Here is a 72,089-nt window from a genome sequence, read left to right on the forward strand (position 1 = left end):
TACACTGCATTTTAATTTTTCCCTTTTTAAATTTCTTGTTGTTTCATTACATATTTATTTTTTAAACAAAGAAAATAATTACCGTTATTTGTTTGAAAATAAATTTTGTATACACACATTCATACATACATTTGGGTATATAAACATATACATATAGATGCATTTAAAGTTAATGCAAGTTGAAATTTGTGTATAATGCATTTTATATAATAAAATTTCGTATACGTACGAATATTTTAGAAAAAGGACGAATTTGAAATTAATCTAAATTTATAGAAAAGCAAAAGCGGTTAAGAGGACAGCAGGTTTTTGTTGTTTTTCTAGTTTTTGTTTTTTTTTTGTTAAATTTTGGCATTAAATCATCAAAGGTTTTGCTTTAATTTTTTGACTAATCTCTAAATTAAATTAATTTAACCTAATTTATTTATTTTTTTTTTCATTTTTTGCCAATTTTTTCATTTTATAATATAAGAATGTACATCGAACTCTATAAATTAAATACGGTTGTTTAACTTTAAAATAATGTCATCAAAAATAATAAGAAAAACTAAAAAATATTTTGTATTAAGCTATAAATTTTATTTAATATAGACAGTGTTCGCACATAATTTTATTTGAAAATAAGGCGGGAAAATTTTCTAAAACAATTCAAATATGCAATAATAATATAGAAAGTCAATCTGACGATAGCAATTCAACATATTATCCTTTGAAAGGAAGTCTTTTGAAAATTTTATTTATACATTGTTAATTTTCAATGGAAAAAATTTTATTCTTTATCAATATATTTAAATTAATTCTCATTAGCATTTAAATCACATTAGATCAATTAATTACTTATCGTTTTTAACAGACATTATATAAATATTTTTACAAATGGAGTGAATTAATGAAAATAGTTTTAATAAAAAAAAATTATTTTTTATATGTAAAATATATGGGGAATTGATCGTATATTTAAATTAAGAAAATCTATAAAATGATTTTCGACTAATTACTGTGGATTTGAGGACTAGATGAATCGCAGCTTTAAGTATAATTGTATATGAAGTGCATATTATGTCTATATTTAAAAACCTTACTCGTTAATATCCTTTTTGAAAATTTTTATCTAGTTGCGTTATTTTAAATGAATTTAAATTGTCAATTGTAAATACGAACCTGAAATTAAAAAAAAAATAAAAAATTTATTAGTTTATTTATCGTAATTTTATATTATTTTTTGTATAGATAAAAAATATGTACATAATACGATTAAAAGTGTGTGTATGTAAAAAACTTAAATTGGTTTAAAAAATTGTCATCAAATTCTTAACATTTTCTGCTGTAGTTAAAGATTTAGGAGAAACATCCACCATAGTGATGACAAAATCTTGTAATGATAGAAGAAAATCAGATCAAGAGTAAAATTATATCTAAATCGTTAAGGAAGATGAACGGCAATATTTCAACTATATACCTAATTCTGACCCGATCCCATTGCTTAAAATGAAGAATGATAAGTAATGGCATCAAACTATGGTTGTGTCAGACATGTCAACTATGGTTGTTTCATTACTTTTCGTTCTTCTCTTTAGGCAATGTGATCGGGTAAAAATTATTTTTTGACAATATCAGAATTCGGAAACTGAACATTCGCTATATAGAGGCCAATTTTCATTTTTCACCATAGTTAATAAAATAATTTACAGAATTTCTAATGATTTAATACTTGAGTTGTGTTTTCTAACAGAATTAACTGACAAATTTTTAGGGTAAAATTGGATTGCATAAAGTGAGCCACCATTCTTAGTAGAGTTCAAGTTTATATTTTTGTATAGGTAGGCTAACTAATAGGTCAATAAATAGGTTCCTTAAAATTAGAAAGAAGTATTTAATATACATTTTCATAAATTTGTGCAATAGTTTCGTTAAATCAGAAAATATACTTTGGATCGATTTTTTGGTATACCAGATCAGATATTTTCATTCGTATGGCTTCAAATATATGCGTAATATCATAAATGATTTTCTGTATTGCCTTTTTTAAAGTGTTGAAACCTGTCTACCTTAGTTTATGCCCCTCTCTCTTGGAGGCAACTGGATTTATGGAAATGAAATGAATGCTTGTTTAAAAAATTTAGTAGTTGCAGCACAGCTTAGAATTAATATACTCGTATATTTTTAATATATACGTAAATTAAATTAAATGATTTTAAGCTAAAAAAAAATAAACTATTTCCTTTGAAATTAAGTTTGAATTGTAATTTAAGTTTGTCAAATATGACTAGGTTTAAATTCCAATCTTTAATTAATTACTATATTTAAATTAATTGCTGAAGCCATAACAATATTTGACTAGGGATATTTTCTCTTAAAAGAATAAAATGCTATTTATATTTCGGAATTTCCTAATTTTTTTTGTAATTTATTTAAAATCAGTAACAATCAATCCAAAATTAACAAGGTCTTATTGCATAATTCCTTCTTAATGGTATTCTTTGGAAATACGCCAATGAATGATAATAAAGAGTTGCATAACATTTCGGACAGATAAAAAACGTGAATCAATTTATTGTTATACTTATCGTCGTTCAGTTATTGAATAACATCTAGTTTTTTTGCATTGATTGAGTACTTTTCAGTTTATTTTTTAAAGTATATAAAACTTGTAAATAAAAAAATTGCATTTTACTTTTTTATTTTTAAAAATTGGGAAAAATAAGAAAATGTCGGAACACAAATTATCTATATGAGATTGTTTTTCTTCAGCATATTAAGGGATTAACATGGGAAATGCATTTTCATATCGAATTTTTATTCTAATATTTTATTTTTTGGTATTCCTTTTTTTTTGCTCGGCAATAGTGAAGTAAAAAGGGAACAAGAAAAAAAATTAAATAAAGAAAATACACAAAACATAATTTGATAAAATTTGAATTTCCCTCAATTTCCAAAAAAATTGATGGAAAAGAAACTTTTTACCTCAGGATTTTTCAATTTTTTTTTTTTTGTTCAAATAGATTTCAAAGTTTTCGTTCAAAAATTCAATTGCTGTAAAACGATAATAGATTTTGAAGTCTAAACAAGAAATTAGTAAGAAAAAAAAAATTCGATCTACTTGCCTATTTTGTTCTTTTTTCGGGGAACATGATTAGTTTTTTCCCTATTTTTTCTTTTTTTTATCTAATCTTGTATTACAAAACTTTTCCATTCAAATTTCTCATATAAAACATTTTTTAATAGTTTTACATAGTAAATTTGGTACAATTGTGTTGCCATACAACATTAAAAATTTTTTATGACTTTTTTTTTTTTTGTTAACAATCAAATAAAGTATGTATTAATATAGGCATTGTATAGAAACTTTACTTGCCCTAAAATTTAAGATATAGAAAAAATATAGGAACATACAAGTCAGAAAGTTTTTACAATTTTTTAATTGAACCATTGAATTTATTTCCTGTTAGTAATAATAAAACATAAAAAAGGTTAAAAAATAAGTATAAAATAGGAAAGGTTGACCCAGTCTATGCCAGTATATTATTTGCACGGGAATGGATGGTTAGTGGTGTCGTCTGTAGCAAATCTATTACTCTAATAATCAAAATCATTTCCATCATTATTTGGTTTTGAGTGAATATTTTAACACTGTAGCTGAAATCGTTACATGTTATCGATGTGGGTGGCGGTAATTGCTTTCGCAGATGAATAGCAGGATCGGGTGAACTACTTTTGCAATTCGTGATCGAAAATTAGAATAACTTATATCAATTCCTTTTTGATTTAATTAGTTGTCGCAGGAAAGAGCGGTGAGGTATAGTTTAAACACAGTTCGTTTCTGAGATTAATTAGTTGAATTTTTTTCTATTTTCTTACAATATTTTTGATACAAGTGAAGGGCTGTACAATTTTATTTTAAGAAAAACTTCCATAAAAATGTCAATTCGGTCGTTTGGTCGTAACAAAAAACGTTAAATGCCCATGTGAATAAAAAAAAAAAAACAATGAAAAAAATAAATTGTGTGTGAATGAAAATTAAGTTGTTTTGTCACAACATGCTTTTCGATTCTTATTTGCATTATTATTATTGATTAAACAGATCAATAACTTTAAAGAATATTCCAAAATACATTTTGCAAATTTTCCAAATAAATTGAACTGCTAACATCTTGTGAATAAAAGTTTTATTGAAATGATCTTAGCAGTTCCAACTGCTAATTTTAAGTGACTTTTTGAATTTTCACATTACCCTCAACCATTGTCCTTACAAATTATGTACGAATTCAATGTAAAACTCAAATATGAGAATTTCAAATTTTTTGTCATATTAAATTTTTTTGATTACTTAATAAGATTAGTTAATAGATTTACATTCAAAGATTTAATAAATTTACAATATTTGACAAAATTTTGTATAAATTGTTTACCAGTAAAATAAATAATGATTTGAAGCTCTCCCCCTTCCTTCCTAATTTTTTTAATATACATAATTAAATTACCGATATTTTGTGGTATGGACCCAATATTCCATTTAGTAATATTAAATAATATAGCAGGGAATATTTATGTAAAGAAAAAACCCTATCAATTTCAACTAAATAAAATTGTTAATTGCATTAAAATTGAATTTTATTTCTCATATACAATTACAAAAAATATGCTAGAAGCAACAAATTATACAAGTATAGATATTATTGCAAAAAAAAAAGAAGCAAATCAGGGTTTTCTACATATTTATATTTTAATCGTTTTCACTTGAAATGATTTTTTGCAATTAAATTAAAATATTTTTTAGATATTAATAAAATGGATTTAATTTTTTATTTTCTCTTATACATGCTTATTTTCCTATATAACATTTCAAAACAGAATTAAATTATCGAAGTTGAGTCTTAGTACGTTCACTTAAACTTATACAAAAAGAATATATTTCAAAAAAAAATAAAATATAATTTATGAGTCTCTTATACTGTTGATATATATATATGAGTATTATGAGCACATCATCTTATGTACATTTATTTTGAAAATAAGAATGAAGGGCGCCTTTGATGAAATTGAAGAATATTTAATTTGGTTAATGTAAATTAAATTGCGATTCCAGGATATTAAGAAAATATAATAAAATTTATTAAATAAATGGCAAGAATAGCTTAGGGTGCAAAAAAAATTTGTATAAATATAATTGTATATATATGTACTTGTAGTTGAAATACTGATATATATTTATATATAGGTACAGTAGAGAATAATTTGCAAAATTGAATTTTACCAATATTTTAAGGAAAGAGAGAGAAAAAAGCATTAAAATTAAAATATTTTTTTTTTTTGCGATTTTAAGATTTTCAAATATTTTAAGCTCATTACAGAATTCGGATTAAATATTTTAATCGTTTTATATATACACTTATATAACAAGTGATTCAATATTTATTTTCTTTAATTTTTCTTAAACAAAATAAATTTCATGGAAAATATTTTTTATCCTTCGGTTAGCTTTTCCTTTATATATAAAATTTAATTTCATTTGTTTTCCTTTTTTATTCATAATTCAATACCTTTGTATTTTAAATAAATTTCTTTTTTTTTCTCTCGATTTCAAATTATTTACATAAATTTTAAGTTCTCGGAAATTTTTGAGGAAACAATTTAATTATAAGCGGTTATATGCCCTACACTTATTGTATTTTTCCAAATCAACACCATTTTTAATTCTTTTTTTGAATATTTTAGTGATAAATATTAAAATATATGGAAAATTTTATTAATTTTCCGAAAAGGACGTAGAGAACTGGAAATGTATATATGGGAAAAATAAAACAGACTGATTGGATGAGTAAAATCTTGTACTAAAATTAACAATATAATAATCAAAGAAATGTTTACTTCTGTATGCAGAAGGATTTCTTTTGTGAAGATTTCCGAAATTTTCAGAACCTTATTAAGTAATCATTAGAAAAATTTTAGACTAGTATTGTCATTTTATTGTAATTCTCTAAGTTCATTAATAGTTAAGAAACATTAATAGTTAATGTACGGGCCTCGTAACCAAAATGTCAGTTCACCCCTTCCAAAATAATGAAAGTTATTGCAATAAATATTGCACTTTGCCCATTAAAAATCATATTTTCCTACAATTTTGTCATACTGAATCCAAGATTATTCAGAGATTCCAAGATTATTCATCATTAAAGCCTAAAATTACACTTTCAGTTTTTTTGTTGTAATTTTTAGGATATATATAGGTATGTACATGTTATCAAGTTAGTTTCGCTGTAAATAGGAAGAAAAAATTTTTGGAAAACACGTAATGCAAAAAATTGGAAAAAGTTTTTATTTCAATTTAGTTTTTGCTTTTAGTTTTCAATGTCGCTCCTGTTTTCCGGCGCTCATTGCAAGAATGCTGATGAATAGCAGATTCGACGTTGATTGTAGCATATAGCATAGGAATAGGAGTCAGGCATAAAAAATTTTATTTTAAAGCCTTTTTTTACATCAAATTTAAATCAATCAAAGATAAAACATGTAACTCTGTAAAACTTGACTAAAATTTACAATACTACTTAAGTATCTAAGTTTTTTTGTTCAGACTTTTAAATTTACATTAATTTTTATTCTGCTTTGAAGGAAACCTAAACCTGACATCAACTCAGAGTTTCAAGTTGGAAAATGAGTTTGCTTTTGAATGAAAACCCAAGTATATAAAATATTTTCAATTTCAAACTTTATGCAATAAAATGATGTGTACGCATTTAAATTTATGTCTCAAGTGTCTTCTTATCTACCTATACAACTTGATCTCTTAATAATGACTTAGAGAACCTCAATTATACATCATATACATATACATATATATGTACATACACATGTGTATAAGTAAAAGTACTTTTTTTTCAAATAACATTATACTTAAATATTGCAGAAACTTTTTATCTATGTTATTCTCGTACCAAGGAATATTAACCATTTATCAAATTACTAATGCTTTTGTTTTGGCGTATCTGCAATAAGCACCTTAACTCTTGTTTTTTCGATTTTTGTTGCTTTCATTGGCTTTCGAAAAGTTCATATCGACTTTTTTGTTTTCATATTTTTTTTCCTTCTTTTTTTTTTTTGTTTAGAGGACTAAGTAAAACTATTTATTTTAATAAAACTTGCTTTAAAAAAAAAATATTGAAAAATGAAAAAGTTAAAAAGAAAAGCGAAAAAAAAAATTGAAGTTGGAAAAGAATTTTTTGACATTTTCTTTCTCGGTATCGGAGAAATTTATGCATTTGTAGAAAAGTATGTACAATTTTGCAGAGGAAAAAATATATTTCTTATAATTTTTCGCTTTTTCAAGGACCGGTTTTGAATTTTAATGAGAAAAGCAAAAAAATGTGAAAAATAAAAGCAAAAAAAAAAAACTTCACCTTCCCCTTATATTTTTCTTTAAATTGCATAAATATAGGAGAATACAAGTATGAGATAACAAGAAAAAAAAGAGAAGGTAAACGAAAACTTTGTATTCCGAATTTGCATTAACAGAAGAAGAATAAAGTAAAGAAAAAAAAATTAGAAAAAAAAAGAAACCAAATAAAAAATATCAAAATAAAATGGAAAAGAAAAGCTAAAAATTTGAATTTGACATTGCAAGTTGCATGCGGTCTTGCATAACTAAATGAATGAATTTCGAAAAAAAATGTTGATGTATTTTTCTTTTACGTTTTACCGTTATCCTTGTTTTCATTTTATTTTTATTTTATTACTATTTTATTATTATTATTATTATTTTTCTGAGATTGGAAAAATTTTCTTGAATAATGGTTGTTTTTTACAGTTAATTCATATAATTTAATGTAACAATGGTTGTACTCATAATATAAGAATGTACTCACTTTAATAAATTTAAAAAAATATAACAAAATTTTTTTTTTCGTTTTTTTTTTAATATTTCATGTCATAAGCTGACAGGTGTTCTTTTTTCGCAATATATACATCGACATGTATATATTAATATATATACATATATATTAAATTGAATTCAGCGTATTCGAGAATATTTAAAATTTATTGTATAAATATTTTTTTTCAAACTTTTTTTTTTTAAATTTATGTTAATTTTAAAAGTTAAAGGATGCTATTGTGAACTGGAAAAGTTCAACAAAAAAAAAATCCTATAGGTAAGTATAAATTATAAGTTAGTTAAGAAAAAAAATTTAATTACTAAAGTATTTTTTTAATTAGTATATTTTTTAATAATATTGAAAAAGATTTATTTATTAAAAATGTAAGAGAGTATATTGAATTAATTAATTTTTTTTGTATATAAGTAAATACATTTCTCACACTCCCTGATAAATAAATTCTAATCTTATCATATTAGTACGCTATTCAGCAATAACAACTCTTAAGCTGAATTGTGTTTTAATGCATCAAAATGACGGTGCATTTTTAAATAGCTCAATACAATTGAAATAAACACGTCTTTAATAAAAAAAAAATAGGCCTGACATCAAGTAAATTTATTCAGCCAGTGAATTTTATTTCTGATTAAATTATATGAGAGGTTAAATAGTTTGCATTTAAGAATTTATGGTAATATCTTGTAGAATTCAGCTTAAGAACTGTAATTGCTGAATTGCTTAACATAAATGCAATATTTAATTTTTAGTTTTAAATATAATTCCTGACTTTAAAATCGCAATATTATGGTAATAATAGGCAACTAATGTTATCAGTTTTTGATTGTTGAATTGAGTACTAATATAATTTTGAATATCGCTATATTGGCTAAATTTTTGATTATATACTTATCGAATCAAATAAATTTTTTTGTTATTTATTATGAAGAGTTCAATATAAATTCAATATATAGATAAACAATGAAACCAGATGTCGATTAACTTTTTGAATAATTTTAAACATTTGTTCAAATAAATTTTTTATATTGACTTTTTCATTATATTTGAAATAAAACAATTTTATATAAAATCTTTTGATTCAAAGGAAGGTCACAGATGTTCCCAAGTAAAGTCAAATTAACAATGTTTTTTTGTTTTTTGTTTATTAGGACAATATTTTTGTTTTTCAATCTTAAACGTACCTAAGGTAAACATATACATTTACACAAATAAGTACAAAATATTTATTTATTTTTATGACAATTTTGGGAAATTATTTTAAAAACGCAAATTTTATTTTTATTTAGACAACCTACGTTGGTTAAAGCAGCAATTTAATGGTTGATTAAAAGCGTTGTCGACAAATGATAACTAGTTATCAAAAATAGTTCTGCTTTGTTAAACTTTCATTGCGCAATAATTTTTAATAATTGAAGATATGCAAAAAATTTAATATTATTCAAGATTTATTTAAAAAGTGGCAAAGAGTCACACTCCTTAATAGAATTCAGCAAACAATTAAAAAGCAAAAAACCTATACTATAGACACACGTTGCCTCGCTATTTCAAGCCTACTTGAAGTTTGTACAATTAAATTAATGCTATCTTAATTCCGCGTATGGCCAGAACTGCAGTGACCAGGCCTATGTAAGCAGCTGTAAATAAATACAAATAGAAGTTTAAAATAAATACATCTAACTGGCAAAATAGACCAAATGCAATAACACGAAACAATTCACATGTCGGATAATTTACGATAAGTTTAATTTTGGTTTTAGAATCAGTTAATCAGTTATATACGTATTAAATTTTATTTTATATACACACACATAGAGGACATTTTCCACTTAAATTTTAAAATAATTTAAGCCCTATTAAATTTTCGGTATTTTTATTTAAAATTGTCACTTAAAATACTTGAAAAAAAAATTGAATTAAATTTTTAAATTTTTTGTAAATTTCCACTCTCTTAACCTTAATATCATTATATAAAATAATATGAGAAAAAAATCGTATACATATTTTTTTTAGGGTGGGTCAATATTTACTTATTGGAATTAATACATTGTCATTGGAATTTTTTTCTGTTTTTTCCATTCAATTAAGTTTTTTTTATTTAGAAATGATTTCCTCTTTATATAAAAAAAATTTAAGGTCGTGACAGAGGTTCTAAAATGGTTAATATTATGGGATTATAGAAGGAAGTAGACTGTAAAAAAAAAATTACAATCACTGATAAGATATTTGGACTTTTTGTCGTATGTTTTCTTTTTGTAATGGAAAATTAACTTTATTTTTTGATAAATATCATGATATTTTCATTTCATTTTTTTTTCTTAGTTTAGCTTTAGAGCTCTCTCCTTACAATAATTTGTAAGTGGATTTTATATTTTGTGTTTGGAAATTGTGTACACATCTATATACAATCGAAGATATACAAGTATATTGTACCTAATTGTAAGAAAATTGAACACTTATTATGACAACATTATTTTACATTTAATATACATTTAAGTATATGTATATACATATTGTACATTTAGGGGTTCCATATATTTAAAATTCTATATATAAGATAAAACAAATTGAAACAAGTTTTGTATAAGTTAAATATTACAATGTAGTTTTATTTTACACTCTGCTCAAATAAGGATGCTCAAATGTGTACGATGATTATGTGTATGTAATATGTGATTCCTATTGAAAATATAATAGTAAAACATAAAATTGTCATTTAAAATTTTTTTTGAAAAATAAAAAAAAACATTCATTTTACTAAATGTCACTTGTATTACAAGAAAATTTCAAATGCCCGTATAATAATGAACGAGTGTAATAGTTATATTTTGCATATACTACTTTGTAGAAATAAAAATAGCTTTGAATTTAATACTAAAAAATAAGTAAAGTTAAAATTTACTTATTTTTTTACAAATTTTTGCATACCTGTACGATACCCTGAATATCCAAAGTACGTAGAGTTTTATTACAAATGAACACACACACATAAGCAGAAAACATTAGAGGGAATAAGAATTTAATATTAAGGTTTTCGCTATATGGTTTTGGCCCAGGGTAAACGAAAAATAACATTTTTACATTAAAATAAAGTAAAAAATAAAATAAAAAAAATTTTTTTTTAAATAGTTTCAACAAAGGTAAAATTGTGTTAAATTTAATGCCTCTAGAGGATCGTTAAAGATGTCAGAAATTCTCCCATTTTTTTTTTAAATTTCTGTTCCTTTTTTTTTGTTATTGTTCCCCATATTTTCTTCTAAATGGCATTTATTAAAAAGTAAAGTGTATTAAAAAAAACGAATGGGAAAGAATGCAAATGTAAAATAAAATTTATAACTATTTTTCCCAATTATATTTTCCATCCTATGTGGTTTTTTTGCGAAATCATACACACACATACATGTACATTATACATATATTATGTACCTACTCAGAATGAACTTTAATACACAGAGTTGTTTTGTTTTTTTAAATTCGATGGTTTTTCGCATCTTCCAAAACTATACGTTATCGTTTCCTTTTGCTAACAAATTTTTTTCGGTAAAATAACGGTACTACAAATCAAGAGTTTTTTCTTTAAGAGTTTACTACATATCAAATGCGAGCAAATTAATCCTTATAGAACTTAATAAATGACAGGACATAAGTATGTATACACATCACATATAGGTTATTGTGATGACTTTAGGAAATGTTGAAATAATGTCAAAATGGACATGCATATAGCGAGTAAAATAAAATGAAAATATTGCGGACAAAAAATTCATTCAAGAAAAATTAAATTCATTGTAAGTGAATTTTGCTTTTTTTTTGTTTTCTCGGTTTAAATTACAAGCTTTACAACAAAAATAATGAAATGTTTTTTCATGTCAGATCTATTTTAAAAACAAACCAATATTTCACTTGAAGATTTCAAATATAAAGACTAAAGAGATTCAAATTTGTGGCAATATTTTCTACATACATACATACATGAGACTATTTTAAAATTCAAATTATTTCTATTTTTTATTGAAATACATACTTAATATTGATAACTTAACAATTTTAAGGAAAAACAAGTGCAAATTAAAAATAAAAGTTGAATAATTTAAAATTATTTTTCATATGTGAGTGTAAATTTAAAAAGTAATTGAGCTACTAAAGTTATTGACTTCTACCGATTAATTTTAATTTTTTTTATTTTAATTTTAAATCAAATGAAAGTCTGTTCTATGTATGCCGAATAAATAAGACAAATTTTTAGACTTTCTTTTTTTTTAGATTTAATCCTGAAATCCAACAAAAATATTAAAGCAAAAAATTTTAAGTGATTCTGAATCTTTCAGAAATAGTTTTGAAATAACTTGTGCGAAAAAGGTGTTAAAGGATATGAAGAAAAATGATCGGACATAATGTTGTGACCAAATCATTGAAAAGATCTTTTAATGCCTTCTTTTAGTTTTCTTTATGGAAATTTTGGGAATTTGATGCTGTGATACCCTAGGACCGGAAAAAATCTTTTACAAGTAATTAAAAGATTAGGTTAAACCTCTCAAATATTTTTGTTTTTTAAAAAAAAGTCAACATGAGATGCCTTTAAAAATACCAACGGGTATTTGATTAGGAGATATACCAGTGGTCGTAATAAGATTTTATGTATCGTGCCAAAAAAGATTTGTTTTTTCAAACCAATATTTCGGCGTGCCGAATCTATTCCATAAAATCTTGGCACGCGTGCCACGTAATTCCGATCATTGAGATATACTAATGTTATACATTTGTACATATTCAATAGTCAGTGAAAAAATTCAATACGAATCATATTTTGCTCAGTTATCAATTGTACATGTAAATATTGCAGAAAATTTTAAAATATATTAATAATTCAACTGTTCCCGGCAAAATAGTCAATTTCTAATATTTTTGTAGGTTGCATTTTTAAAGCAAGTATTATTGCAATTCCCAAGATTTCTTATGATCCTGTAAAAATATTTTCAGAACCAAATGTTTTATAATATATAATTTCATATTAACACGAATTTATTATGGATAAAAGTATATTTTTTTAATATTATTAAAAATTTCAAAATATTTTTAATATTAATATTCTCTATAATATTAAAATTTATTTCTACATTAAATATTTTTTTAATACCATTAAAATTAAAACTGTAAATACATAATATGTAATCTATGTGTATAATATTATTTTCATCACATTTCAATTATAAGTGCATAACAATAATAATGTATAATAATTATGTCTCTGCTGCCAGCCTGATTTCAATTCATTATTTAAATATTTTTACACACATATCTCGATATACATACTTTCACATGAATGTATATATATATATGTTTATATATATTCATAATAATTATTGGTTTTAATATTTTCATTTAAGTAAATAAGATTACATTATATAAAGTATTTGTATAACATTTGCATTTTTATATTTGCATGCATTATGTTAAAAAAAAAGTTTTCTTTTATTTTAAAATTTGATTTTTTTTTATTCCCGATTTATATAACAAATATTTTTTTTTTTTAAATAATAATGAAAAAGGAAAAAAATTGAATCGATTAATGAGTAAAAAACAATAGCAACTAATTTAGCGTTCAGTGTACTTAATTAAATTTTTTTTTTCTTATTTGTTTTTCTTTTGTCTTTTTCCTTTTTGAATGAAATTTTAAAAATAATAAAATCGCGCTTTTATACACAACATTTTATATATAAAATTATTTCCATATTCGAAATATAATTGAACTGAAATTAAAAAAAGAAAAATAGAAAAACTTACAGAGAAAAAAATGAAATTTTTCCAAATGAAAAGGAAAAATACGATATACGATTATCGTTTTCTTTTTCCTTATGCTTTTTGATTTTTTGCACTGAAAGATCCTTAATAGTTGGTTTCCTTTAAAAACAAGATATTATATCCTATTGTTCTTCCAAACTTACATACTTATACTTATACCAACATATACGCGTTCTGTATATATGCACACTAGTTTGTATATAGCCTTGTCTTTTTGGAAGAAAAAAGCATAATTTTCCAAAATTATTATATTATCCTTCCGATTTAATTTTTCTTTTTTTTCCCTTCTTTTCTTATTTCTTTACTTTTTATTATAATTTCTTTTTGTTTGTTTATTTTGTTTTTGTTCTTTGTTCTTTTTTGTGCTTCTTGTGTGTAATATAAGAAAATTTGTTATTTTTGCTTGTGTTCCTATTGTTCTTTATATTATATAAGATTTTCAAAAGAAAATAAAAAAAAATTATTACCTACAGTTACTGAAAACTTGTTATAAACCGTATCTTTCATTATCTCCTTGTTTTTTCTTTTTAACATCTTCTATTTATCGCACCCACCCCTCCTAGTATAATTAATGTACAAAAATATTTTTTTTTTCTAGCTAATTCTGTTGCAGTCCATTAAGGTTCATAACTCAATAATGGATCTATGCATTTTTAATTAAAATCAGCTTTATTCTACTAGACACGTTAGATTTTTTTTGGGCACGTTGCATTTTAAATAATAAATAGAAAATTAGAAAAAGATTTTTTGAATTTTTTTATTTTTTGGGTAAAAGCAGAAGTAAAATTGATGAAGAAATTTAAGAAAATTAACTTTCCATTAACTCGATTAAAATTTGAAACTATAGCTGAATTACAGCAACATTATGGATACCTTTTATGTTAAGTAGTGAGATGCGCGTCTAGTCTACGCACATCTGTCACTGTACAGTATAGTAGAACAAGACTGCATATCAAATCTGACTATTAAATGCTTTGATTCAAACTTTTGATAAAAATTTTCTTTATGAAATTGACGAAAAAATGTCATAAATCGGTGCAAAGCGGATTTCGAAACAGGTTTTATATATTATGTATTAAATATTAGAAATGTTCAATTACAAAAAGTTAGTGGAATCAAATGGAATATTCACTATCTTTACTGGAAATAGTTTGTCCAACAAATGCTGCCTAATTTTTTTAAAAGAATGCACAATTTTCGTCTATCCTTTAAGAAAATTTCCGAAATTACCTTATTAATTAAATTTGAAACTGTTATTAAATACTTTTACATCGAAGATATACGGTGACTATTGCTTAATACAAGAATACCAGCCTAAATTTCAAAACGACTAACTTTTTTTATTTTTTTTTAGTAAAATAATTTAAGATCAAGACATTACTGTAATTGAATTTGTAGGTATAAAATTTATAATTCGAGAGACTGACCAAAACCAGTAAAGCTAAAAATGAGAATTAAGAGATGAAAAAATTTTATTCAAAACATTATTCTTAAAAATTTTAATGCTTTCTATTTCTAGATTAGATTTTATTGAATCCAATTAGAAATTATTGAATAAAAGAAATAAATTAGAATTCTTTTAATAATTTTTTAGACCCTTGAAATTTTACTAAAAAGTACATAAAATTTTTAAAATCGAAAAAATTATTTGCAATTTTTTGTAGCCTAACTTAGGAAGACTTCTATTCAAATCGTAGTAAACTTTTTGATTAAAAATTATTTAAACTCGAATATTAAAATTCACCACTATTTTTCTACGGGTGATATAATAATATTTATGTTCACAGTTGATCTACATATGTATACGTACATACTTCCATATTATATAAGCAAATTTTTCTATATCTTTTATTACGAATTCAGTTCCAATTATAGGATTCCATTATTCTTTCTACTAAAATTTGTATATGTTTGTATGTATGTATAATACAAACCTTCCTATACTTATAACATGTTTATATTGTAATATATTTTGATTTTTCTTAACCCTTTATGCTTGAATTTTTACCAATTGTATATATCTATACACATATTCAACTATTTATGTATACGGGTTTTCCTTATATTGAATTCTATTCCGAATATTTGTAGTCTATAGATTTTTATATTTGAATGATTTCAATAAAAAATCTAAAGGGTTAAAATGGTTTGTAAGTCTGTAACAATATCTACTTGAAGATAATCGTACTATACTATGTACAGAAATAATATCTAGAATAATATTTATAATGTTTGCAGAAATATAAGAAATAGGAAAATTTATAAAACTTACTATAAGGCACTCACAAAAAAAAAAACAAAGAGTAATATAAAAGAGATAGAGAATAATGGGGGAATAGAATGATATTTAACTTATAATTTCCAGTTTTTTTTTGCTACTATTCTCAAGTATAGTATTTTTGGCACCCACCAGTGAGTAATTAGTATAAGACGTTATCGTTTACCAAAATGGAAAATAAATGTAAGTATAATATGAAAATTTTTTCCTTAAGTATTATACTTTTATATCATATATGTATCCTTAATATGAATGTGAATATGTGAGTACATATGTATGCAGATTAGCATATTATGTATAGAATCATAAAAACTAAAGGTATAGAGAATAATAATCTAAAATACTAATGTAGATTCTAGATAATAAATTTTTACCTATAAGATTACATTTATTTTCAAAAAAGTTAGGTATACCTAGTAGAATAAATTAAAAAAGGTGCTAGTCTTCTTTTCTTTAAATATAAATTTAAATGGCAAAAAAAACATACATTAGTTACAATAAGATTAATAATGTAATTGTAAAACATAAGGTGCAGAAAATTCTAATCTAATAAGTTACACAAATTGCTATCTTATTTTAAAATTCGCTATTTAATGTCATTTATTTTAACTGTACGCCATCTAGTTTTGGAATTTTAAGAAAGCATTAAAATTTCTCGTAGTAACCGAAGAAATAAGCAATTAAATAAAACCCCGTTTCCTAGTTTCTGTATAATAGATTGTGGAATTTTTAAAAAACTATTCTTTGGCATCTAGAAATTAAGAAATCTACTCTTTAACATTAAATTTAATCTGCCTAAGATGCAGATAATTTGTAATAAATGGTTTGTGTTTGTGATAATTTTTTTTCAATATTTTATTAATTTCTCTTCAAAGAATAATTTTCACTTCGTTCTTAGTTTTCTTTTTTTCAATTAAACCTGAATCGGATCCCCATTAATTTCCCAGATTTTTCGTTTTTGGAATAAATTTTAAGAAAAAAGTAGTTTTTCTGTCAAAAACTTCATGTGCCATATGTTAAGAGGCCACTCATAGATTTAAAAGTATTAAAAATCAGTGCGCGCTTCAAACAGAAAGAATGAGACAAAAAGTATACAAATAAAATTAAAGTTTTCAACTGGTTAGAAAAAACAAATCGAATTTCGCAAAACCCAAGCTCAATGCTTTTAATATTACATTACAATAGAGATTGTAATGTTCCTATATAATTTTATGTATGAACATATGCACGTAATCTGACTCGACTGCAATAAACTTAAATATATTTTATCTACATCGCCTTTACTCAAATTGCTAAGTACACTTATACACACATTAGTATAACACTGACTTATTTCAAAATAAGACTAATAAGTTAGCTTAACGCAATTTAACTAATTATTACGTTAACTTTTATATTCGAAACTATTATATTATGTATAATTATATACACGTACATATTTGATTACAAACAAAATGCGATTATTCACTATTATTTATTCACTAGCATAGTGTTTGACTTTTTTGTTCTTTAGATTTAAACAAAGAATAAATATAACAAAAATTAAAGAAAAAAAAAGTTTAATTGTACAGAGGAATTAGAAGATAGTAAAACAAATAAAATAACTACTTATATATTATAACAGTAAAAAGAGAAGAAAAAATAGAAGAGAAAATAAAATTTAACATAATTTGCTGTTTTTGTTCATTATAAATTTTATTTTTATGTTCCATTTAATTTAAAAATATCGCTTACGACTTAACGACAATATGTTTTTCTCTTTTTTCCTCTTTCTCTTTTATTCTCTTTGTCTATCTATCTCTCTTCTCCCCCCTCTCCATCCTTCCATTCCTTTCTTTTTTATTATTTTCTTTTATTATATTTTATTGTGTCAGAAAATATATTTTTCCGATGAAATTTACTCTTGTTTTCAGGGATATTTTCAGACTCACCAAAATGATATATGATATTTCTGTAATTACATTTTCTCTAAAAAAAAAGAAAAAAACAAAACACAGAGAAAGAAAAAGATACCAACAACACGAAAATTATATTCAAAGAAAAATATATTTGAAAAACAGAGAAATAAATTTTATATTATACGAGAATGAAGACGAATAAAGTGTGAAAGGGACAAAAATGAAGTAAAGAAAAATAAGCAAAATGAAAAAGAGAAAAAGTGGGGATTCATTACATTTGGTTGAAAGCTGTAAAATGAACTTTTCTTTTTCAGTCCCTCTCTGCGTATTACTATATGTAAACTATGAGAAGTTAAGGGTTGAAAAAATTAAAATTAAAAAAACAAGAAACAACTTTTTGTTTAAATTCAAATTACAATATTGTATAAAAGATCTCCCGCATTCCTCTTTCTTATGAAATATTTTATGAAACATGTAAATTTAAAGTTTTTAAAGTTGCTGAAATTTCATTCGTAATTTGTGTTTACTGTTATTTTATTAATGAAAGGTGCAGAAAATATATTTCAATTTTACTGTAATAAAAATTGTTGTAAAAGATTATAGTAAAAATTTTTTATTGTGATGAATGATTTTCTCATAGCGGAATTCTGGAATATATTTATTTATTTATTTTTTTTCGAAAAATCTTCTCTTCTTTGACAATTTAACTTTAAGATGAGCACAAAAATTCATTTAATTATAGCTTATATAAATATTTTATGTAATTTCCAGATTATGTTAGTTTTCAAAATATTAAAATGATTTTCGAATTTATTACCGACCGCATTGCATACTATAAGGGAGGTTGTATGATTCATATGTCGAATTTTCCGTGTGAACGCATTTCTCCATAGTAGAGAAGCACTATTTTTTAGAGTGATATCGGGTTATTTGTCTGCCGGTCTGTGTGTACGCATTTATCTCAAGTTCGGTTGAACCGATTTTTATGAAATTTTATATTTGAGTTTATTTCGACCATATCGCAGATTGATCAACATCGATTGGGATATGTTAGGCCTTAGGAAATGGACTTTTTGGCGCGCAGCATTTACATCTAATTTTTTTTAGCTTATTAGTTGTTAACTATTATAATTAACTTTTAGAAGAATCCAACTTTTAATATTATTTTAATTACAGAATTTCGAAGATCATCCTCGAGAAATGATTTAGAGCTTTAATTATTTTTATTGAGAGTTTTTAACAGATTTAATAATATTGATCCTTGTATTGTGAAATTGTTAACTTTTATAAACAAAAAATTGTAATTAAGGAAATGAGCTCTTAAAATATTGTACTTGTAAAGAAAAACGTGTGTTTAGTGTATAAAATAAGTTCGAAGCTTAAATTTAATTTCTAGAGGAAAAAATTGTAGTGTTTTATACTATTTTTTATTAAAAAAAAAAACTTTAAAACTAAATTGATTCATACACAAATTACATTTGAAAATTAAATTAATTAAAGAGAGTTTAAATTTTTGAATACGATTCAAAGTTCATTAACTCGAGTTTAAGCAAGAATTACTTTCTTAAAAAAGTTAAAAAAAAAAAATTTGTCTGCCAAATAGAATTTATAGAGTTTGCTACTTTTTGCAGCTCTTAAGACATTCAAAAGCAGTATTTTTCTCATAATGCAACAAAACGTTTTAGTCAAAAGTCACTTGAAGACGTTTTACGATTTTTTAATTGGAATGGTTTTAAATTTTCGCTTTAATAAGTCTTCTTTAAAATCAACGATTAAAGTCGTGCAAAAAATGAATTATAAAATCGCTCGAACATGTGAGAAATTTAAGGTATATGTGATTATGTACCTATAAGAAAACTCAGGTGCACAAAAACTATTGACCAAACTTTATTCGAGAAAAAAATTAATTGGAAAGAACTTTTTATTGCATTTTTTCCTACCCAGATATTTTATGTACATATATAAAAATACCCAATATTAATGTAGCGAGAAAAAAAAAGAATGAAATCACGTCGAATAATTTCCAAAATTGATTTGGTAACTAATTATGAATCAATATCACTCCAACTCAATTATATAATACACATATATAGATAATGTTTGCATGTATATCAGTATACTCTTGTATCAGTATAACAGCATTGATTTGTATATTGTATAAAAACACAATTCTTTTTTTTTTTTTTTTGTTCTTTAAAGACACATTTATTGTAGCGAAATGTACCATCAATACATAATACAAAAGTTGAATGGCGACAATGGTAACATGACTCAAAACAAGTGTTTTATATGCATAAAACAATTTTTTTTTCTCCTTTATGGCATTCGCTTTGCTTTTTTTGTTTTTTTTTTACTTTTTGGAAAATCATCTACAATTTTCCATAAAAATAAGGTTCAGCGTCATAAGTCAAAAGGAGTTTCTGCTCTTTCGTTTTTTGTTAGTGCATTTTTTTAAGAATTTTTTTTCTGTATTTTTTATTATACAAAAACTATATGTATGAATATAAAGTGTATACACATTGTATATATAATTCGAATGTGTATTTATGCATGTATGTATACAAATATGTGTTGAACGATTTTTTTCCCGTTATCCTTTATAATCTATTTTTTATTATTAAGCGCGTAGTATAGTGATTTACTATACCAAATAAAAAGCTTATTGAAGCTTTATGTTTTTTGATTTTTTTTTGTTGCTGTGTTTTTTTGGGATTTTTTGTGTCGATATATCATTGCCATCGCCGCATAAAAAGAGAGGACAACTTTAATATTAAAGGATATTGGAAAATTTATGTATAATTTTGATTTTTTAAAGGATATAAATTATAAATTTTTTCTACAAGAGTTGAAAAAGACGAAATTTTTATATACATATATAAATTATTAAATTTATGGAGAACAAAATTTAATCTTGCATTAAAATTATATGGCATAGACATTTTGAAAAATTTGTAATGAAAAAATTTGATTTTAGTGAAGAGTTTAATGCAAAAATTACATAAATTTTAGGCAAGATTGTTATTAACAAATTTAAAGAGAGATTTAAAGTACGAGTACAGAATGAACATTTTAATAGGAGGAATGCAATATAAAGTTTAAATTTATAGTCACTTTAGTTATATAGCGTTTTTTTAATGCAGAAGTTTGTTACACTCTTATTGATCTACATATGTAATTTTCAAAATAAACATTTTATAATCCACTCCAGCGATTGATTACAATAATTGATTACTTCAAATACTACGTATTTTATTTTTGATTTTCATTTCCATTTAAACTGTAATTGCAGACAATAAACGTAATTTAAGCGGATCAGAAGCAAAATGGCATAACTTTTAAGATTTTTGCCACAATATGTGAGTTGGGTCACTTTCATTCTGGAACAAATTAAATTTCCAACAAAAAAGCAAAAAATTTTGTGACTGAGGATTAGGCAACTTTGCTTCTGAACCCCTTACTTAAACCTAATACTTTTCCAATTTATAGTAATTTTGGATTCTCCATAGTTCAGTCAGTTTAAATAAACCAATTTTTCAAATAAAGGTTTCAGAAATTTAAGTATTTCATATTCGGCCAATTTAATATAATTTCATATATACAAAATATTAACAAATAAAATTTGAAATACAAAAATTATGAACTCATTTCTCTTATATTATAAGTAATTAATTCCGAAAATGTTTATGAGTATTTGAAAGTGAAATATTATCTTAGCAAATAAATTGAGGACTTCAAGGGTTGAGTTTGTTGCATTATAATGAAAAATTCACTTAACAATATTTTCGTATACTTATTTGTAAAATTTTCAATATCTTCACATCATAAAACTTAGTTTTAAGATTTTCGTTTTCATATTGTAGACAACACTCCAAACAACCGTATATATAGAGAAAGAAAATCTGAAATATAACGATCAATTGAATGTTATTCTTATCCTTACGTGAAGCAGCTTTTTTTTTTCCTTTTTTTCACCCAAAATATATTACTTGATTTTCATCCTTTCTTCTACTTTTATATTAAGTATTTTGTTCTTAGATACTTGTTTTTTGTAACATACTGTTGAATTCAATGTTTTAAGAAAACATAAGGGTGTTTTAAAAGAATATTATTTTTTATTTTTTTTTCATCCTATATTTTATTTATAAAACTGTGCTCTGCTATTCCTTGCTCCAAATGCAATTCAAAACTTCTAAGCGATTTTTTCAAAACAAAAAGTAAAATTGCATATTATTTTTATTTTGACAATATTTTTTTGCTTTTTATTTTTGGCTTTTTTGGCTTCACAGTTTTAAGAGCAAGAATGTGGTGAAATAGTTTAATTTATTTTTTTCCTTATATTTTAACAACTATTCTCGTTTAATTCTAAGGGTTGACAAGTTTTCAAATTGGAATGTTAAATATATATAGATATATATGTACATTTAAGTATAAATTCTTTTCATTCTTAAGCGAAATTTTCACAATTTATACAAAAAAAAAACACAAAATACACGTATAAAGTATGCGGAAAAACAGCAGTAAGTATAAGATCCTTTTGTATTACAATATAGCCTTATATACTTATTCCGAATAAAACATAAAATAGGGCATATGTCTTGAATAATAGAAAAGTTTTGTTTTTTCTTTTATAAATTACATGGTAATAAGAAGAGTTTGTATTTGAACTTATACAATAATTTATAATTAAAATTTATAAATAAGAAATCATGTAGTTTTGTGTTCATAAGCAGTAAATTAAGTCCCCGACAAAATGCAGAAGTTTTTGAATAATAATTATATACTTATAAAATTTGTTAAAAAAATATAGAAGTGAAATGTAATAATAATTAAATTTTTTAAATAAAAAAAATATAAAATAAAAAAAATTTAAGAATTATTTTTAAAGAAAAAAATGGGAATTTTCACAATATCAAAATATTAAAATTTTTGATAATTTTTTGAAATGGTAAAAAAAAATTTTAATAATCAAAAGTTGAGAAATGAAAATTCAGAAAAATAATTTAATTTCTGTTTTGCCTCTGCTACTCTCATAAATATTTTTTTAATCAACATTTTTATAACTACAAAAAAAAAAATCGGAAATTTTTGAATGTCATTTATTAAAATATTTTCATTGTAAAATATTTTCACATTATAACCAATGATTTGTAAGGCAGCAGTTTTCCCCTTAACATGCGCGAAAATACTGCTTTACCTACCACACTATTAAAATTATTTTGATTAATATACGAATATATTTCAAAGATTGCATATATTTAGGATGAGCATTGTATGCAATCTTGGAAATAAAACAAAAAAAATTTAAAGAGTTTTTCAACACAATGCTCAATTAAATGCCTGATTTAAAAAAATAATTATATTTTTGACATTTACCGTTAGGTTTCAGCATTTATAGAAATTCGGAAAAGGTTGCAGTTTCGGAAATATAAGTTTTCAAAAATTCAACTTTTACAAATCTCGGGAGGCGATAACTTGAAAGAGAGGAGAAAAATTTTATTATTGATTTGGAGAAAAATTTTCTTATAACGAAATGAACTATTTATTAGTGTGTAAGAGCTGTTAGAATTTCAAACTTTCACAACCTGGGATCCAGAAGAAGAACGACATCAAAATTTTGAAAAAAAACGGAGTTTAGATAACAGTGAATTCTAACGGCTCCTTTACTTTTATAAAGTTCAAATATACTATGACGCGGTGGAAAAAGCTCACAACTTCTTTCCGGTATTTAGAGAATTTAAAAAATGTTTGTAGTTTAGTTACAATAGATAGTGCAGTGGGGGAAGATAGGTGAAAGTTTTGTTCTTTGGAAATAGGTTTCTATTTACATATAAAATTTCAGCTTTCTATCTTCAAGGATGCAGAAGTTTTGTAAACATTTCCACAGACGGGACAGACTTAAATTTATAAGCACTTTTTTCACAATTTTTATTTGGAAAAGTACTAAAAATAAAAAGAAATTGTAAAAAATTTTCTCATTCACAATATTGAATTACACAATATGAAAGTATCGCATATGTACGAGTAATTTGAAATTTTTCATTTTAAGTAAAAAATCATTGTTATCTTAATATGCATTAATGTGTTTTTTTTTTTGTTTTTTATAGATTTTTTTTTTGCAAATCATAAATTAGAAAAAAATTTTTATTTATTACCTTAGTTAAAGGAATACATTTGAAATGTAATTGATATGTGTTATTTATAAATTGTTATACTGATTTTGTACCGCTATTTTAATGATAAAAGGTACTTTACCTAGGCATACAATCCTGGAAGAGAGTATATAGGGGTTTTTGTGTTGGAGATAAAAATCAAAATATTTAATTTCATATTTAAATTGTGACACATTTGCAATTATTATTATTTATTTATTTATGAAATATTTTATTTTTCAATTGAACAATATTTCATATTTTAACATTGCAATTTATTTCAAATATTGCATAGAAAATTAAAATATATTATAAATATTCACAATATTATTTAAGTAATATTGCTTAAGATTTTTAATTGGTTGTGTATAAAAGTAGAATATTACCTATGAATATGACCATTGATTATTGAATGGTAGACTGTTTTATACTGGATAAGTTTCTTACTAATAGTGCTATATAAAACATATAGCATATAACTATTTACCAAATTGACATGACTCTCTAGGAGTGTGCTACTATTTACATTTAAAATAAAAGTATTATATATATTTGTTTATATAATTTGGAAATCAGTAAACATTGGATTTTTTTAATATTTCAAGGTTATGGTAGCGATGATTTTCACATGTCAACATTTTTATGATTGCAAATATCCTATTATTATAACATACACATTATTTACTTATACATAATTTATATATATATATATATATATATATATATACAAATATAAATATATATAATATATATATATATATATATATTATATTAAGTATAAGAATTAGACATTTTCAGAAATTCCATATCAAAGTATTTTTACTGAATTTTCAATCGGATATAATATTTTATTTACATGTATAAAGAAAATAATGTGATTTTGAGTAAAATCAAAAATATATATGTACACATTATACATAAATCTTTCGAAGAAATGAATGAATTTTTAATGATTAAAATATTATAATAAATTTTTAAGTTGGCATGCTAGACAAGCATTTGTATACTTATTGTACATTTACATATATATATATATATATATATATATGCGGTAAGAAGATTCTAAAATATATTTTTGTATTCTATCTGTTTTTGCACGTTTTTTTTTAATATGGAAAAATGTAAGGATTATCCTTGATATTTTATATATATACATCGTACACCCAAATCTCGTTTCTTTTTGATTTTCTTGGTAATATTATTTTAAATTTTTTTTTTCTACAAAATTTTCTCTATATATATATACATATATGTATATGAGTTTAATAACGTATCGTATGTGTAAAACATCTTATTTCGAATTATATTTTATAGTTGTGCGGTTTTGAATAATTTACACACGGATAAAAAATTGGAAATTTTATTATATTTGACAGTCTTATTGCTGCAATAAAGGATTTTTTATTTCAATTTTTCAAAAAAACAAAAAAATATATATATATATATATACGTATATATATATATATGTATGTAAATATATATATTTTAGATTTTCTTTTATTCATTTGCTTTTGAAGAAAATTTTATATATAAGAAAAGCGCAACAACAAAAAAAGATGAAACATAAAAAGTTGTAAGTATAAGTAAGCCAATAACGACTACACCAAGCAAAAATAATTTTATTCCACATATAAACAATAAAGTATGAGAAAGATAGAAGATAAGGATAAAAAAACATGATTTCGGATAAAAATAATGTTTTGTAGAGTACCATATTTTCTCTTTTATGATTTTATTTGAGCTCATTTTCAGTTCTAAAAGAAAAGCCATCTTTTACTTGAATAGTGTATATACTGCATTATTTACTGTGTACAACTTTCTTGCCACCTTTCAAACAATTTATATCAAACTAATTTTTAAAACGATGCGCGCAGTATGTACCGTTTGCCAAGTTTCAATTGCGCCACTATATTCTTAAATTATTCCTATTAATACGAAAATATATATCACAAATATTGCATAATTTCAGGATGAAAATGAAAAGTAAAAGAAGCAAATATAAATTGCATTCGATAGCGAACAAAACAAATTGTGTAAAGAAACAATTTTAAAAATTTGACAAAAAGCAGGTTTTTGATAACGATTACTTTCAACAGTCATTTTGTTATTTTATTTCTATTCACGATTTCTCGATTGAAAAATGGAAATTTTGGGATTTACAGGTGTAAGACGTTTGAAGGTAAATAAACTTTTTTTAAATTTAAAGTTTTAATTTTCTTTCTCATAATATGAAGAAGTTTTGCAAGTTGACACGCAAATGAATAGATTGAGGAACAGAACGAAAGTAATAAGCCAATTTTTTTTTTCAAATTTTCTTTGGAAATGTTTTAAAAAGGATATTAAAAAAATTTAAAACAAGAAACTCTTGTTGCACTATCCAAATGTGTGAATGAAAGTAAGAAATAAATACAAAACGTTGAATATGAAAAATAAAATTACAATTTTTTTCCTTTGTTATTTTAACAACGTAAATAAATTAGAAACAAAAAAAAACATAAGTGAAAATAATCGCAAAAATATCTCACATAAAAATCGAATTTTATTTTCACAAGTGCATATTTGCATTATTAAATTCGAACACTGAACGTGTACAAAATGTTTAAATTTAAAGAAAGAATTTTGTTGTTGAGAAGTGTGTGTATCTAAACACAATGAACATACTGTTGAGCAATGAAAATTTCACTCTAAATTAGATTTAAATTTAATGATTTTCATTTTAGAGGTTATTGTGCAATATTGAAAAAATTATTTTATTTAAAATTAAAAAAAAAAACTTAATTTTACTATAAAGAATTGGAAAATTGTTTGATAACTAGTTATTAGCTTGAAAACGAGTCAATAAACGTCGTAACTATACCAATTTTTTGAGAATTGATGGTATTCCGGAAGCAGAACGGTGGAGAGAGTACACACGAACATAAAATACCTTTAAGTAATTTTTGTTTCTTCGCTCTCTTATTCTATAATAATTTTTTTTATAAGTTAGTTTAAGTTCTGAAGCCTATTCAAATATTCCCTAATAACCTGGAAAAATCACAGATATTATGATACAACTGAACCTTTTGGGTTTAAAGCTCCTAAATAAATTGAAATTGTTAAATTACTTCGTTCTCAGAACGAAATGGCGAAAATGTCATCAAATCATGTTATAAACGATAGGAAAAACTGTCCAAATCCAACTTAAGTCAATCATTTTTAAATTAATAATTTTGATTGTGTAAAAATTGCATTCAAGTTTTTATGTATTTCAATAAGAAACCTACTTTTCTAGTAAAATTTTCTCAAAAGCCTATAAAGTAAACAGTTAAATTTATTATCCTTTAAAACTACTAAAAAAATCAAATGAATTAGAAAAACAAAATTTGAATATCGTAAAGTGTTCAATAAGCGTCGTGTGACACATTTCTAATTTAACAGATAAAAAACAGAAAAAAAAAAACAAATAGAGCAATAATTTTCAATTGTCACCTTGTTCGCCAAATGAGAGTGTTTCTTTTGATAGATTACCAATTGTACAATCATTTTTAGCATATCCGAATGAATTTATATGACGTACATATACATTTACATATGATTTCAGGTACATATATTCTAAGCAATTATAGCAAAAATAGACTTATTAAATTTGTGTGTCTAACAGTTTGGCATAGTATTGCGTATAATTCCTTTAAACGTGGCAAAAATTTTAATTTTAATGGTGATTAAAAACTACAAAAATTTTTAACTCTTTATGAGCCGATTCCGAATGAATAATGGAAAAATAAAACTGTAATATTTAAGGCAGTACTTTGTTATTTATATTTATTATAGATCACTTTATTATTAATTACTATTAGAACTAAAATTGTTAACACAATTTGGAAATATTTTACCATTAATTAGTTTTACTTTAAATTCGAAAAAGTTTCAAAATACTAACAATGCTGGAACTTTCCAATTCATCTGAATACAAAATTTAAAGAATAAAGATCAAATTTTATAAGAATAAAAGCTCTATACATTTGCCGTTGGGGCTCAGATAGACATGCAATTTGTAGGTTTGCAACTTTTGGTTGCTTATTTGTATTCCGTAGATTTATATTCAAAAGCTTGCACATGCTGATTGCAATTTTTATTTAACACTTTCGATTTGAAATGACGCAATAGTTTAGTTGGTTAAATAGGCGTGCAACCACTCTTTAATCAAGCAGCAATTGCAAAACTAAACCTTGTATGTTTGTCTCAGCCCTTACTGATACTTTTCTTTTTCGAAATTCGAAAGAATTCCGAAATGTTTGATTGCCAAGCAACATATTTTTTTTTCATACCTGCTCTTGTATAGAAATAACATGGTTCAAAGCGGCGTATAAAATTTTTGGTTTTTTTTATTAATTATTTTTAAAAAGTCGGGAAATAAGGATCGATTGTATTTTCTCTATTATATAAAAAAAATGTATTGTACTTACATTTATGTATATGAAGGAGAAAATGTGCTTTTTATTAACGATTAGTCTGATTACAATTTATTTATTTTTATTGTTTTAAAATTCATATACATACGTACATATGCATACTTTTATACATCTCATAGTCACAACATAAACATGACGTGCATTCACACATTATTCACTTGAATTACACGTATATGTAGACATACATATATGTGTTCATTTACAAATATATGTAAAGTGAAATAAATTAAAAAAACAAGAAAATTACACCGCCCTATAACAAGATCCGTTACTTTGTGGATTCAAAACTCCATATATACGTTATACACATTTCATACGTATACAACTAGTTATGTATGTATGTATACTGGTTTAATGGAAAATGGAAATCGTTAACATTTCAACCCATAGAACGCAGAATAAAAAAAAATATGAGAGAAAGGTTAAAGTATGTCAATATTAACGGTATTAGGGTCGGGGGAGGGGGGGACGAAATTCCAAGTGAGAAGAAAAGCTGAGGGACTAGTTTTTTTTTTGTTTAATTTCAAATCGGTTTGATTAAATGAATAAACGAATATGAATTTATTTGGAAAAAAAGAAAGAGAAAAGAGAAAAATTAAAATGAAATTTGATTCAAGGCTACAAAAAAATGAAAAAAAGGGAAAATCAACCAAAAAAAAAATTAACAATGATTCTCCTTTTTTTTATTATTTTCACTTAAAAAAAAATCTCCATACATGGAGCTCGAAGAGCATGGTACAAAAAACTTTTATATGAATGTAAAAAAAATGAAAATTTTGTATGGCAAATAAATTTGAATATTTCGTAGTTATTTCGTTGTGATGTGAAGCATATGAAAGCGTTGTTTTCATAAAATGTTCGGTATTTGACCCGATCATCCGACATTAACTATGAAATTTATCGTCTTTTATTGACAATAATTGAACTTAATTTTTGGAAATAAATTTTTATGGTTTTTATAGTTATGATGGTTTAATTTGCAACAATTTTTTGTTCCATTTTTTGCTTTTGTTTTTTTTTTTGTCTACTAAGGTTATAGTTTTTAGAAAAATTATACTAGTATATATATGTATATTTGTTTGTTTGTTTGTTAATTTATCAAAATATTCAAATATTATTCAATTAATATACAAACTCTTTTACGAATGAAATTATACGATCTTTCGTATTTTGATTAGAAAACATGAACAAATTTAAAATTCATATGGTAAGGGCTAAATTTATTTTTTATGAGAATAGAATTAAGTAATTATTATACTATACTTCAGTATAGAATATCAAAGAAAATTACAAAAAAAGATAAAATATAAACTTATAATGAAATTTATCAACACCAAAATTAGAATACAGTTATCCCACGCTTAAAGTTGTTTTTGGAACCGAAAATTTCTGAGGCTAAGGATATTAATAATTAAAATGATAGTCAAAATTTTAGAAACGAAATGGTATTAAAAATTTTAAGTTCTCTTGTATATCAAATTTTTCTATATTATGGGGTGACTTTATGCGAGGGATTACTGTACTTAAAAAGATTATAGCATGTATCTGAGCTAAAAGATTGTACACATAAAATAGTTTTTAAAATGTCTTTATTACTTTAATTTTAATTGTTCAGTAATTTTTAGAATTAACAAAAAACAACAATTAATAACAAAAATCAGTTGAAAAATTTTAAATCGACAGCTCTACAAATATTTAAAATTTCTTTTGCAAAATCGTTTTAAATAATTTTATTATAATTAAAATTGATTCAGTTAAGTATATCTTATGTATTGGGTTAAATGAATTTGAAGTTATGTTTACAAATCTTATACACACTATTCTCTGAATTATACAAGGTGTGTCGTATCAAAATACGCTGCAATATACCATTAAATAGGCTCTCATGAGTAAACAAAACTTTTGTATGGCAACAATACGATTGATTTTTTTAGTTTCATTTTAAGTATAACTTCGTGCCTTTGTGTGACAGGCGCATTATTGAATATAATTCAGAATCTTTAGAATCTGAATTATATTCAATAATGCTTAGAAGGGCTTTTTCATGAATATTTACATTAGGTATAATCTGTTCAGATTTCGAAATCACATGACTTTAAAATTCAAAAAATTTGAAATTTTTACTTTTCACATTGCAGCTTTCTCTAGTTGTAGTACAGCTAGCAACATTTTCAATTAAGGTTCAATTTAGTATATGATTCATCATGCTATCTGATCTGGTTTAGGAGAGTTATTTAGGAAAATATAGTGCTGCGAATATTATTTTACATTTAATTCTTTTGTCTTCAATGAATTAAAAAAAATCGTTCAAAAAGGTGTCTCTCTTCTGCCATGTAAATGCTCAACTTAACAAACTAGTTTCCCTTACACTTACAAAAATTAATAGCCCGGAGAATACAATACTTAAGGGGCCTTTCATTAATACAAAAATTCTAAAATTCTAAATTCTGAATTTTGTATTTCAATAATGTTTTAATTTGGTACTTTTTTAGTAGCCTTATATACAGTAAATTTAAGACAAGACAGATTTTAAAATTTAAAATAAATTCAATAATTTGAAATTTATTTTAATTTAAAATTCAAAGTTTACATTTTAAATTTATTACGAAAATATTTTTAATCAATCGAAGGTTAGAACACTCTCTGTTGTTGTTTTTAATTACTCAGTCAAACAAATACAAATTTTAGAACAAAATTTTTTTTTATTAAACCTAATTTAATTAATAATTTAACATGCATGAATTTAATAGCAATCATACACATACACAAACTCATATTTGTATGTTCAATTACGAGATAAAAACTCAATATCAATAAGTTATATTTAGAGAAAAACTTTTAGAAGTTGACAAATTAGATTTTAATTAATTAACTGTGATCTCTTACGTTATTTTTACTTTGTATTCAATTTATTATCTCGTATTTTAATATTTTAATAATTCTTTTTACATTTTTCAATTCATTAATTATGAATAATTTTTAAAAGAATTTTTTTGTTGATATAATTACGTGTATATAGATGTCAATTAAGTTTAATAAGAAACATTTGTTATGCATTAATATATTACATGATGCACACAATACTCACACTCATGTATATGTGTGTAATGAAATAATTTAATTAAATTTAATTTGATTTAATTGAGCGAACTGAACAGAATACGTTATTAATGTGTGACAAAATAAACTTCATATAGTTTTAATTTAGTCACAATTTCAGAGAAAATAAATTTGAATAGAATGAGTGCACTAATAAAAAAAAATTTCCGGAAAAAAACTTAACTTAATGTTCAAAAATTTATTTATCGAAAAAATTTAGAAAAATTTTTTTTTTCTATTTTATTAAAATAAAAAAAAGTCTCTTTTTTTATTTTTGCTCGAATATGAAAATCCCATTTTATATCAACTAAAAAGTTTTGGCCTAAAGGTAAAAAATTTCCTTATGAAAATTAAAAAAAAAAAATGATTTCTTTTTTATTTTCTTTTTCTTCTTCTCAAGGTTCTTTTTATTTATTTTTTCTCCTGTTTTTTTTTTCCTCTTTTTTCTTTCTACTAAGTAAACGAAGATTACGAAAGCAATTTAGATGAAATCTTTTTATGACATACTTACATACGATATACACATATATAATATATATTTGTAGGTATATGCAAAATATGCACATATTTAACACATATACATAGGCATATGCTTCAGTTATGTATATGTATGAAGGTACTATGTACTTTTAATGGCAAGGAAAAAGAATAAATAAAATGGACAAGCAAAAGAAAGAAAAAAAAAAAAACTTAAGAAAAATTTCTTTTGTATTCAAATATTTTTTTTTCCTTTTCCCTTTTTTTTTTTTTTGAAAAATTGCAGTAGAGTAGTTCGTAAAAAACTTTCCTCATCGAAAACCATTATTACCATGTTACATGCACTAATAATATAACGATAAGTAAAAAAAAAAATAGATAATAATAAAAGGCAAATGAAAAATGGTTTGCATGTATTGGTGAATAAAAATCAAAACTGACAAACCAAAAAAAAAATTCATTTATTCAAGTTGCAACACAAAATCATGTAGAAGTATTGAAAATTTATCCTAAAGAAAAGAATATCAAAAGAATATCAAAAATTTCCTAAGGAAATGTTTTTCTCCTTTGTATACTGCAGTTAACCTAAAAATTATACAAAATACAACAACAGAAAAAAAAAAATTGAAAGTGCTACAAGAAACTTTTTATTTTTTTAAATTTAATTTTTAATATTTGCAATTATACGCGTACAAAAATTGTTAACCTTCCTCCTCTTTTTATAAATTATTTAAGGCCATGCATTGTGTATTCCAAGAATATAAAATTATTTAATTTTATGCAGTTCCATAAATATCAAAAAATTTTATATTTTATTAATTTTATGTTTTATGTAAGTAAATGTGTAGCTCTATCTACTTGAATTTTACAAATTTAATTTGAAAAATATGGTAGAATATATGAAGTATATGGATATATATATACACACATACATATAACTAGCATTTACATAGTAACTTTTTATATTATGAAATTTTAAAGAAATTTTCTTTGTAAAAAATTAATGCAAACTTTTTAATTAATGAAAATTTGAGTTATATTTAGAAGAATCTCTAAAACAAAATATGTTAAGAGAAAAAAGAGCAAGGTCTAAGTAATGTGCGTTTTTAGATTAAAAATTTTGAAACTTTTGATTGTGTGTATAACCTTGTTAAAATAGTCAAAAAATTATAAATATTTTTCACTTTGGTTATTTAGTATTTTAAAATTATTCATAGATTAGGCGAATTAGTTGTAAATCAAATTTTTTACAATTTATAAAATTTGATAATGCCTTCAATTCAAACGTATTGCATTTATACACCTACAATTGGTTTTTATATAGAAGAGCCTTTTAATTAAAATTTTTCTAAAATATTCCTTATTAATAGAGTTTGTCATATTAATGACCAAGATTTTCTTTTAAATGGTTAAAAACGATTTTATATATTGAACATAAAGACAAATAATTTATTAATTAATTACTCCCATAACCTATTCCAGTTGACTGTATCAACTCTGTAATACCCGAACGAATAAATGATTTTATAAATGTCGGAGATAATTGACATATACAGTTTAATACAACATCTTGCTTTTTATATATCTAGTGCTATTTTATACACATATGGCAGTTCCCATATAAACTCATACCATTTGAAAGAACTGAAAATGATACCCACATAACCAAATTCGTTTGTTTAAAATTTCAGCTTTGTAGCTTCAATAGTTTTTGAGCTATAAACAAAAAGCTAATAAAGTCGTATGGAATTTACCAGAAGAAGTTAAGCAATTATAAATACAATAGCCTTTATAATAATTTAATTTAATGGTATTTAATTTCATTATACCCCATAGCTTCTATAATTTCTGTATAATACATTAGACAATAAATTATTTTTTAGCGTAACTAACAGTAATGGAAATTTAGTATATTCTTTGAACATACGTTCGTACGAGTATAAAAATGAGGTTTCGAAGAAATTATAATTAAAGTAAAAAGAAATATGTTTTGCCTCAACTTAAACTTCCATTCAATCTTTAAAAAATGTATTGTACAAGTGTAGTTACAATACAACAAACATAAATTACGCTTCTTAAATTCTGTTTATTTAAATAATTCCAATGAACTGGTAAGTACTTACATAAGTACTACACAAACAGTTACGAATTTTTTATTTTAAATAAATTTTATTAAAATTGTTATCATTTCGTATATGAATATTATTTGAATTAAATGAATTTGAATTAAAAAATAAACAATATTATTTATGCACAACAATTACTAAAATAAATAACATAAAAATTATATAATTAACTTTAAAATAAATGACTAAATATTGAAAATTAATAGCATTATAAATATATACATTTTTTTTGCTGCTATGTTAAGTATTCGTTTAATTACTGATGCATTTACAAGTTTATAACGAGTGCGTACAAATGTATGTATTGATGTGTATATGTAATATTATGCAAATTCACATGTTATATAATTAGTACATGTAATCATAAATGTGTGTAATAATATTATTAAAATGTAAATCGCAATTTTATTTTTTTTTTTATTTGGTTTTTTGTTAATGACCATAACGCGTATAATAAGGGGGGTATTGCTTTCTTATACAAAATTTTACATGTTGAATTTTTAATAGAAGTGCATGGTAAGTGCATAGTTAATTTCTGGCATTTGAGAAATTAAAAAACCCTAATTATTTTTAATTAAACGCGAATTGGTTGCCTGTCCATTTGTCTATTTTTCTGTACATTCTTTTATTTCACATTTAATTGAACTGTTTTACGTCGAATTATTTGTTTACCTTTTGAGTATTTTGTGGAAATAATTGATAACCAACTGAAACTTTTGGATGAATTACGCTAAAGTTTTAAACAAAAATACAACAACTAAAAAATTTAATTTTTTAAGGTTAATTTTAACTATAATAATAGTAATTTGTTCAGAACTGTTGATTATATATTTGGTACAAACATTATAATGTTAGCATCAAAATTGTAGTCGCAAAGCCCTAAAGATTTGAGATAATTTAACTTAATTGAATTTAAACAAAATAAAGATTTTAAAACCTTGTTGTGAAAATTAACCTTTTTCCAATTTTGTTGGTGAAATTTTGCAGCATTCGGCTAAAATACTTAAGCGTTTTTCTTGAAATTTTATCCTAGTATAGAATAAAATCATTCAAATTCATATTTCAAATCGTATTTCAAATCAATATCATATTTACTTATACTACATACGCGGTCGGCTATATGCTGATCTTATACAATATTATTTTGTTATTATTTCTTTTTTCATTTGCAAAATCTACGTAAATGCGATTCAAATCCAATAATTAACGTGTGCACTTGAGAATTTTTAATTTTTTTTTTTATTTCCACTTTTCAATTTTTTAATTTTTTTACGAATTTAACTACGTATGCATTTTAATTGAAAAGATTTCCAACTAATTATGATTAAATTTTGTAAAAAAAAACTTTTTATTCTAAATGCATAAATTAAAGAACCATAAATGTTACAGATTTGGAAAAAGAGTGAATTATAAATTTTTTTTCTTTTTTCATTTTCCATTCACTAATAATACTAATGCGTACTTAGAGTTTAGTTTTTGATAATTTGAATTTATTAATTGAATGAAGATGCATTTTATACATAAATGGTCAAATGAACACGAAAAGTGACATGAATTAAAAAAGAAAAACTGTTCACCGCATTTAATAAAATTCATTTATGTGCCATACGCGTACATATGTACGCCGTAAGTATCCTCCTAAAATAGCTTTGTATATAAGCAGGTATGTCGGTATGAATAAATATTGTTTTAATTGCTGGTCAGCTTACAAAGCTTTAAATATATAGAGAGTAATTCTCGCAAATTAGAACAAAATTGTAATAAAAATCATTCATTAATGCTTTTATTTTTTTACATTTTTGAAAAATGAATTAAAAAAATATTATTTAAATTTTAATTTTCGAATAAACAAGAGCCCTTAATCCATTAGAAACAATTTTTTTTTTCTATTCTTTTCAATTTTGTTCTGCAAAGGTCGAATATTAAAATTATAACTTTTAAAAGTAATATAAGGATTTTTCTATTTTTTTTTTTATATTTTATTAAATGGGCATTTCTATACAAAAATTACACATATGTGCATATGTGTATGTAAGGATATTTTTGATTTTGTATAACTTTGAATGGGCAAAACGAAAAAAAAAATCTTTTTTAATAAACGAGTTTTAATTTTTTTTTTTCTTTTCCTTTTGTTCTTTTGATTTATTTTTGTTTTTCGTTAAAATGTATATGAGTTGTTACCCGTTTAACTTTTTAGAAAAACGTATAAAATCAAAAAAAAAAAATTGAAATATAAAGCCAACAAAATTACAATTTTTTATACTTGCACCCTCTCCTCTGCCACACTATGAAAGTTTTCAAATAATTTTGTTTTTTTTTTGTTTTTTTATTATTATTTTTCATTTTTTTTTTAAAGCAAATTTCCAGCCGATGAATAGTTATCAAAAGGAAGTGATAGAGTAATTGAACGAGCAAAGGATTAAAAATCTCAAGTATTAAAAAAAAGATAAAAGTAGAAAAATATCAAAAATTCATTTAGATTTTTATATGCATGTAGTTAGTACCGTCACGTTATATAATATTTCATTTAGATTACATTGAAAATTTTTATACGTATACAAGCTGTCCGAAACTCAATGAAGTTTATGAAGCATGACAATGGAAAGAATCTAAACAGGCGAAAAATAGTAAAGGAACTTTTCCAGTTTTAGTCGTCCTTCCCAAGTATAATAATTTGATTTGAATTTGTACTCTTGAAAAGCGTGATTTAGTACTTTCTCCAATAACTTAGGAGATATGACACGTATAACCATTCTTGAAAATCTATTTCAAACCTTATAAAAATTTTTTTTCTAGCAAAGTCAAACATTTTTTTTTTCCTTTTTCTGAATCCTAATATTTATGTAACAAAAATCTCGGAAAAATCATAGAATTCTATTAAATTATTTCGGGAGCACCATTAAAATGTTAGACACTTTGTATACAAAATAAAATATATATACATATTAAATTCTACATTAATAATTGATTATACATTCGTATACATTTACCACAGTATAAGGATTTGGGATTTCTATTTCATTATAATCTATATAGATTCCATTAATAGAATTTAAAAAGTTTCATTCCTATTCGTAAATTGATATATGAAAGGATAAATACAGGATATGAATTTGATTATTATTATTTTCCATTTATTCTCTTCAAATGCTTGGATATATAGACAAATTATGTAGATACATATATTATATAATATTTATATATGCAATTTCTATATATATATAAAAAGTCAATTCGAGAGGAAAAGTATACTTTTTGATTAGATTATTTTTGAACAATATCAGAATTTGTAATAGATTTGTTATGAATTTTTAAAATTTTAATGTTTATACCGTTTTGTTGTTTGACCAAAACTAAAATTGCTTAAATAATTGAATTATTAGTAACACTTAAACATATTTATGTAGATATGTTAATATATACATACACATTTATGTACTTATACGTAAAATAAAATAATAAAAATAAAAAAACAGTTTTTCTCTCTCGAAAAGTGTTGGAATTTTGGTATTGAATACAAAATTATCATAGTTATGATATATATAAAGGAAAATAGGTAACTATAATTGTAAAATAACGGTAATTTTGGTAGGGTTTTGGTAGATTTACAAAATAATATAGTTATAAAATAGAAATTGTGGATCAAAGTTTTGTTGAATTCAAAATTCACTAATTACGTTATCACTAATGCAAATTTATTTTCGTACCAATTATAAGAATATTATTACGGAAGCAACATGTAAATATATAGTTGTTTCTGACATTAATAGGTTGCATAATAAAAAATATATTTCTTTTGATTTGAGTTTATCATATTCATGTTAGAATGGTAAAAAGAGATGTATAAGGATAATGTAGATTTTATATAGGGTATTTGTAATTTGTAATGCTTTTAATTACGAATAATTTAACACTTTCGGACCGGACCGTAAACGTTTTTACTTTCAAATCTGCTTATTGAAAATTTTTGACTTTTTTTTTTAAGTTCGTTACGAGATTTTCACTACAATCTATTTTAGGATATTGAATCCTCATACATAGTACATACAGTTTCTTTTTAGAGAATTGTCACATTGACGCCTGATTATCGAAACGAACTTCCAAAATTTAGAAATATATAACTTTATTTAAACCATTATGATTTTATCAATGTCATTTATATGCAAAGATTAATAAAAACCTGCGAAATGGTTAAACAATATAATTGAGAAAATTTTGATAATATTGCATGGTTAGAATTATTTGGTAGATTTGGCATTGAGATTTATTTGCAAAGTGCAAATATGAACGCAGAAATAAGGCAAATACGTGAAAAATTTGCTGTGCTAGATTAATTCAATTAGCAACTTAAATAATCAAGTTGACTTGGTTTAATTAAAAATTTTCAAACAATAATTATTATGTATAAGTGTTTGATTTACTTACTAGAACGTTTTATAAAGTATGAATGATTTTTAAATTTTCATTTAGCAGAAAATTGCATTCAAAATTTGAAGTTTCCATTCACTATTTATTTTCTCAAAACTTTAAATGAGTTGTTTATGATTTTCTTCATCGATATAAAATTTCTTTAATATTCAAAAGATTTTTAGATTGTAAACGTTAATTAATGAGTATCGAGTTCGTAATTTTACAAAAGCAAGTACTTACATATATTTCTCTCAATTTTTTCACTCAAATATAGTTATACTTATTAAAAAATCTCTGTATTACAAAGAAAACTTAAGTATGGGATTTTTGAAGTTGAATGTACATACATATATACATGAATGTATATGTACAATTTTTTTTTTTTGTTTTAGAGACGAATACCACAATGTCTGGTAATGAAAGTGGTATTTTTTCCTTGAAAATAAATTGTACACGTCATGTTAATTAACACCGATGTTAATTAATAACGATCCGGTTAAGTTTATTTAAATACATTATATATAGTGTTAATTAAATGAACACTTTAGTCATAAGAATATTTCATCTATACTGGAAAAATTATAACACTGAGTATATAAGTACTTAGGTAATTTGTATACATATATATATCTGCATACATATACGTAAGAATTTAAAAATTTTTTACTGTACAAAAAATTTTCTTGTTTTTTAAAACAAGCTGTGTAAAAAATCGCGAATCCCTAAAAAACCAATACTGATATTTTGATATGGAAAGAAATTTTCATTCTAAATTTTGGAAATCTATGTTTTGTCACCAATTTTCTAATACATTTTGCAGAAAATTTTGTGCTTTTATATGACATAGTTCTGATTACAATTTAATTAATTCGAAATTTCGAATTTGTCGCACTTATGCTTAATCAAGAACGCAAATTTTCTAATATAAAATAGAATATTGATAATTTGGGATGAATTCACAAGTACCTATACTTATTAGTTACTATAAATGATTTTTCATTTTAAATTCAGACCTATATAAACAAAACAAAAATAAGAAAATTTTAATTTTATTTATAAATATTAAAATTATCAATTTAAAAATTTCAATGCTATTTTCTGATAGTTTATGTGAAACATTTGTGATTTAATTGACAACGTATACGTACAATATTTTCAAAATGCTTAATATATAAATTGTAATATAACTAGCTATATATATATACATATATACATACATTATTGTTACATATATTGAAATTTTAATGAATTTAATTTTAGAATTATAGAAAAAATATTCTTTTTTCTGAAAATCCTATTTCTCTACTATACATGAAAAATATTCTTGAAAATTATTTAAAAATTAATAAATAAGTTGAAATACATATTTTTGATTTGCTGACGTAATTTTAAAAAATATTTGTTGCAATTTTTAAATAATAATTTTTTCTTTTAGAATTAGAATACTATAGATGTATACATAAGTGCCTATAATGTTATAAACGTTTACATATATAGAAATATATTCATATTAAAAATTAAATTTGTTTAAAATTCTCAATGTGGCACGAACAGTAGTAATTCTGTAAACTTATAAGATTTATGAAATACTTATATGTATACAGGGTGATTCAGTAATATGTTGCTTTCAAGTTCTTTACTAATTCTTTCAGAAACTGTTCAGTTGAAGCCTTTATTTTGTTCACAAAGAAAGTTATAAGCAAAGAAGCCTTTCCACGTAAAAATTTCCTGAAAATTCGTTAAAATCCCTGTATCTCGCGTAAACCGTTGAATTTTGAAATTTTAACCATAAAAAAAATTTTAACCATTTTTGATGCCCTAAACAATAATATATAATATTGTACTCTTCACTGAATCATCCTGTATATTGAAATGTACGTGCCCCTGTGCATATTCATTCAATAATTTTGTTTATATATAGTTTTAGATTCTTATTATGTATTACAAAATGTTCTATATATGTGTATGTAATTGTGTACATGGAACACATTTCGTATTGTATGTATGTAAGTATGTTTATAAATTATTATATTTTAAAGTTTAAATATTATAGACTTTTTTTTCATTTTGCTTAAAGTAAACAAACAAATAAAAACACCAAATGGAATACATAAAACTATTTTAATATAACAGTATACAATCTTTACATACACATATGTATATGTATATATATACAAACTAATATGTACTTTCCTACTATAAAATATTTTCTTATTTTAAATTTCAAAAATATATGAAAATATAAAAAAAATTGGAACTAATAAATAATAGATTTTTGTGCGAAAATTAAATAATTATTTAAATGTATCTAGATATTTTTGTAATTATTTTATATAGAGACATTTCAATTAGTACAAAACATATTTTGAAAAAATATTTTTTTTTTTCAGTGCAAAAAATATTACATTAAAATTATGTTATGGTGGTGTGTCTATAATAAATTACAAAATATTTGAAATAAAATTCTTTTTTTAGAATTTTGATAATATCATGAATTTATATAAAATGCTGGTGTATTTTATGTTTATATAAGTCATTGTGTGTTATGATGTATATGTACATATAATACTTAATAATATACATATACTCGAGCGAAAATTTTTTAATTGGGTTTGGAGTTGGCCACTATGTAATTATATTAGTTTTTCTCGCATACATTAATAATTATTAAAAATTTTTAAAAAGGTACCTACATTTTATGTTTCAAATACTTTTCAAATTTTATTAGATTTTTATATTTTAATATAAGTACGTTTGTATGTAATGCATGTACTCAAACTTCAAGGGCCGAAATATTGTACAATTTTTTATGAATTTTAATATTACATAAGATTTAATTGTACCTTAAATGTAATATTACTTTTAATTTTAAAAAAGTAGCTTTTTTTTTTTATTTATAAAAAAATACAATCTTGATTTTTTCGCGATATAATTATTTTTTTAATAAAATTGCAATATATATAGGAAATTTTCAATACGTTCAAATAAGAAACGCTATACACAAATAATAACCCGAATTTTCGAGAAACTTCGAGTTTTTTATAAAAATATTTCAAAAAAAAAGCAAAAATTCTAGTTCTGACGACCAATATTTCAAACGATATAGCTGAAATCTAATTGATTGTAAGACCGAACATAAAGAGCAATCAATCACTTATAAAATAAGCTACCGATGATTACTCTATGTCGCATGGTTCCAAAGTTATAAGCCTTTATTTGTATGCACGAAAGATCTGGTATTTTTTTTTCCAACAGGCTGCTACCCCCTACTATTTTTTGTTGGATATTGATCAAAGAACTATCTTTGAAGTTATTTGACACCTTATACGAAACACCCTGTATTCATGAAAAATAATATTATTTCACTGCGAAATATACACGTATGTACCAACAGTTTCAGTAAAAAGTAGAGTATTACAAACTTTTCAAAATTATTGTACTTAATCCATGAAATTTCGTACAAGTCAGTATTTTTGTGAAATAGTGCTTATGCTTCCTACCATTTCTGGCATATAACTTCAATAATAATATAATCAATTACAATTACAGCTATTTCGAGTGCGTACTATTATAAATAATACGGCATCATTGTAATTACTTAAATTCTAATGAAAACGACTTAGTTTTAAAGGTAAAATTAGTAAATCCACACAAATGAAGCCGCATTACGTTTTAACGTTGTGCAATTTTTTTATTAAATACTTACTTATAACTATAAATTAGAATACTATAAGTAATACCAATATTATTTTTGAAATACCTAAAATGCAACCTCAATTAGCGTTTCTCCTAATTACAAATGTTTACGATTTGAGGGCTACTACTTTTCTTAGCATAGCATTACTAATTATTTGAGTTTTTTCTTATAAAAAATTTAAAAATTTAAAAATATTTATATGTAGCTAATTTAATTAAAACTTTATGTTGACTGTCATGTAGCTGTATTAGCTATTTCATATTCAGCCTATCAGTTTTAATTGCTGAATTACTTATGTAATATTTGAGCAATAAATGATTTAAATTTATTAACAACGTTAACATTAATATATAACGGAAGTAACTCGGGTTCAAATGCATAGTAGCTCTACTTCAGTATAGCAAGCAAAATGGGCAATCAAGGATAAATTCAGTGTTTGTTAATATTAAAAATTTAATTTCAAAAAGCACCATATAAGCAATAATATACTTTATTTCTCTAAAAGTTAAAGGAAAAACTTTTAAGTTAGACAACGGCAATAATTACTTATAAATAAATTTTCAATATTGCAGGATATTGAGTGCGATTAAGTTTGTTTTATGTAAATATATAAGCAATCAACTAATATAATATAATTAATAAGTATCTCTGACTTCCAAATTGTAGTAATACTGTTTGAACATACGATTCAGCTTACACATTACTTGTTGAATTTAGTAATTATATACTATTACTTTAATTTTTGAAGTCAGAATATTTATTCAAAATTCTTTGAATAAAATTTGATTTTTACAATTTGCTCTTGTTTTTAGTAAATTAATTTAGTACGCATATAGAGTGTGTACAATTTATTTAAATACTTGTTAAGCATTTACGTTATGTGCATATGTATGTAGCTTTTTGGTATATGTATATTGTTGTAACCATACTATACAATACTGGTATTTAAAACACCTTCAGGTCACATTGTATTAGCTTTATTAATAATTAAACTTTTCAAATTATAAGAATAAATTCAGAATACTTTGTAAGGCTTTGAGTTATACTTCAAATATGAAAAATAAATAAGAAACATTTAGACTAATAATAAATTTTTTCAATTGGAAATTTTCATGTATGCTTGTTCATAACATTCAAATACTTATGAATTTAAAATTCATTTGATATTTTAGTCAATTGTATGAAAAATAATTTTATAATTTATTAATATGAAAATTGCATGAATCAAAGTTTTTAAAAAACCAAAAACCCTTCAATATCTTATAAGAGTTTTTATTATTATACAATTTTTTTTGTACATAAGTAAACTATAAACTTACCTTAATGCTGTCGTAACATGCTGTAACTTTACCATTTTGGACTTCTACATTCGCCGGTGGATGAGCAAATTTACATTCGGTATCCTGTCGAGAGCATTTATTTCTTTGAAATTCTCTGCATACTTCTAATTGTAACCAGCGTGAATCTTTGCCATTTAATAAATTATTCATATTCATCATTGCCGCCATTTTTATATTATTTTATTTTTTATTTGTAAGTTTATCCTGATTTTATTTTTATTTTTAATTTGGGCTTATATTATTCTTTATTTTTTTTTAACTAAAATGGGATGGTTTCCTTTTTTGTTTTCTTTAATTTTTATTTTTTTAAATTAACTATTATTTGTTTTTTTTTTCTATATTAGTTTTGTAAAACTAGTAAATATTTTTTTATTTTATTTTATTTTATTTATGATATCTACAAAATTTATTATTCTAGAAAAAAGTTTGAAATTCCTTTTCTTTTTTATTAATTTAGGATTTTTTATAATTTTAATATTTTCTACATGTAATTTTCTTCTAAATTTTATAATTTGTAAGTGCAAACCTTTTTTTTTTATAAATTTTTATTTTTTATTTAAAATTTCTTTATTTTTAAATTAAAATATTAAAAGTTTTTATTTTTTTTTTATTTATATGCATTTACATGAGTTTTTATGTGGTAAATTTTCGTTTTTTTTTCCTATTCACACAAAAGATCTTATATGTAGGTTTTCACATTAAAAAATGAACTCACAGAGAACTTATAAACAAAACCAAAATATTAAAAACAAATTATTTTGAAAAAAACGCCGCTTACTTTACAATTTTTAAATTTTCTATTAAAAATTTTTTTTCTTAAGAATTTTTTTAGTTTTAATTTTAGATTAAATTTTTTTTTCTTTTTTTTTTTTTGTATATGTATAATTTTTAGATTTATTATTATTTACTATATTTAAAATATATAAGGAAACAAGGTTGAATTTTATTTTATTTTTTTAGTTTTTGCTTTTTCTTGATTTTCTTCTTTATATTTTTAATAAAAAAAAAAAAAACAATTTTTTCAGAAAATAAATCTAAGAAAGAAAATAAAATTTTTCTTGCGTCAAATTTTTTTTTTTGAAATTTTCTTGTTTTTTGATTTTTTTTTTTGTTTAAATTTTTTTGTATTTTTCTTATATTTTTGTTTTACAATATCACAAAATTTTTCGAATCGATGTATGCGTGCTGCTGCGCTTTTTTATTTCCAAAAACTTAAAATTAAATTTTACTCATGGATTTTATTAATTAAAGTCTCTCCTTTAATTTTAAATATTGATTAATTTAATTAAGTGCTTAACTAATAAGAAAAGCTGCGAGTTTTATTGTTTTGAATACAATTTTTCGAAAAAAAAAAAAAAATAAATTTGAAAATTTTTTATACAATTTATTTTTGTTTTTGTAAAAATAAAAAAGTTCACTTAAATTTTGAATTTTTCACAACAGGAGGCTCTGCAATATACTGCGGAATTTCCCTGACGACAGACTGTTGAATATTTTTTATTTATTTTTTTTTTGTTTTGATGCGCAGAAGAAAAAAATTTTTTTTTTTGAAAAATTTTTTCTTAAAAGATTTTTTTATCACCAAAATATTTTCTTGTTATTTTTTTTTTAAATTTTAGAACAAATTATTACTCTTTTTTATTTTATTAATATTTTTAGATTTTTTTTGTATTTATTAAATATGGCAAATTAAAACGACTAGAAAATTATTTTTTTTTTTGTTTTGTTTTTCTTGATTAAATCTTATTAGAAATCGCACTTTTTTTAATATAGTAAAAATTGAATGTAAATTTTTTTAGGACTTGAATTTTTTGTTCTTTTCTTTTGACAGATAGAGCAAAGGTAACGCGCGCGTTATAATTATTTTTTGTTTTCTTTATGATTTTTAAATTTCAAATAACAAAATTGTTTTGTTTTTTTTTTTCCTATTCAAAAATTTTATGTTTGATGCGAGTTTTAAAAAAGGTTGATTTTTAAGTGTAAATTATTAAAAATGAGAGAAAAAAATTATTTTTAAGTTTTTCTTTTTTCCTTTTTTTTTTGTATAAACTTTGTTTTATCTTTATATCTTTTTTAAGTTTTAAAATTTTTTAAAAATTTTATTTATTTTGCAGATGATTTTTTTTCAAGTTCATATTTTGTTTGTAGAATTTTTTTAGCAGTAGTAGGTAGAAAGGATAGCAAGCAATTTTTTATTTGTTTGTGTTTATTTCTTGTTTCCTAATATTGTGGATTAATGATTAAAAAAAAAACATTGGATTATTTTTTTTTGTTTTATATCAAAATACATTCAAAAAGTACAAAAACAAAAATAGAGGTGTTGAATGGCAAAAAAGCTAAAAGCGGCTGAGGAATGGGGAAGCGGCCGAAAAATCTGAAAATATATAAAAAATTTTTATATTTAAAGTATAGTTTTTTTTTTTTGCTTTGTTTTTAAATTAGAATACAATTTTATGTTGTAGTTAATTATGTTAGTTATAAGATACATACATACAAATATTATTTTGTTAATAAAGAAAGACAAATTATTTTTTTGTACCTGCTGAAAAAAAGCAAGATAAATTTTATATAAAGCTATAAATCTAGATACAAAGTAAAATTAAAAGACCAACAGCAAACCTTTATAATTCTAATTAAAAATTATCTATTTGATCTAATATATATACACATATATATATATATATATATATATATATATATATATATATATATATATATATATATATATATATATATATATATATATATATATATATATATATATATATATATATATATACAAGTAAGGTATTAAGCATAAATATTTAGTATTTAACAACTTTTATACGAATGTGTAGCTGTAGTATGTATGTTTGGTTATAAGTCATAATTTATAATTTCAAATGATCAAAGAATAATTTTTGTTTTTTTAAATAAAAGCGGTTGTAAATCAAATTTACATACATACTTATGTATGTACATGTCTACATTTTGTCTAATTAAAAGCTTCATTTTGTATTTTTTAATTTTAACTAAAAATCAAAGAATACTAAATTATAGATGTTTAATTTTTTCAAGTTTATTTTTGTATATTTGAATTCTTTTTGGCGATTAAATCAGATTAACTGTAGTAAAATTAGACGTGCAATACTACTGCATATTAAATAAAAACAAATACTGTTATTGTACGTAATAATATAGTTTACGTAATCATAAATTGTTAGCAGTCATGCTGATGAACCACAGAACATCTCAAAATTTCTTATGCCTCTCATTTTGCACTCACTTTGCCTCAAAATAATTTTGTAGAGGGGATTTTTGAGCAATGCTCTCTTCAAGCGAAATTTTTTTATTCTCACACCATGCTATACCTGCGTAAGTATTACAACCGTAAGTAAAATAGTTTAAAAATGAGCATTCAATATGTTGTCAACATGTTAACGGCTTCGTGTGGCTAAATAAGTGCATTTTCACATTTTTAATATTTTAAATAAACTTTGCAGCTTTTTGTATAAAAATGAATATTCTCAAAATAACATTTCTCGTAAATACGGTTCGTAATTTACTCATTACCTATGCTTATATCGATTCTAATTATATTTTAGAATTTTATACCAACATATACGAGTACATAATATGCAACAGTAGGATAAAATCGTGAAATAAAAATTCAAGTTATAGACGAACAATTTCAAGCTACAGTTAAAATTAGCACTGCTTGTTATAAACACAATGTAGAAAAATAATTTTATTAAACATCAGTTTTACTACAAAATAATGAAAATATTTTAGTTTTGTTAGATACATAATTAAATTCTAAGTAGTATAAAAGTTATAGCTAATATTATTGTCAATATGCATTTGAAAATATTGTAGCTTAGCTTATGTGGATGATAGTTTTTAAGACCCTGAGTATAGTGATGTTTCGATCTACAATATTATAAAGCCGTCAAATCAATAATTGATTATAATAAAAGTGTACTGTAAAAGAATTTTGTATAATAACTACAGAAATCAATTCACTCATTAATATTACAACTAAGCATGTAAGTGTGTAAGTACCTATAATATATTTTTATTGTAATTTTTTAAAACCATTTTAATAGGGTGGTAAAAGTTTACAATATGGTAAATAGCTATACGTCACCATTATGAGCTTTATTACCAATAACATAGGCATATGAATACAGTAATTTTATGTAAAATCAACTATAAGTACATGTATAGGTATATATGTATGCATATTGTTATGTGAAAGAAAATGAAACTATTGATTTTACTGTTAAATAATAGTAGGTAGGTACTAAGTACGTAACTTTTATCAAAAAGCAATGAAAAGCTTAATTAAGTGTTATTAACTGTAATATGAGGTTTTAAAATAGAATTTTCAGTTTTCTTTTTTATTGATAGGTATGTATGTGATACATACATATGTATGTAGATATATACATATTTGAACACAAATGCAACTGATAAATATAAGTTCTTTGTTCATAACAATACGAACGACATTTAAGATAAAATTATTTTAAGTTTCTTTTTGTTTTATATTAGAGTAGATCACCATGTAACTATGTAAATATACGATTTGTGCAAAAAATTATTCTATTTTGTCAAACCTATACACGAGCATGAAATTCGTTCACCTTAAAAAAAATGAGTACTAAAGCTTTATAATAAACTCCTTTTAATATACGTATCGCATTGCAATGACGATCAGAGCAGGATTGTCACTGTCAAGAACAGTTTGTAACCATCTCCGAAGTTAATATCTTACTAAATCAAGAAAAAAGGAATCAAAATGTAAATTTGCGGTTTGTTAGCCTCAAAAAAATGTTACCATATTTATACCTACAAGATATAGGTCTAGATTATCCGTCTCGTTTGTTGTAGCAACTGTCAGAATACTATTTTAATAGAATGTGACCGAGGCAGTATCTGAAATACTGCCATACAATTTCAAAAGTTTTTTGACTATATCTCAGGAATTAGAGAAGTTATAATATTGAAATTTCACGTAAGCAAATATATGTATAAGGGAGAAACATTTAACCCAGCGAAAAAAAAAGGTAAACGATTTTGGTGCGACATTACCAGTAAATTAAGAGTGCCTATAGTAATCTGAGATAGATTATTCTTTTGTAAAAAGTAGCTAAGGTAATGGCTAAGGTAAAAGCTAAGGAAATCTTTTGTGCAATTTGAAAAATTGGCTGTACCTCAAAACGTATCTGAACCACATTAATGAAATTTCAAATAGGTGAATAGCGTTATGTGAAAAAAATTTGTTATCATATAGCTTCTTAACATATCATCTGACCATCCAATTATTTTGGACATGGTTTCCTATGCAAGCATTCGGGAACTGTTGTCCAACTCCCTTGGGAACATCTCCAGCTTCATACTTGGAACAAGGATATTATATGCGGAAGCGTGAGGGGGCTACACTTGGTTCTCTTAAGCAGTCAAATCCATAAATCTACAATTCATTTAATCTTCTAGTGAGTATTCACTTTAACTTCAACAATACATATTTTAACAGAGAATATTTAAGGTACAGCAATCAAATTTAGCATGCAAACCTATATTGGTGTACTGTACCCAACTATCTCAGAAAACAGTATTTGAAGTTATATAAATTCTACTTCCTCTGTTATCGTCTTTGATAAGATTTGGAAAAATGATAACGGAAATAGAAAAATAATATTGTGTGTATGCTGTACAATATAAATAGATGCTTAAAGTTAAATAAAAGAAACAATACATTAAATATTACGACATTTGTCCAAAAAGCTATTTTTATTGCTTGCATTTATCAAAAACTAATTTAATAATCCTTCTTCCGAAACACGCAGTTCATATGTGTACATTTAAAATTTTGTTGTTCATTTAGTAAGTTAAAAATAAACAATATACGACTGCGTCCATAAATAAAAAAAAAGCTTTGAGAAAAATCATATTACGTCACTTTCTCCCAATAATTCCAACGGTTTTAAAAACTTCAAACAGATACAATAAACAAAATACACAAACCGAAAAAATAAAAAAGAAAAGCAAAATCATTAAAAAAAAAACCAGATTCTTCTTCTTTGTGTATGTTTTAACTTAGTATATTATACTAACTCACTACTCTAGTTATAAAGTAAATACAAAATATATAAACATACACATACAAGTGAATGTATTATATTACCATTTATGCAACAATATTAAAGAAAATTTTAAAAAGTCTTAAACTAAAATGCAAAATTGAAAGATAAAAACAACGAAATTTTTAAGAAAATTTTAAAATTTCAAAAATTTTTGGGAGTATGCGCATATACAGTGCTGGTCTACTAATAACAATATTTAATTTTGACAGTAACAATCTTTAAATTTCACAAATATGTTAAAATAATCATAGCACTAGTGAAGACGATGGGGATATATGAAATATAACGCAGACATAATTATTTCGGAGAAGATTATATCTAGCACCTTTCTTGGCTGCAGTTATATTAATCATTATGGCAGCTTTCAATTACGCACAATTCCATAGTTTCGAGGATTATATTTTCTCGATTAATTTAAAATTTTACTATACTACATACTAGCAGAAACATTATATAAAATATTAAAGTTTTTTCCAATTTTGGACATTTCCAATAAACATTTGTGGCTGTGGGAATTATAAAACTCTTATCTACTTTTTCAGATCAATTTTCTACTATAGTTGACATATTAAATATATGTATGTATTTATATATCGCTTTTCATGTATCTATTGCGTTTTGAGGACGGCATCCAAATTCGATACATATTTAAAAATTTGGTTAGCACAGTCGTACTCCATAAACGTATTTAAAAAAAAACACTTGACAAATGTATACAAAATGTAAAAAACTTGCTTATTTCAAAAATGTCATCAACAATTGAAATGAAGAACTTGCAGGTTTTATAAAATTTAAACTAAAATCAATTTTTCTATTTCTCTCTAATGCATGTTGCACATATGATCAGATTAAATCTACAATTAAATCTGATTTTAAATCAAAGTCGGGCATCAAATTAAATCTGATGAGAAAAATAAAAAAAACTATCGAATTTCAATCAAATTTTATTGACAGTTTTTGAAAAACAATCTCGTATTGTGGCGGAAGTCAAATTTTTTTGAAGATTTGTATTTACTTATTACCGTTTACCATATGTACGTTCAAATACCTACAATATGCACATATTTTGAAATAATTTGTTTTTTGAAGAGAAAAATTGGTCCCATTTTTTGTATATGAAATTTTCCCTCTTCTGAAATTTTGATGTATTAAAATAATATTTTTATCTTTTCAAGTTTATTTTAATATATCTACATCGATTAATGATGTTCTTTTTCTATAATATCATCCATGTATTAAGGTAATTTTTTTTGGTTTTCAACTCTATCTTTTTCTACTTGCTTCAATAAAAATTTGTTTGTTTTTAATTTTTATTGATATAAGTAGTTTGTTTTCATTAACACAGCTCCCATCCACTGACAAATAATTAACCTTAACCTTAAGAGCAGAAGAATAATTAAGAGATGCGAATTTATTCTATAAGATTGGTTCAAGTTTTTGTTTGCATCTATTTTATGGACTATACGTATTTAAATTTCGGGTTTTTTCACTCCTAGTAATATTTTTCCTAAATGTAACTTGAACGTTAGCTATATAATCGCGAATGACACTAAAAACATATTTCTCTATAGGAAAAATTCTATATACAATTTGATTGTTAAGTATGTCCCCCCTCACAAGTCAAGTCTTTTCAAGTATAAGAAGAAATGAAAATTTTCATTAAAATTTTTTTATTAATTGCCGACGTCACTTAATTACTTATTGTTTCGGTCCATCGTCATAGCGGTAAAGAATATTACTTTTGTGTAATCATTCTTTAATAAATTTTATGCACATGTCGATATACTCAGGTATTAACTATGAATCACATTTATTTAAATACATTTATATATATTGATGAATAGTATGATGAATAATTTACAATTATGTGTTAAAAATTTATACTTATTTACTAACATTTTTATGTTATTATTTTAAATTTGCTGTAAATTTTTTTAAGCTGTTAATTTTATGTGAAGGTAAAATGTTTCAACGCTATCTATACAATATAAAACTTTTGACACATTTTAATTATTAAAAACATCAGATTTTAAACTCCTTATTGTTATTAAGATAGTATCAAAAAATAAAAAAATAAATTTATGATTTTTAAAAAAAAATTTTTTTTGTTTCAAAAACTTTTACTTTTTATTTGGTACTCTTAAAAATTTTCAAAGTCATTTCCAAATTATTATTATTATTTTTTTTAATTAATGGTTATCACTAGTTTTTTTTTTTATTTTTTTCAATATTTTGTTTTAATTTTTTTTATGTAATATTGGTGAAAAACTCATAGTATTTAAAGAACATTGATTTAAGTGTGTATAAGCAAAGAGAATATTAAAAAATTTTGTTATACTTTTATTTATTAATTATTAAATAATAAACAGAGAAATAAATATAGATTCGTATATATGTATGTATGTATATAACTATATGCAATACACTTTGTGTTAACGTTAAATAATAAAACTTAAAATAAATAGAAATATTAATGAAACCGAACACGCGGAATTTTGGTACACAGAAAAAAAAATTTTTATTTTTTTTTACTTTCAACAAAAAAAAAAGTTTCTCGTAAGAAATCTTTACTTCGTGAATCTTTTCAAGTATGTTTGTATGTAATCATCTAATTAAATATACACGTTTTTATATTTAGTATATAAAATAAAAAAAAAATTTATCATCTGTACGATACTATTCTTAATATTTAACAAAAATATTAAAATTAAAAAATAAAACGAAAACAATATAGGTACATAAATATAAGCAGTTAAGTGCTTGATGTTTGCACAGATACTGAATTTAGAGATACAAATTTCATATTGAAAAGATGCCGAAATTAGAGATTTTTTTGCTTATAAATTTTTATGTTTTTTTTTCTCGTTTTTCTTTTCTGTTTTAGTTTTTTAGCAGCATCTTTGAACGTTTTCTACTTATTTATTTTTATTTTTTTGGCTAAGATTTTGTTGTTGTTTTCAATTTCTTTTTCTTTCCCTTCTTATTTTTATTTCATTCTCTTCAGAGTTTTATGTTTTTTTGTTTTTCGTTTTTTTTTTTTGTTTCTTATTTGTTCTCTGTTGTCTAAATATATTTTAACTAGAGGGTAAATGTGTGTAAAATTAACAGTAAAATCATTTTTAATAATAACTTTTAAAATAATAACAGTAAATTTGTAGTACAAACATAGTGTATTAATGGTTATGTATAATGTTAAAAATTATGTTTAATGTTACATATCGCGCATTGGGGGGAATGGCGACACAACTCAAAAATATAACTTCGACTTCCGGAATTTAAAGCATTTATAGTCGAGTGTAAATTTCTCTCGAAGGTTGGTAGGTATAGAACTATTTTACAAATATTTGAACAAATTTTCTTTATTATTTTGTTACAGAAAATCTTTATATATTAAAGTGTAAAAGTAATAAAAGCAAGTTTGCAACTTTCTGCGTTTTGACTTACATATGTCATTGTTTTCGCAAATGTGCGATATAATGTTATGTTCAGAACGAAAAAAGGACAGACACAGTTTTCAGTTTTTCTCAGAAGCAATTATTATTACAATGAAAAAAAAATATTTGGTTTCCTTCAGATTTTATTTGCAAGATGAATTGTTTTCGGAATAAATTTAGAAAATATTTTCGAGTAACTTGAAAAGAAACATGCTGTATAATAATTGAGAGTGACAAGAGGAATTCGATTTGATAAACGGCCCGTATGGCTGAAATTTCCGGATACGTAATACGTTTGACATAATAGACAATCAAAATGCAAAAGAAAAGCAAACCCAATCTTGCGAGATTTTTCATATTAATATTGTATATTACCCAAGAATACTTATAATAATTTATCGGAAATAAATTGAAATAATAATAGTATATCGTATAGATATATAGATTCCAGTAGGTATAACACTTTTAAATTTATATTTTATTTTAAATAAAATATAAATTTAAAAGTGTATAATTTCTTTATAATTTTTATTAAAATTATAAAGAATGTATAGGGCCTTATCAGTTATTGCGTATAAGGATGTACATATTTTTGGATAAAATTAATTTATCATAAGCTTAACATAAGCTTAATTTTGTAATAAGCTTGTCATAAAGTACTAATTATTCTTGTTCATTCATCAAGTAAAAGTGATAAATATAAATACTTGCCGAAACCGTACTTAATTAGTTATGGACACGGAATTATTATATAACTTCTGATAATAGATTAATGGCATATCTTTGAGGATTTTCTACTTTATTAATGAATAACAAAACCCCATTGACTCATTATGTTTAATATACTTGTGGTGACTCTTTATTTTTAATATACTTGCGCATATTAAGAACAATGAGTCAATGAATACCTGAATTTTAGCTAATAGTGTGCATTTTCAAAAAAGAATGTGAATAGTTATAGTGTTTTTAGGTATACTTAAGTACATATCAACAAATATACGAAAAATTGACCACAGTTTATAGTAAGTTTTCATAGCAGAATTTTACTGTATTTCAAAAATAAGAAATGCTCAACATATTATACAAACCTACATAATATTAAATTCATCTAAATTGGAAATTCTTATACAATATAAAAATAATGTGAATATGTATGTATGTAGGTAAATATAATAAACTTTCGTCGCTGCATTTTTTTTCTCTAGACACTCTTTCTTATTTTTTTTCTTCTCATAGTATTGGCCGTTCGTCTCTCTGTCGTTTCAAAAATTTGACCGAAAAATTAATATAAAGTTCAAAAAATATACGCATTTCGAAAATTTTGACAGATATTTATGACATATGAACGCATTATAGATTATGTACATATATTCGTATTTTTAACAACTTATTAATTTATACATTAGTTAACAATGCATACATATGTATAAAAATCTATATATAATATTTATAAGCTTTCATTAATACAATTAAACGAATTCTGTTATATTATGCTATAAAAATATCTTTAAAAGTTTAAATACACTTGTATAAAAGAATGAATGTGATTTGTATGTTATGTACATAAATGTATTATAGACGTAAGTATGTATGTCTGTAATTCACCCATATCTAAGGCATAGTATTTGTATGTCAATTGTAAATATTGGTACTTAAATTTTTACTATTTTGTTTTTTAAAAATTTGCTCTAAGGAGAAAAAACAATAAGTACAGAAATTAAGAAAACAAAAAAATAGGAATAGAAATAGAAGGGTGATACTAATGTGAGACGTTCCTTCTCTTTACACTTAAAATACGCTAAAAAAAAAATTTAACAGAAGCAGAGCAACAGCCAATATGAAGAAAAAGTAACCGAAAATAAATTTTTCAAGAATTCATTTTTAATACTGTACTATGCACAAAAGAATATTATGTTTAAGAAATTCGGAGGGGTGTGATATAATTTATAATGATTTCGTTGTAATATATAAATATATATGTATATGTGTATACATATTATGTATCACATACTATATAGTATGTATTTTAATGCTATCTCTTCGTACACAATTTAAAAATATGTATGTCATAAATTATTAATTTTGCGTTTTCACACTCATAATAAATATGTAAATGTATTTTTACTATAATTTTTCTAGAAAAAAAAAAATTAATTTCCACTTATGTGGCTAGCTGCCTTTATGTTTTTTTGGTATTTCGCTATTTAAAATTCTACATTTGGTCTCTCACTCATTTTAGAGAAATATAATATAATGAAATATCAACATCAATTAATAAAAATATTCATAAAGAGTAAATTATATTAATTATTATACTATCGCATACATATGTATGCTATTTTTATTTAAATATATGTTCAAACATATTATGGAAATCGTATATAACACAAATTATAATAATAAAACGTACCCAGTCAGCAATTTTAAACTCAATAACAGAGTTAAGAAAAATAAATTTTAATCAAGTTTTGAAAATTTCAATAAATTTTTGGAAAAATTTTATGACCCTAGCTCAAAATAAAATTGTAGAGCTTATTGAAGAATATTTTTTTGAAAAAAAATAATATGGAGAATGAATTTCTTGGAAATGGTGTCTTTCATTTGAATACCTTGTAATTTCCCGAATCGAATTAATTAATTGAATTTAATTGAATACGCGAGATACAAATTTTTCTTTAGTAAAATTTGGAATTTTTGCACTTAAACAGTTTTTGCATATTTTAAAAAAAACTTTTAAAACGTACATTATATGCTTTGAAACCGTGTGATATAGAAGTTATTGATGATTTTTTGTAAAACTTGTGTAGTTTGGACCTATTCACAAGTCACGGAACGACCCAGAAATGGTTTATTATGTTTTTTTCTGTCAGTAGATACGTATAATAATTTAAATGCAATAAAAAATTTTCTTTGATAAACTTTTAGATTCTAATATTTTCAGGAAAATCATAAATTTTGAAAGTACATTTTGAATAATTCTGTGCACATTTTAAAATATCTTTATATTAATTGACTTAATTTAATTATTGAACAATGAATAATTTGAGATCTAATTAAAATGTTCTTTAAAACACTACAAAAAATTTAATAACAGAATATATTCAATCGACCAATTCATACACGTCGTAACTTATGTCCTACAAATTAAAATCACAATAATCTACAGTACTGAGTTTTCTTGTCACTTGCAATTTTTTTTTTAAATTAGAAAAATGATGCAATGGCTAAAAAACAAATTTTTCTTAAATAAATGTTAAACAATTAATAAGAAAAAAATATTTTTTTTTCCATCATTTTCTATGTATTATATGCGTACATATATTTTCACTTTCATATGAGGGGGTACACCTATCGGGAATTCTTAGCCCGATCATAATGGAAAGTTCATTTTTAATTTTCAATTCAAATTGTTTTACTGGTAAATATTTTGGTTTTTCACATCACATTATGCATAATAAAAAAAATTATAAATGAAAAAAAAAAAAAAAAAAAATTCAATTTGGAATTGGTGTTGCCGGTCAAATACAAACACACACATAATTTTTCCTATATATTTAAATCATAAAATTTATATTACACTAGTATTCGAAATAAATATAATAAAAAACTCTATAATAATATTATACACATGTATTGGCATATTTCGATTACATACATAGTTATCTTGTACTATATAGAAGTATGTATGTATATAGTGTGTACATATATTTAATAATAATTTAAGTATATGAAGGTGAGTATTTATAAAAGTATTACACAAAAATGAATTGGTACAACGCTTAAAGTACAAAAATATCTTAAAAAACATTTTTTTTTTTTTGTTTTTAATTTTTATTTTCTTAAAACAAGGTCAATAGAAAGGGAGAGAGAGAGAAATATCACTCTCATCGTCTACAGCTACACTATATAATAATAATAATATACAAAATAATACAATCGCGGATTAATCTTAAATGAAAGCACGTTTTCTCGTAAAAAGATGCTTTAGAGTCCACGATCTTTTAATATTTTTTTTTAAAGGTACATATAGAAAAAGGTAGAAAATATGAAAGAAACTTAAGAAAAAATAAAAATAAAAAAAAAATTCAAATTGATAAGCCGTAGGTAAACCAGAAATTTTAATAAAGGTAAAAAAGGTATAGAGAATGGTCTGCGATTTTTTAGTTTTTTGTTTTTTACTTCTTGCCTACCTTTTTAATATTTTAAAGCAAATTTTTTTATATACGTAATTTAGACATTCATAAATAATAAAATAAATATTATTACATATTCACAAACATTCATACATACATACATACATAATATGTATGAATATATTTTGGATTTATATATTTGTGTACATGTATTTGTGTATATTATAAAAATAAGATACGTAACCTACACATAAACCTTATAAAATCATAGGGAATTTTGTATGATTTTAAAATTAAAAAAAAAAAAGAGAAAGGATTGGACAAAATTTTTTCTAAATTTATTTTAGGTTTGTTCCAGTCATTCTTCACCTAAAATATTTCTGTTTTTTATTTTTTTTGGTTTTTGTAAGAAAAAGGAATTCTTATTTAAGGCATTTCATTCTTTTACCATTAAGATTCTTTATTGTAAGGAAGAGTTTGCGTGAGCGTTTCATATAGTTCCCTCCTCTTTCTTGTTGGATTTATTTTTGTAGACTGTTTTCTTTTTTTCTCTCATATTTATTATTATTACGTATGTATGTAGGTTTGCGTGTATTATATTTTATGCTTACCTACATTATTTTATTTTAAAAGAAAATTTTTGTTTCGTTTAATATGATTTCGTCTTGTATAGCAAATGTATTGCTTTTTCCGTTTTCTTTGTTTTTTTTTTTTTTGCAATAGGGAACCTACAGTAATCGAATTTTAGTTATATTTTAAGAAACTCAAACAAGTTTTTCTCGTTTTCACATCTGATCTTGTTTAATTTTTCTTGTTTTTTCTTTTAGTATATTATGGCTTGTTGATGATGGAAAAAAATAAAAGAAGTAAAATAGGTACTATTGTATGACACGGGGGGAAACATGCCAAACGGGCGGCCGGTCAATTTAGTAAGTAAAGGTGCTATAAATCTTGCATGATTTTCTACAATTTTTTTCTTTTTTTTTGGAAGGATTTTATAACCGTTTCATTTAAAATTATACTTCATACATGCGTACATAAGTGAATATATGTAAACAATAATGTAAATATGTATTTATACGGTATTATAACCTTATGCGAAATTTTATTATTGCAATTTTATAAAAATTAATTGTGACGAAGTGTTAGAACCTTGAAGATTACATAAAATTTTATATAGTTTTTTTTTGGTGTTATATAGTTAAATATAATAATTTGGATTTTAAGATGATAGATAAGAACGTTTGCCAAAAATTAAAAAAATTTCCAGAAATTTAGTGATATTTCTTCAGAACTACAAGACTTTTGCAGAATAGGTATCTCTATATTTACCGCAATATGAATGCCAATATGATTTTTTAATTAGATATTAAAAATTTTGATGTCTGAATTTATTATTTTTTACAAGGAGCAAGGATTGGTATGAAATTTTTAAATTTAACGTTTATAAGCTCGAATTCAGTACTATAGGCTTCATGCTACTATTTAGAGAATTTTTAATTTTAATATTAAAAATTAATATTTTAAATTTTCTAAAATTATCAATTTTTGTTCTGAAACATCAATAAATTTTTGATTTTTAAAAGTTAAAGAGTCTTTCATTAAAATTTTCACCAAAAATTACTGCTCTTATAGAAAAGTTTGTATGGATTTGCAAAAAAAAAATGGTGTAATGTAGATTAGCATACCTTAATAATTTTGAACTTGCACTAGCATTACTGACGTATCACGAAAATTAACAAATAAAATTATTAAATTTAAATTTGTTCAGTGGAAAATATTTTGGCACGCGTTCGATTATGATTTTGTTTTATAACAGTTTCACAATATTATGTCAGTAAACCTAAGCTACTTTTAAGCTATTTGAAACATAATCTAGTAACTAGTTGATGACATACGATAACAATTTCATTTTTCATATATTTTTGCAACAAAAGAAAAGAAGAAGAAGAAGAAGAAAAAAATTAAATGAGTAAACAAACATGGCCGATTTAGAAACATATATATCACTATGTACGTCAAAGGTAGCTTACAAAAATTGTAGGTAAAAAAACATTTTCCTTTTATTCACACATACTATTTACTTTTATATTAAAAATGATAACAAAAAAAAATAACAAAATTCCCATATTTTCGTTTAATTTTTTTTTTAAGAAAGTTTTGCGTATTCGGAAACATTAATTTTGAATTAAATTCTATTTGCTTCAATGAACCTCAATTTTATATTATTGACATTTGAATTTATAGTTCAGAAAAATCAATACAAGTGTTCAAATATACCAATAAAAAAAAAGTATTTTTTTTGATATAACTAAAATATATTTACATATCTACATACATACATTCATATAGAATTCTATATTTGGCTGTTTTCAGTGTACAAAACGTATATTCGATATTGTACTACATAGATAGATTGTATATTGAACCTTGAAATTATGGGGATACAAAATTTATAAGCAAATAAAAAATATATAGAATTTTTTTTTTCGTTAATAAAAACAAATTTCAATTTAATTTGTTTAATTAACAAATATGTAGATTGAAATTGGGGGAAAAATAGATCTTGTAATAATTTTTGAAAAATAATATAAAAAAATGAAGATTCATACATAAATATAGAAAAGTATTTGCTATATAGACTAGAGCTGAATGGAAATGTAATACCTTGTATAACAGATTTTGTTTTGTTAAAAATATGAGTTAAAACTGACTTTTAATAAGATTTCTAATAAGAATTTGTGCATATATCTGCATTTCACCCTATTTAAATGTTATTGCAACTCATATTAAGATTTCATTTCTAGTTATGTTGTAATCTCGCGCCATATCAAGTCATATGATATATGACATGAATTTATAGTTTGAGTAATCAAAGTGATAAACTTTTAGTATGTTATAGGAAAAAGAAATACAAGGCTGCCTTTTTTGCAAAAAATTGGCAGTGTATTCCCAAAAGTCTCATCAAAGGTATATGTACTACATTGTTCTTTTAACGAAAACGCAGAGGATACAGAATATAGCATATATTTCAATTTTGCACATATTTTCAGATCTACCAACTTATAATATTATACTAAATATTATTGATTAAATTAAAATAATAACGATTATTTTAAAATCAATTCTTCAAATCAATAAAATTTCAAAATCGCTGACTATAATTTCCTTGGTATAAAGTCATGGTAAAATAAGGATAACATATTAAAACTATTTCGGATATGACAATAAATATTTATTACATAAATGAATATTGAATGATGCCTACTTTGTTCCAGATCCATTTTAAAGCCTTTATGTACAAACATAAAAGGTATATATATGAAGTTGACTGAACTATGTACAATAGCCAATAGGTAGGTTTTAACAGCAAATAATCACATAAGTGTCCATTTTAATAATTTCAAAACGAAAATTATTTCTTTTCATGTTTATTCTGTTTATAACAAACAGTGCTGCAAAGAGAAAATTAATTTTAGATGTGTCCCTTAATACGACAAACTAACTAATGTTAATTCAGTTACAAAGAATGTTCAAATTTGACTTGATTGCACATTATATGCAAAATATATGCGCAATATATATAATAAACAATGTTTTATGCAGACTATAAGAGCGGTTTAGCACAACCTATTCTTGAATTCGAATGTAAAAATCTGATGTGGTCAGCACAAAACCGATCGCAAGGCATTCTCCCGTTAAGGGAAAATTTTGCATAAGATTAATTTTAGGGCCGCTAATAAGCTTTTAGTTAACATCAGTAAGCTTTTAGTTAACAGCACAGACAGACTGATAGACAAACCGACATATCGAAAAACTAACAGACCGACAGACATATCTCTAGGAATAGTTTATTAGGAGAGAAGTACATTTCCGCCGAAAACTGTGTTCAAAATTAAGACAATACATAAGTGTATTTCAGATCTTAGACATAGTAAAATTTAATTTTGTACAATATGCAATTTCAGAAATGATTTTATGTACCATATTTTTAATTACTGTCTTTGCATATTACTCATTAACACAATGTTAAGCAATAATTTTAATTCAACTTTAACGCATTTTAGTAATTTATGTCGGGCTATAACACATTTTTCGTTCTATTAATCTCATTCTAGGCATTTCCTTTACTTTAAGGTTAAAAAAATAATAAGATTTTGTGAGGAGATAATTTTCATCAATCTAAATTTGAAAACATTCGAAATATTAAAAGTTTTGCTATACATGATTACTGGAAGCATAGATTTCATTCTGAATTCTCAGACAAGGTACAGTAATGATTTTTTAACGGCTTAGTTTTTGAATTCAAAGAGAAAGGCAGGAAAATTGAGATTTCAAATATAATTTATATTCGAATTGTAAAAAATAATCGTTCCCATTTATATTTTTAATTTAATTTAATTTTAATGTTTTTCCCAAAGATGATATCGATTCCCAATGACAAAAATAAATAAACAACAGACTTTAAGTAACTATAAAAAGAATAATAGTCTAGAGAGTCAATTAATAAATTCGGCAAAATGATGTTAAATATAATTGTTCACTTAACGCATTTTCAATAATTTTTCTTTTATTTTTTCAGAATTAATATAGCATGGAAGCCCTGTTAAGACGTCCATCTCTTCTTGGTGAAGTGTGCAAGTTAATTTAAATCGAGCTGATATTGGCAACAGCAAAAATTCATATTTTCTATTCCTAAGTGATCTAGATCTTTATAGAAAAATAATATAGAAAAATATAAATTAATATAAATTTGTATTGCGTAGGTTTTAGTCCTTAAAAATGTTAAAGTTTTATTGTCACTATATATACTCTACTACATATATATAGTAGAATAGAACTTGTTTACTTTGTAATCATTTATAATGTCCATTAAAAAGCTATCTTTGAAATTTGTAATGATTTTTTAATGTTTTTTCATTTTTATGTCTGTAAAAAATATGTTACATCAGAAAATGTATTTATAAGTATGCATATATATACATACATTTATGTATATGTAAAGCACTTAAGTACGCATATCTGCATATATGTACATATATTGGTTTCTTAAATAACTTTAAGTATATTTACAAAATCAATGTATGAATATACAATATGTATAAACATATGCATATTTTGTTGTGTGTAGATTTTAACACTTGGAATTTATTATTAAAAATTCTCTTATTGAATACCATTTCACTCTTTATATGTTCATGTACAAACACATATTATATATAGACTTTTGTTCACATACAGGCATATGAAGTTTCTGTTAAATTAAATGAAGGCAATTTTTTCTTTTATTAATTTTTTAGCTACATATTAATATGCATATAACTATGTTCATGTCCACAGGCAGCCATATATACTAAGTAAGTATGTATGTATATCATTTTATGAATAATAAGTTCACATATGTACAGTTATTGTTTTATTTTCTATTGTTCGTTTATCTTTTATTACACCGAATACATAATAGGTATGTATGAAGAAAATTCTCAAAGGAGTCAACTTTTGGTTCTGCTTGATTTTTATTTTAATATAATCATTATAAACAATTGATATACATACATACATATGTAAAAGAATTAACAGACATATTTATACGTATATATATAACGTATATATGTATATTATAAAGATTTATAATAGAAACAATATCAATATTAAAATTCTTTTCATAAATTTTGCTATTTATACATATTCGACTAGTATAATGGGATTTTTAACTATATCGAAAATTTTTCAAGATTTTACTAATTAAAGAATTGAAGGAAAATATTTAATTTTTTTATTTAAGTTGGTCTAATTCTTGAATATATAAACGACTCTTGTTTATATAAATCATATTTGCATTCCAAATTTGTATGATTTTTTCTATTTAATAAGAACTAACTTTGAATTGCGACTCTTTATAATCGCAGATGAAAATGTCACTCGTTTCGTGATGTTCTCGAAATATTCTTAAAAATTTATATGTATATTTTTCTGTGAATTCCGACTTAACTCAGAGCTAAGCATTTATTACTATTTAATCTACTATGCATAATATAATATATTTAAAAATATTTGTTTTCCCTCTTTTGAAACTTAAAATAGGAACGGAGAATGACCATTTTAGATTCAGATTCTAATCAAAATTTCAAAATTTAATATATTAATTATTTTTAAATTTAAAGTATAACAGTTATACAAAAAAATTATTTGTTAAATATTGAAACTTAAATGAAATAATTGTATTAAATTGATTATTGTGACTAAATTGTTAATGCAATTCAGATACAATCCTGAGATTCTTATAAAAGTTGGACAACCATATTTTTAATTTGAGTAGTTCGCAACGATTAACTCGGCATGGTAAAAAAGTTATCAGCGATCTTTGTACTTAACAAAACTTTTCTACAGTATGCGTGTACAAAATGGAGTAAACCAAATCTTATTTGAAGGATTAAAAATTTTATTCATATTTTCTACTTTAAATTTTAATGTTTAATCTAAACAACAACAACAAATGAATAATTCAAGAGAATGTAAAGATTAAGAGAGAATTTTTTCCCTTTTAATTTTTTTTTATTTTACTATAAATTTTCTTACTATGGTATTACTGTAATTTGTTTTTCCTTTATGTGTCTCAACTATTTTTTTTTTTCAAGTATATCTTCATTCTGTTCTGTTGGAATATTCCATATTCTATGATATTTAATTTCCATCAGGACGTTTGCCCCTTTTTATGGTTTTCAATTTTTTTTTTACTCTTTTAAAGGTATATCGTTTTGCATGTGTCCTCATTTTTAATCTGCTGGTTCATTGACAAGGGAACATAACGGATCTATACAAATTTGAAAGTACGACTATAACAGTATGTATATATGTATATATATCTATAATTTTTCTATTTTTTATTTAGAATATTATTTAGATTTGCGTAAATGTATACATTTTTTATACCATACCATACATATACAAATGTTTAAATGTATGTAAGTACATATATGATTGTGGATACTTTAGAAATTAAAGCCATCTATGATAACAAATGTGTGCTTAACGTTTATTTTTTACATACATACATATTTACTTATATTATAATAACAGGCACATACAAGAAAATAAAGAGTAAAGCATATAAAAGAAGAAAAAAATTACAAAGAATTTTATTTAAGTATTTAATATCAAAAAGAGCAAATTTAAACCAAATAGAAAGTTTTTAAACAAGGACATTTTGTTTTCATAAGTTTTTTATATTTGATTGTTGCAGTTAATTGCTAAAACGGAATCTTAAATCAATTGTTAAATGGAATCGGTAGAATGGAATTTGCGGAAGATAGGAAAATATATAAAAATATAATTATCAATAGAAATTACTCTATATTCCTTTATGATTTGCATTGTTGTATGTACACTTTAGGTAAACAGATTAAATTATTTCTTTTACAACGGTTTACATAATTGGCATACCCATGCCCATGTAAGTTTGACTAATTTCTAGTTTCGACAATGACCACGCGTATAAAATGTCATAACAAACTTTTGTCTTTTTTTAACTTATTTAAACGAATTTTAAAAGAAAAGCTAATATTTAAAAAAGGAAAATATCAATAGCAAAATTGCATTTGAATTAGTGCGTGTGTAAAAAAATCAATGTTAAAAATTACCTTTTCTCTCTCTCTCCCATCATCTCTTTGTCAAACTTTTATCTTCTTTTTCTACTTTAAATTCAGTTCACATGCTTGCCAGTGTCAAGCATCAGATTAAGCAACAAGTTGCAAATTTTGAAAATATTTAAAATTTAAACAAATTAACAAACAGTAAACGCAAACGCATCAAGTACATTCTTTCTATTTTTTCTTTTTAAAACAAGCTAAATTAGAAAATAACAAGAAATAAAAAAAAGAAAATCAAATTAAAGGAAGAAGATAGAAGAAAACAGAACGAAAAATTGAATGTCGATTCGAATTAGATTTCAAAGGATTTTTCAAAATGTTTGATCTGTTGATCTTTTATCAATGATGAAGCGAACAAAGGTAAAAAAAACAAAAAGAAATGCAAAATTAAAACCACAAGTTTAAATAAATATCTTTTTGTATATATTAAAAGCATACGTAAACCTGTACATAACACCATTTACAAAAAAAAAAAATATTTTTACAGAAGCCTGAAAATTACCTACAAAAGTTCATATATATATTATAGATATGTGACACTGTTAATGAAGAATATTTTACATTTGGAAAGAAGGCCTATATTAAGTTAAAATTCTAAATTTTCTTTCCAAAAGTTCATCCATTTTAAGATTAAAAAGAGAAGATTTAGAGATCTATTTTGTATTTTGGTAAGAGTAAGGAACTTTTAAATTCAGTAGTAATGACATTACAGCCATTTAGGAAAGAATGGAAATATTAAATCAATAGACTATATTCCTATATTTCTGTTCTTATCGTTCTTTAAAATTTAGGGAGAAAATCAGCCAATCTGTGTTATCGCATGTTCTTTTAAAAATATTAAATAATTTTATGTAGAAATCTTTAAACTCACAGATTTTTCCTTTATTTTATACATATATGAATTTTTTAATCGTAAATATAAAGAATTCCGTATTGTAAGCTATTAAGAAATTTGGTGCTATAGTCCAATAGGAAAATCGAATTTTCTTAGACGGGAAATTCTTATTAGAATTTTTAGTTTGTATGTGAAAAGGATATATTTGCCTTGATGTTAAACAGAGAATATGAATTCTTAAGAAAAAAGGATTTTTATATTTTGTAATTAAAAGTTAGGATTTTTGTGTTTCTAAAATGTTGCTCGAAAAAGAATAACAGTTTGAAAGAAGCTTTTCAATTTAAGAACAGTTTTGTTATTTAGTAATATGGAAAATGAATAAAGATTACACATGTCTTTATTATTTAATTGGTTATTACTACTTTTTACTTTAAGATGAGTTCCATTATGTGTTACAAGGGAAACTCTATCTGTTATACGAGCAACGCAGATAATATTGATTCAGATCTTTAATATTTTAAGGAATAATCAATTTAAATTATTATTTTCCTGAGACCTATTTTATTTTGAAATAATTTTAATAAGCAATTGTACGATTTAAAGTATTATACTCTTAAATTGCTCAATATAAATAGTGTAATGTATGTAAATTATATTATAATCAATAATAGTCGCATTAATTGAAGAGATTTTTGATTACAAAATGTAAAAATCAATTAATGTACTCAGTTTTCTCTTTACATATATACCAAAAAATTTAAAAGGAACAAAAATGTAACTATAGAATTGCTCATTTTCTAAAATCAATATTTAATTAAGTTTGAAAGATTATCTCGGAATGAAAAATCTTGAAAATTTTAATGTTTTCAGAAGATTCTTGGGGAAAACTTTCAATACTTTTGAAACTGAAATTTCAATACAAAACATATTTATTAATACACTTATATTGTATATATATATATATTATACGTCTATTAAATTGTATATGCATAAATTTCGAGGTTGGAAAAAATTTCAAATATTTCAACTCATACTTATATACAACAAATATTTTAGAAGTGAAAATAATTAAAAATATAACAATATTATGTAAAAAATTTTTACTTAACATGAACTACAACTCTTTAATCTTTATGTATTCAAAGTATAATACAATGCACATACATACACACATATATGAATATGAAAAATAATGCATAGTAAGTAAAATGCATTTGTACTCTCTGCCTATGATGTGTAAAAATTTCTGCTCAAATTAATTTCGGTACTAATATTTCTTTTTTTTTTCATTAACTATTAGATGAGTGATTGACTAAATCAACAAGATACAAAGAAAATCATAAATAAAACAATAGTTCTGAATACTGAATGCTTCTTTATACTTAAAAAGTAATGATATAAATTGGAAAATAAGTGTTTGAAAGATAAATTCAAATGATTCTTTTTTCGTTTTACATATAAACAAAATATTCAATTCATTGCATGGCTGATAGGGCTCTAAAAAATAACCATGAACATTCATACATTTATAATGAACATTAAGTATATTTGTAACTACTATTTAAAAAAAAAAAGTTATTACAAGTTGAGTTGTTTTAATTTGAGCAAGTTATTTTTGCTATTTCTATTCTTTTTGTAGAAAGTATGCCTGAATAGTCTTTGTCTAACTCTGTTACAATCTAACAATAGAATGTCCTATACTTCTATTTATTTTGAATATAGTTTGAAATATAATAATAAAAACATAAGGTAAATTTGTTTTTCAAAACTATATGATTATGAAAAATTCATTGTATATATGTAAGATTGACTTTACATAAGCAAAAATCCTTTAAAAGGACATTAACTTGTATTGTTTTTAAAAGCAACATAAAGTTGCAAATTTGTATGATTGACGCCTTGTGAGTTGAAGAAACTATATCCAACTCTATTATACTGCTTAAGATTAATACTAATGAATTAATAATTAAATAAAGAGCTACTTAAATTAACACTCCGAAATCTGAATGTTGAAAAGTTTATAGCAAATGAGTTAGAAAAATTAATTTTTAGAAAAATTACTTTTCAATAAAAATTTTATCATAACTTTGAAAATAGAAAATTACCACTAATATTTAATAATACCGAAACTATATTTAAAAAGCAAATTTATCCTTATGGAACACGATATGCTGATTTAGCATATTTTTAAATACATTTAACACGTTTTATTGGAAAAACTATGAGAGATAGAGGAAAATGTCGTATGGGTTAACTTTTTAATCTCATAATAGCGCATTGAAAAAAAAAAAATAACAAAAATTTTCGAGAAATTTCGAGTTTAGTAAAAAAAATTGCAAATAAAAAACTAAAAATTCTGACTTTGACGAGCTGTATCTCGAAAACTATAGCTCAAATTAAATAAATTGTAAGAACAAAAATAAAGAACAATCAATCGCCTGTAAAACAAGCTCCTAATGATAGCCCTATGTCCTGCCCCCCTCCCCCCCATCCTACAATTTTTCGCTTTAAGCCGATCAAAGAATTATGCCTGAAATTATTTGCTACCTTATGCCAAACACCCTGTATAGCTGGAAACCATTTACTAGTTTACTTTTTTTAATTAATCTTAATTTTTTTTTTAATCAAAAAAAAGAATGAAAAAATTTTTACGAAATATTTTTACGGTATATTTAATTGTCTTCATGACGCTCTTCTTTTCCAATTAAATTCATTATCAGTTGCATATTGAAAATTCAAAGAGCTAGCAAGAGATTTTATGCTCTTACTCACAAAATTGTCAATATCATGCACTTATAGTAGATCTTTTGTTCACTTTCTGTCTCTTTTTTAAAATTCAATCTTTATTTTGTAAAAATTTTCCGATTAACAATTATTACCTGAGTATAATGAGGAAAATATTTTTCTCTTCTATTTTTCTATATAAAAAAGCAAAATGTATAATGAAACGTTAAATTGTGTAATAAAAATAATAATAATGATAGTTTTGATGAAATATCGATAATACTAATAATAAAAAAAGGTATGTAGTGTCCAAGTCATATATAGTTTTTTCATTTTAGATTTATACACACGCTTACTCGCCCGTATAACAAAAAAAAAAAGGAAAGTAAAAAAATTTATTTTCCATTTCTTCCGCTGTCTGCTTTATTCTTCTATTTATATTTTATATAAATGTACAAGTATGTTTATAATTACATACTACTATGTATAAGTACATATGTACGTTTAATATTCATAGATAAAAATTTATTTATCATTATTTTTAAATGTAAAATGAGCATGCAATCAATGATGCTTATGGTGTCGAGCATAATTATAAAAAAAATTTTATCAGTTGGTATTCATAGAAATATGAACTTAATTTATCAACTATGTAGACACAGACAACATAACATTATTTTTATTCGCATTCGCATATTGTATATAGAGAAAAGGTAAGTATGAATATTTTAGCGTCATATTGTATATATACAGGCTTTTATAAAATGTTGAATGAAAATACCAAGATCGCTACAGGTGGTATGATTAATAAAATATTTCTTTTTTTCGATTTTTTCTATGGTAAAATAGAAATTTTATCTAAGTTACACATGTATATATGCATTTACATATTACATTTTCATAGAATGGTAGCTAAAGATTGCACATAGAGGGTATATATGTGATTTTTCAAAAGATTTGGAATAATAGAAGTGCAGTTATTGACCCTTTAATATTTTAATGTGGTATTTATAGTATGTGTGTATATATTGTATAAGATTTTATGAAAATTTATGAATTTGTTTTCTTAAATAATTCTAAAGAATATTTTACATTTTCTCTTTTAATTATGATATTTATGCAAGGTTGGAGGGTAGTATAACTTAGATTTGTGTTTGTATTTATAATAATATATGCTATTACAAGGAATATTAAATTTGAATATTATTTGAATAAAATTTGCAAAATAATAAAATTTCTTTGCAGATTTTATTAAGAGTGAAGATTCTGAGAAGTGTTTTTCTCATATTAAAAGATGTATTGAAAGCATAATACACTTCATTATAATTATTCTCTATGCACAATTAATAAAATGCTTTACCAATATTGTAATGTGATTGTTGATTGAAAAAAAAAAATTTAATTTAAATTTGAATAATATGCTAAAAAATTAATGAAATTTATTGCATGAGAATTGCTGTTTTTTGCAATTGAAAAACTAATTTAGCTTTTAAAGTTAATTAATTGAATTAAATTATATTCAATGAGACTTTACTCGCATAGCAATTAATTGAATGATAGAAGTTTTTATTTTACTCTGATGAAATATCAATTTTATTGTATAAGATTTTAGATTGAAATGTTATAAACTTATAAAATGTAAAATAAAATATTACACTTTACGAGTACATTTTGAGTATATGGGTACTTAAAATGTTAACGTATAATTAACTAAAACACATACTTGTATTAATTTACATAATCGATTACATTATATAGTTTGATTTTTTTTTGAAATTGTGCGTTAAATCGAAATTGATATATTCAGAGTGTTTATTCATATTATTTTAAAATAATTGTAGGATAAATTATGATTGCATTTTACAAATGTACACACAATTAATAGTACATACATAATAAATGAAATTATTAATTATTAAAAAAAAACTTATTCCCATTTATGTACAAACAATAAATAAAATTAATATTTCATGAAAATTATTGTATAGCATGTGGTTATCAGACTTTAGATCCTTTTTTTTTTGGTCAAATCGCATCCCTATTATTTCATTAAAATATGCAATTTTTAAATTGTATTATATATAAATAATTACGTATTTATTTGATTGACTAAAAGTTGATTTTGAAAATTGTATCGCACATGTCTAGATTTCGAATGCAATAAAAATTCTTACAATTTGACAAAATCTATATAGCAAAAATTAAAATTCTGTTGAATTTTTAAAAGGTTATTGAAATTTCTCTTATGATTTTAGAGAAATTTTTATTATCGCAAAACTCTTTTTCTCATTGCCATAAAATATATGTCCTTTTCGAATTAAAAGAGAATATTATCCTAATTTTGCTGTATTTTTAGGAAAAAATTTTTCTGTATATTTTTGTACTAGTATTTTAAACCTGTTGCAAAAAAATATTGAAAATTTTTGATTTTTTCATTATTAACAAAATAATCAGGCGGGGATTGCAAAACTTCAAGAGTCATGACGGCGTAATCGTCATATAATAATACAATCATTTATTACAAAGATGGCTAAAAAACAGGATAGTGCAATCTGTGTGACTGTTATTTGTTATTTATATTTTAAAAGACAAAAATTAAGAGAAGATGAAATAAAAAATTTGTGGAAGAAAGGACAATTTTTCGATAAATTTTTCTACTACATATTTACTTTCAAAGAACCGGCCGTATGTATGTATATACATATAAGTAAAATAAGTTTGAGTATGTTTTCCTTTAACAAAATTAAAATTAAATTTATTACAATTGTTATACGTTTATATGAGAATTTCATATTTGTATTTGTTATAATAAAAGGTCCTTTTATAATAAATTAATTATTTATTCAATTATTATTATTAATTTTTTTTTATACTATATTAAAAAATTAATTTTATTAAGAGAAACCACTCATTATTATAATTATATTATAAGTTGTTATATTCTAATGATTTTTATCATTTCATTATATATATATCTATATTTTTTACAATTAGATATACTTTAATGTTAAAAGAATATCTAAATTAATCTATATACATATTATTATTATTCCTAGTATATAAGTATGTATGCATAAAATTACCACCATTTATAATTTATTTAAATAATATATAAAGCCCAAAGATTATTAAAGCGTTTCATAAAAATAAAACAAAAAAAATTAATGAAATATTTGATATTATATAAAATGTATAATATATAAGAGTATAACTGTATTATATACATATACGTTTCTATGTAGATGTAAATAAAGACTGTATAAATAAAATATGGGCAAGAAAATCTCTAAATTTCTTATTCTCCTTTTTGTTTTTTTGTATTTCAAGTGTCAAAGCTAATTTATTTGACATTAAAAGCAAAAAGTTGATGAGACCATAATCATAGTATAGCACCTGGCCCAGCTCATTAAATTATTATCCATCTTTTTCAATTTCTATACGAATATAATATTATATTTCTTATATATGTACATATATTGTACATAAGCATATCAAATACGTAATCTGTGTATATTTTCATTTCTTTGGGTATATTTAACGTACAAAATGTAGAAATAAAATGTATATGCACGTACA

General features: G+C 23.4%; 1 protein-coding gene across 1 annotated transcript; it reads right to left on the reverse strand.

Moving 5' to 3' along the window:
* Positions 1-894: 894 nt before the first annotated feature.
* Positions 895-44,560, reverse strand: LOC129606358 (protein muscleblind). Its single transcript, XM_055516657.1, has 2 exons — positions 43,590-44,560; positions 895-1,161 (listed from the first exon to the last, which is right to left on the reverse strand). Exons 1-2 carry the CDS (start codon positions 43,776-43,778, stop codon positions 1,144-1,146), a joined length of 207 nt encoding a protein of 68 aa, XP_055372632.1. The 5' UTR covers positions 43,779-44,560; the 3' UTR covers positions 895-1,143.
* Positions 44,561-72,089: the final 27,529 nt, after the last annotated feature.

Source organism: Condylostylus longicornis, unplaced genomic scaffold (assembly GCF_029603195.1).
Source record: "Condylostylus longicornis isolate FDR11 unplaced genomic scaffold, ASM2960319v2 ptg000018l, whole genome shotgun sequence".
NCBI lineage: Eukaryota > Metazoa > Arthropoda > Insecta > Diptera > Dolichopodidae > Condylostylus > Condylostylus longicornis.

Coding starts and splice junctions, on each gene's coding strand:
- LOC129606358 (XM_055516657.1), bottom strand. CDS start 43,778: ATGGCGGCAATGATGAATATGAATAATTTATTAAATGGCAAAGATTCA.